Source organism: Brassica napus, chromosome C8 (genome assembly GCF_020379485.1).
Source record: "Brassica napus cultivar Da-Ae chromosome C8, Da-Ae, whole genome shotgun sequence".
Classification (NCBI taxonomy): Eukaryota; Viridiplantae; Streptophyta; class Magnoliopsida; order Brassicales; family Brassicaceae; genus Brassica; species Brassica napus.
Genome location: NC_063451.1, coordinates 29,752,108 through 29,811,645, shown reverse-complemented (window position 1 = coordinate 29,811,645; position 59,538 = coordinate 29,752,108). Strand labels below are relative to the sequence as shown.

General features: G+C 38.7%; 3 protein-coding genes, 1 long non-coding RNA gene and 1 pseudogene across 5 annotated transcripts; 4 read left to right on the top strand and 1 right to left on the bottom strand.

Annotated features, from left to right (window-relative positions):
* The first annotated feature begins 5,272 nt into the window (after nucleotides 1–5,272).
* Nucleotides 5,273–7,388, top strand: LOC106433172 (annotated as a pseudogene).
* A 16,931-nt stretch (nucleotides 7,389–24,319) lies between these two features.
* Nucleotides 24,320–27,698, top strand: LOC106433183 (protein IQ-DOMAIN 32). The gene is made up of 6 exons (XM_013874027.3): nucleotides 24,320–24,608; nucleotides 24,966–25,454; nucleotides 25,538–25,717; nucleotides 25,799–25,858; nucleotides 25,934–27,314; nucleotides 27,404–27,698. Exons 1-6 carry the CDS (start codon nucleotides 24,519–24,521, stop codon nucleotides 27,421–27,423), a joined length of 2,220 nt encoding a protein of 739 aa, XP_013729481.1. The 5' UTR covers nucleotides 24,320–24,518; the 3' UTR covers nucleotides 27,424–27,698.
* Nucleotides 27,699–31,795: 4,097 nt separating this feature from the next.
* On the top strand, nucleotides 31,796–36,891 carry LOC106433166. The gene is made up of 2 exons (XR_002657854.2): nucleotides 31,796–36,203; nucleotides 36,514–36,891. It is a non-coding gene; the product is annotated as an uncharacterized LOC106433166 (long non-coding RNA).
* Nucleotides 36,892–41,990: 5,099 nt separating this feature from the next.
* Nucleotides 41,991–45,148, top strand: LOC106433182 (zinc finger CCCH domain-containing protein 6). 2 transcript variants are annotated; one of them, XM_048766472.1, is made up of 5 exons: nucleotides 41,991–42,433; nucleotides 42,753–43,260; nucleotides 43,334–43,519; nucleotides 43,884–44,008; nucleotides 44,103–45,148. In XM_048766472.1, exons 2-5 carry the CDS (start codon nucleotides 43,213–43,215, stop codon nucleotides 44,956–44,958), a joined length of 1,215 nt encoding a protein of 404 aa, XP_048622429.1. In that variant the 5' UTR covers nucleotides 41,991–42,433; nucleotides 42,753–43,212; the 3' UTR covers nucleotides 44,959–45,148. The 2 variants fall into 2 exon arrangements, with proteins under 2 accessions (XP_048622429.1, XP_048622428.1); XM_048766471.1 differs by lacking the exon at nucleotides 42,753–43,260 and having other exon boundaries at nucleotides 41,993–42,433.
* A 109-nt stretch (nucleotides 45,149–45,257) lies between these two features.
* Nucleotides 45,258–49,402, bottom strand: LOC106433157 (auxin response factor 5). Its single transcript, XM_048766470.1, has 13 exons — nucleotides 49,129–49,402; nucleotides 48,736–48,932; nucleotides 48,531–48,646; nucleotides 48,352–48,450; nucleotides 48,212–48,268; nucleotides 47,986–48,141; nucleotides 47,831–47,915; nucleotides 47,495–47,750; nucleotides 47,301–47,423; nucleotides 47,005–47,216; nucleotides 45,919–46,919; nucleotides 45,642–45,832; nucleotides 45,258–45,557 (listed from the first exon to the last, which is right to left on the bottom strand). Exons 2-13 carry the CDS (start codon nucleotides 48,860–48,862, stop codon nucleotides 45,440–45,442), a joined length of 2,541 nt encoding a protein of 846 aa, XP_048622427.1. The 5' UTR covers nucleotides 48,863–48,932; nucleotides 49,129–49,402; the 3' UTR covers nucleotides 45,258–45,439.
* Between the last annotated feature and the right edge of the window lie 10,136 nt (nucleotides 49,403–59,538).

Below are 59,538 nucleotides of genomic sequence, written 5' to 3'. Positions count from 1 at the left end.
CCATAACATCAAAAAATGAGGGAGGAAATATCTTCTCAAGGTTGCACTGAATCACGGCTATGTTAGTCTTCAAATTTTCAATACCTTCAAGAGTCACTGATCTCGTGCATAAATCGCGGAAGAAACCACTTATCCCTGCAATTGCTTCATGAACATTTCGTGGTAATATTTCCTTGAAGGCGAACGGAAGGAGGCGCTGCATCATTACATGGCAATCGTGGCTTTTCAAGCCAGTAAACTTTCCTTCCTTTCTGTCGATACAGTTACGCAAATTTGATGCGTAACCGTCTGGAAATTCCACATCGTTTGAAATCCAATCAAAGAACGCATCTTTTCCCGCTGCATCAAGTCGGTATATGGGAAAAGGAGCCCTACCATTCTCATCAACATGAAGTTCTGAACGAGCACATATATCGACTAAATCCAGTCTTGACTTCAAATTATCCTTTGTTTTACCTTGAACATTAAGGATCGTGTTCATGAGATTGTCAAAAAAGTTCTTCTCAATATGCATGACATCTAAATTATGCCTTAGCAGATGATCCTCCCAGTATGGCAGATCCCAGAAAATACTTTTTTGTGCCAGTTATGTAGTTCTCCAACAGCATCTACCGGAAAACGCTCATGTCCACCGACTTCTGGCGTCCTTTCTGCACCAAAATCTCTTAGTTGTATCTTCAAATCTTTCCCACAAATTTCCGGAGGTGGACTGTCAAACACCCTCTTGTTCTTCGTAAACAAATTCCTACTCCTACGATATGGATGATCAGGTGGTAGGAATCTCCTGTGACAGTCAAACCAACACGTTTTCCTTCCGTGCTTTAGTTGGAAAGCATCAGTGTTATCTTGACAATATGGACATGATAGCCTTCCATGCGTTGTCCATCCAGACAACATACCATATGCTGGAAAATCACTTATTGTCCACATTAGTACTGCCCGCATTTGAAAGTTTTCTTTACACGAAACATCGTATGTTTCAGCACCTTGAGCCCATAGTTGTTGCAACTCATATATTAGTGGCTGAAGAAACACATCAAGTGATCTCTTAGGATGCTCTGGTCCGGGAACGAGAATCGAGAGAAACAAAAACTCTCGTCGCAAGCACAAGTTTGGGGGGAGGTTGTATGGTGTAAGAATGACGGGCCATAGAGAATACTGTCTTCCACTCTTGCCAAACGGACTGAAACCATCAGTACATAATCCAAGGTAGACATTTCTTCTCTCATACGCAAAGTCGGGATACTTTGATTGGAAATGCTTCCACGCTTTTGCATCTGAAGGATGTCTGATCTCACCATCTGTTGAGTGCTCCGCATGCCATCTCATTGGTTGCGCTGTGCGTTCAGACAGATACAACCTCTGCAACCTTTCCGTCAAAGGTAAATACCACATCCTTTTATATGGCACTGGAACTCTTCCAATTGTATCTTTATAACGAGGCTTTCCACAAAATTTGCATGTAACCCGCTGTTCATCCACCCTCCAATAAATCATGCAGTTGTCGCTGCATACATCTATTACCTGATACGATAAACCAAGACCAGCTACGAGTTTCTGAACCTCGTAGTATGAACCAGGAGCTACATTATCCTCGGGTAGAATACCTTTTACAAAATCAGCAATCGCATCCACACAGTCTTCAGCCAAATTATAATCTGTTTTAATGCCCATCAATCTTGTAGCAGATGATAAAGCTGAATGACCATCTCTGCAACCTTCGTACAATGGTTGCTTTCCAGCATCCAACATATCATAAAATCTCCTAGCTTCTGCATTGGGTAAATCTTCCCCTCTAAAATGATCATTTACCATCTGCTCAGTACCTACACCATAATCTACATCCGTTCTAATTGGTTCTTCTAATCTAACCGCTGGCTGAGGTTCACTAGTACTACCATGTTCATAATCAGTTTCCCCATGATGATACCAAATTTTGTAACTTCGTGTAAACCCACTCAAATATAGATGAGTCCAAACATCCCACTCTTTAATAACCTTTCTATTTTTACAATTAGAGCAAGGACATCTTAACATACCTGTTTTTGCTTCCGGTTGTCGGTGAACTAACCCCATGAATTCAGTTATACCTCGTTGGTATTCTTCCGTAAGCAATCTCGTGTTCGGATCCAAATGAGGTCGATCGATCCAAGAACGAAAATAATTTGAAGAAGACATATTTTTTATGAATCAAATTCGTGTGTAAATAGAGTAAGAGGGAGGATGAAGATATGAAGTGAATGAAGAGGAAGAGGAGTGCTTGTATTTATAGTTTAAATCCTGCCGACATACCGAGGAAATTCCGACGGAATTCCGACGGACAAAACTAGTTCGTCGGAATTTCCTCGGAATTTTGTAAAATCCCCCAACGGCTCTCCAACGGCTATAATATTTCCTCGAAATTCATCGGTTTTTTCCGAGGAACAGAGTTTTCCTCGGAATTTCCTCGGAATATTCCGACGGACTGTAGTTTCCTCGGAATCCCGTCGGTATATTCCGAGGAAATTCCGAGGAAACCCAATTTTGTGTTTCCTCGGAATTTCCTCGGAAATTCCTTGATATATTCCGAGGATTTCATTTTCCGTCGGAATGTCCGTCAGAATATCGCTGTTTTCTTGTAGTGTTTGTTATTATTTTGTAACATTTTTGAAGTAATATGAAGCTTTAAAATATAAAATTTAGAGTTTAAAATGTTTTATTTTAATTATTAATAGTTTCTTTTAAGTTATTTTGTAAAATTTTAGATATATATGAAAAATATCGATTAAATTTGATGAAATTGGATATGTCATGTCCTTTTCAGATTCTAAATACTGAAACCCGACCCGGACTCGATATGGACCAAAACAATTACGAGTATTTTATGAGTATTTTAATTATAGACCCGAACCGGCCCGAACCCGAGAAGAACCGACCCGAACTCGCATCAAAAATTTTTAAGTACCTATTGAATCTAAATATTTAGAACCCGAATAGAACCGGCCCGAACCCGATCCGAAGACCCGAACGCCCATGCCTAATCTATGTATGTATGCATGAATGAACGTTGTATTGTTTTTTAGTTATTAGAAAACTTGGGACGACCAAAATTATTAACGTTCAACGAACCAGGGTGATTAGCCCCTGGGAGGACTAAAACGTAACAGAGTTTGACTTGTATAATCTATAGTTGCATGTTTGATGTTAACACAACAACGCCATCACTGATTCGTCTTTCCAGCCTACCGAACTAACTAATCATGTATAATCGTAATCACATATTAATTCAAAAGGATAATGTAAAGTCAAATAATAATAAAATATTTCATTCGAAGATATCTTGTATACAATCAAAACAATCGAGGAGATTGTTATAAATTGTGCTAACAAATTATATACCTAATATAGTAGAAACTCTATAAATGAATAAACACTATAAATTAATTAAAAAAAATTCTTTTTTAGTTAAATCGGTTCAAGATATGACTCAAATCGATAAAATAATAAAATAAAAATATTTTAAAAATTATATGTAAATATATGGTCAAGTTGAAATCATAAATTAATAATTTCTGTATATATATATTTTATATAAATACAAACAATTGTATTATTTGCTTTAGTTTACAATACAATTATTTTTATATTTTCTTAACATTTCAATATATTTTGCTTATATTTAATAAAATTATATTTAAACTACATTCAAATTTTATAAAACATATTTTATATACACCAAATTATATTTAAACCACATTTAAATTTTTTTGTAAATTAATAACTCTATAAATTAATCAAATATTATAGTCTCAGCATTATTAATTTTGCAAACTTGTAGTTATAAGCGGGAATTACAGCGTCAGAGAAAGAGTTTGATTTTATGTGCATGATTTTTTTACTAAAAGATTAACATGCGGCTGTTTACCAATTTAATATTTGTTCTGTCATTTATACCAAGTAAAATAGCGACGACTAAAGTAATTAACATGCAACGAACCACACAGTTTCAGAAAAAACGGGCCACTATAAGTGAAAGTTAAAGTGTAAAACGTAACGGACTCTCTTTGATTATTGTTTCTCTTTTTTTTTTAATATACCTTAAATTTATTCAAAAGAAAATAACATTTTTACAACCAGTGCATCAGTTTTTTTTTTAAAGAACTATGGAGCTTCTATGTAAAGGATAGAAAATCGTGTCATCTTGTGGCAAACCACAGAGATAGACCTGTTGCCAGTTTGAAGTTTCCCTGTTGGCGAAAAGCTAAGCATCGATCCCGAACTTGTCGATCCACCATCCTCGCAAGTGTTACTGCTGTAATAGGTGTAGCCCCATGTCTCCTGTCATTCCGTTCTTTCCACAGTGAGTATATTGTGGCTTGATTATTGTTTCTGACTTTAACGTAGCGGACTCTTGTATAATCTATACATGCATGCATGTCTGATGTTTTTTAAAGATGTTTGATGTTAACACAACATCTCCAATCTCCATTATTATTTCGTTCTTGAGGTCTCCCAGCTAACCAATCTCAAATAATCGATACTTTTAAGTTGATGTCAAACCTAAAAGAAAGAATACAGGAAAAGTACTAACGAAATGGTTGATATGTTTCACATACTGCATGTCCCTGGCTACGTGAGTACACAAACATCAAAACATATATAAGTGGACGTTTCCGACTTAAGTTTTGCTTTTGAATTTTTATATAATCATTACGATGGAAATAAACCAGCCAAATAAATCTAGATGATTTTACAGCTTCTAAAATGTTAATTTAAATATGCAAAAGAGGCTGATACAAGTACTTCAAGAAAAACAAAAACTAAAACTAAAACTAAAGATTTACAAAAAACACATGTAGACCACCTCCATAGTACCATAAAATTATAAGAGATAAAAACAAGAAAAGACAGAAAATATGAGCGACTGTAAGAACATCCTTATCAACAGTACGAGAATGAGAATTTATTTTCAATTTTTTAACCAATTGGTCTTGGCCTAATCGTAAAGAGCTCGCAGCTGTTAGAGCTTAGAACCCCACAATTACATATGTATATATAACATATACATACACATATATGTGTTTTAAGAACCGAAGAGCAAGAACCTCCGTTGAAGTTGCTCTTAGTACCGCTCTGTGTTTGATTCCCCTTGGCCATCCAAGACATTTTAAATGCTAAAAAAACGCTTGCCCAAAAAAAAAAAAAAAAGGTAAAAAAACGCAGATCATGTGGATCTTGTGGTGATTAGTACTTGGACCTAGAAAATTTTTACTATCACACACTACGATTATAAAAAAAAAAAAATAGTATGAGGATGAATTTGCTTTTAAAAATTTATTGAATGGGTATTGGAACCTCATCAATTATTTTTGTTAATTAGCAATTAATTACTTTTTGAGAATCTCATCCTCGTACCTGGAGTTGCTCTAAAATATCATTATAGACCAAAACGTCATTTGTCATTTTTATTAATTAGCTTTAAGAAAAATTATTAATCATATCATTTAACTATATAAAGTATATCTTTGGACTTTTCAGTTTTGAACTAAATAACTAATTATAAAATTATTGATTATCAACTACTACATATAATAACGTTTAATAACGTCCCATAAACCACTATATAAACGAATAAGCCACAGTACATTTACATCACAACACACAAATATCAAACAAGAACCTAAAATGGCAGTACAAGCCAAAACATTCTATGCTCTCTTACTAACGTCACTCCAACTCCTCATAACAAGTCATGTATCATTCGCCGCCGGAGGAAAATGGACTCTCCTCCTCTCCAACGTCGGAATCTCCGCCATGCACATGCAGCTCCTCCGCAACGACCGTGTTGTAATGTTCGATAGAACCAATTTCGGGCCATCAAACATCTCTCTCCCCAACGGTAACTGCCGTAACAACCCACAAGACGCCGTTTCCAAAATCGACTGCACAGCTCACTCCATCGAATACGACGTCGCATCAAACACCGTCCGTCCCTTAACCGTACAATTCAACACATGGTGCTCCTCTGGTTCGGTCAGACCGGATGGTGTTCTCGTCCAAACCGGTGGAGACCGGGACGGTGGACTAAAAGCGAGAGTCTTCTCTCCTTGTAATAACAAACGATGCGACTGGGTCGAGATTAACAACGGTTTAACAAAGAGAAGGTGGTACTCTTCTAATCATATTCTTCCCGACGGTAAACAAATTGTTATCGGAGGTCAAGGACAGTTTAACTACGAGTTTTACCCCAAACGACATCTCCTAACGTTATCGCGTTACCGTTTTTGGCCGAGACTAATGATAGAGGACAAGAGAATAATCTTTACCCTTACGTGTTTCTCAACACTGATGGTAATTTATTTATATTCGCTAATAACCGAGCGATACTACTCGACTATGTTAAAAACACTGTGGTGAAAACTTATCCGGCGATTCCGGGTGGTGACCCGAGAAGCTACCCGAGCACCGGCTCAGCCGTTTTACTACCGTTAAAGAATCTCGAAGCGGTTAAAATCGACGCGGAAGTTCTAGTGTGTGGAGGTGCACCGAAGGGATCATACATCCTCGCTTTTAGAAGGAATACTTTCGTGAAAGCGCTTGACACGTGCGCGAGGATCAAGATTAACGACGAGAATCCTCAGTGGACGGTGGAGAAGATGCCACGTGCTAGAGTCATGGGAGACATGACGCTATTACCTAACGGAGATGTTTTGATAGTCAACGGTGGTTCTTCTGGCTCAGCTGCATGGGAGCTTGGTCGTGAACCGGTTTTCGTACCTGATCTATACCATCCCGAGAATCCGGTTAACTCCAGATTTGAGTCGTTAAACCCGAGTACAATCCCGAGAATGTATCACTCCACGGCGATTCTTCTCCGCGACGGGAAAGTTCTCGTCGGAGGAAGCAACCCTCACGGGTTTTATAACTTCACCGGAGTGCTTTTCCCGACCGAGTTAAGCTTGGAAGCTTTCTCTCCGGTTTATCTAGAACCGGAGTTTGCGAAACTACGTCCGAAGATTGTGTCTCCTAAGTCGCAAACAACTATAACGTATAGGAAAACTATGAAGCTGAAGTTTAAGGTGGTCGGAGAAGTCAAGGGTCCAGTTAAAGTGACGATGGTGTTTCCTTCGTTCACGACGCATTCGTTTTCGATGAATCAGAGGCTTTTGGTTTTGGATAATGTTAAGTTTAAGAGATCAAAATCTACGAACTATGAGGTTCAAGTAAGGACTCCAAGATCGGCGTTTATAGCACCTTCTGGTTATTATATGATGTTTGTGGTGAATGATAACATCCCAAGCGAAGGTATTTGGGTAAGGTTACGGTGATCCATATTTATAAGTTCATTGACTTCTTTAATTATTCTCTTCTAATGTGCATGTTTGTTTAATATATTAAAATATAATGATGTCTTCTTAATTATTTGAAGACTTGTAAAGTTTGTTTGGGTGACTTTTTTTTATTGACAACAAAAAATTGTATTTGTTGTAATAAGAATGTGTGTTCTTGATTTGATGATAATCATTAATTGGATTCTCTTTTTTCATGTCGGGCCTTGGTTAAATTAAAAGTATAATGTCGATCGGTAATATCATACTCTCATTGACGTGTAAGAATGTAAAAGTCTTGTGCATGAAGAAGATCGAAGAAGTACGTAGGATGGATATATAGAAACTATTGAAAAAGTGCTTAATTTTTTCCGTCAATTTAACATATTCATGTAAATTATTACAAGCATCCTTTTACATATGACACCAATGACTACACAGCTATTTGTCCTACCTGCCTTTGCTAAACTATCAGCTCGTATATTACATGATCTAGGTATTTTACAGAAGCTGAATTTAGCCATTTGCTCTTTAACGAGGTTCTGATATCTTCTATATGTAGACTGGACACGAGGAACTCATCGGTTGCATCCCCATTGGTATTGTGCGAGTTGTTTGTTGAGTAACGCTAGCTGAGTATCCACAGAACGTCACTGGGCCTAAGTTTTTTAGTTGTAGTATGGCAATAAGAAGTGCCTCAGCTTTAGCTTCCAATGGCGAACCAATTGGATCAATGGTGGCTTTCCCTTGGATTAGAAGATTTTTTTTATAGAGTAGAGTGTCCTAATGCCATTGTTTCTGCTGGCTTTGCAAACTCTGCTTTTGGTAAGTGAACTTTAATCTGAAGTCTTTTCCTCTTGTGTTAGTCTTCTTTTCCTATTATATAAAGTTGAATTGTAACTCTTCAACTTTAAGCTGGAGGAGAGTTGTATATGTGGGGAAAGATTAAGAACAATGGTGGTGATTGGATGTACCCTAAACGTATGATGGATTTAAGGTTCGTCTTAAGTCAAGATTCCACCGATTGTGTATATTCCTTTGATGATAAACGTTACAATTCCTTATGCAGTGGTTGGAACTTGCGTTGGATGGATTCATGAAGCATGCATCATTTTGATGGTGCAGACAGTTCTTGCATAAGCTGGGGTCATGCTCAGTGCGGAGAACTTGGTTATGGCCCAACGGTCAAAAGTAATGCCACATTATAACTAACTTTAGCTTAAACACACATTTTTTTCACCATCATTGAAAACCCTGCTTCTACTTTCTCGTTACAGATCCCTCTGCAGCGCCTATAAAGGTGTATATACTTGAGGGAATGCATGTATTGGGGTGAGTTCTCGAGTGTTTACTGCATAGATAAATCAGAACTTTTTATAAATCTATGTTTTCTGCAGTGTGACATGTGATTTTTGTCATTTTATGCTGATAGTTTTTTTTTTGTTTTTTGGTAAAATGTTAACTATGGTCATAGTTGACAGAACAGACATCGCTGATCGTCTTGAACTGATAAGCAAACAAAGAAAGCCAACTTTTCTTCGATTGTATTTGCTTGTCTGGTTCCTTATGAGTGGCTAGAAATCATCTATCAAACATTCGTTATTCTGATGTAAACCACATGGAATGATTTTCTTCTAGCGAGAACATGTGGGTTCGAACGCTAATGTGTTTTGTTTGTTGACCAGTCCCGGAAATTATTATGTTTATTCTTTATCATAATCCACTCCTTTAATTCTTCTTAGCTGACTCAAAAGAGTCTTGGAGTTTGTAAAGTTTAAGTTTATTTCGGTCGGCGAGTACGACAAAACAGTAAATGAATCCGCATGGTTGTAGGAGATGGATTATATCCTTCCACAGAGCCCATTGAATAACAGATTTTAATCCAGCAAGTCGGATTGATTTGATCGGTTCGGTGGCTAAACCTATCGGCTTGACCTTAGAGTACTTTTAGCTGGTCGAGTAAGTCGGCTAAAAGTGTCCGGCTTAGAGGGAGCCTCGTTTCGGCCCGTATACTTGGCCTCTCGCATTAAGGCCCAAAGGGGCACGAAATTAGGGCATCTGGGGAAGGAGTCCTATAAGAAGGGAAAAGGAAGCAATAAGAGAGGGACTTTTGGACCATTGAACACACTAAGCGGCTAGATCTAGGGTTTTAGGTTATCTCTTTGATCTTGTTACTCTCCGATCTTGTTGCTCTTGAATCTTCTTGTCACTCTTGTAACCCTTCAAACCAGATCTAAATAAAACGTCTTTAGCCATCCCATTTCTGACTTCTTCCATCTTAGTCGACTGAATCTCGTTCAAACAATTGGCGCCCACCGTGGGGCTGACTAAAGTAACGTTCTAGATCTACATGGTTCAAGACGACGCCATCTTCGGCGCTCCGGGCGCTGAACCGACCCCAACGCCCGAAGCCGCGCCACCCATCGCCGCAGATTTCATGAGCTCTATCATGGCTCGACTTGCTCGTCAAGACGAAGTCCAAAAGACGACCAACGACCAGTTAGCTGCTCTGGTCGCGGCCCTCATAGCTCCCGACGGCCAAACAAGCCGTCCCCAGCAGATACGCCGTCGCCTCTTTAACACCAACCCGACGGCGACCGGAGGCGACCATATCTCAGACGACTCCGAGCCTAACGAAACCATACGCGACCTCGCCGACCACCCCCCAGTAGGTTCTGATCTCGCAACCATACGCGACCTCGCCGAGCTCAAACTCAGCTTCCAACAAATGAGCGAGAAGATCCATCAAGTAACCAGCGCGGCCCCGCAAATCGAGAGCGTCCTCGCCGCAACATCACGCACTCCGTTTACTAGCGCTCTGACCAGTGTCCAACTGGGAAATATAGAGAAGCTACGCCTACCCGAGTACAAACCCGGCGGAGACCCAGTGGAACACATGACAACTTTCAACATCGCGATGGCACGGGCTCGACTCCCAGACGAGGAAAGGGACGCAGGCTACTGCCAACTGTTCGTCAAAACTCTCCACGAGCAAGCCCTAACCTGGTTTTCCCAGTTAGAAGAAAACTCCATCGGAAGCTTCCGCGACTTGTCAGCAGCTTTTCTCAAGACTTACATTATGTTCACCAAGCGCAGCGCTACTGCCTCTAGCTTGTGGAACCTCAACCAAACCAAAGACCAGAGCCTTCGCGACTACATGGAGAAGTTCAAAGCCGTAGTCTCGAGGATTGAAATTCCAGACGGTATCGCCATCGACGCCTTGCGGAACATGTTGTGGGTTCGTTCTAAATTCTGAGAGGATTTATACCAAAACCCAATTACGTCGCTCCAGGACGCTATCGCGCGATCTGACAATTTCATCCGAATGGAAGAAGATACTAACGCCATTCTCAGCAAGATGAACGCACCCAAAGCTCCAGCCGCTAAAAATGCCAACTAGCGACAAGAACCGCGCCAGCATGCTCCAACCGACAAAAACGGCCGAAAGACGGATACATGTATGTCGTCAACGAGAACAACGTGCCGGTTTCAACTCTCGTAGTCCGCAGAGAGGGATGGAACAAGTGGGTAAGGGAGATCGATTCGTCCGACAAACCAGTCGACGCTGTTTGCTCGACCCAGACTACAACAGCAGCAGGATCAGCGGCAGGACCTTCCAGAACCGTCGATCTCACCAAACACTGTAAGTATCACGATGTCAAAGGGCACGATACGACAGAGTGCAAGTCACTCTATGCGCACTACCTCTCCTCCTTAGCAAGTGGCGACTTCAAGTTTGAACCACTAAAGGCTAAGCCGAAGAATGGCAAGAGCTGGAGCAAGAATAAAGAAAGGAGAGCCCAGCGCAAAGCTACAGGCAAAAGTCGACAGAGCGAAACTCAACAACGCGATGACGAGGAGGACGCCCCAAAGAGTAATGGCGAGGCAGACTCCTCGGCTGACGAAGAGCAACCAGCCAACCGCAGACGCATTGAGGTCATACTTTCCCAGCAAAACTTATCATCGGACGATGAGAACGATGACACACCTGTACTCGAAGATTTGAGAGATGTTCTGAAACGGAAGTTTGAATCCGAAAACAGCAACAGCTCCACGCGCAATGATCTTCGAACAACGTTGAATGCACGAAAGTCGCGGCGTATCTCGGCAGTTAACCTTAATCCCAAAGAACGCCCGAACGGCGACCTTAGGGATAAACTCAACGCAGGAGCATGTGATCTCCGAATCCGCCTCAATCGTTCTAAGCCCACTTACCTCCGGAGGCGTTTGAAGCAAACTAAGATGTCAAGCAACGACACTTCATCATCAAAAAATGACAGTGACGTACCAACCGATTTACGCGCCTTCTTAGACTCCAAGCAGGTCCAAACGCGACGTCAATTAAATATCATCATGGGCCCTCCTTGTGGCAACTCCGTTCGCTCCGTCAAGGATTACCGTAGGAAGGTTCCGACTTCGCAGAGATGGCCGACTAGGCCGCCAAATCACCCTCCGATAACCTTTTCACCGGATGAGGCTGAGGGGATTCATGTACCCCACAATGATCCTCTTCTTGTAGTTCTTGGAATTGGGGAGTACGACGTCACCAAGGTCCTCATCGATACAGGAAGTTCCTTCGACCTCATTTTCCGAGAAACCCTGCAGAAGATGGGAGTTGATCTCGACGACATCAAACCATCCTCCAGAACATTAACCGGCTTCAACGGATCCTCCGAAACAATACTGGGAACAATCCGCCTTCCGGTACGGGCATGTGGAGTTACTCGGACTGTCCAGTTTGCCGTCGTAAGCACGAAGGCCCCTTACCACGCCATACTCGGAACCCCTTGGATACACTCAATGCAGGCCATTTCATCTACTTATCACCAGTGCGTCAATTTCCCCGGTACGGACGGCAAAATCAAAACACTGCGATGAGATCAAAAGGCCGCTAGGGAACTCCTAGTCGCCACAGTTAAACTCCAACGATCGTCTTTATCGGTTAACTCCGTCACTCCTCCAACCTATAAAGTCTGCTCCCAGGAAGGCAAAATTCTTGAGCTACCTATTGACGATGCCGATCCAAGCCGGACTGCAAGGGTTGGTGCGTACCTGTCTGAAGAAATGCAGCGGTCAGTTCTCGACTTTCTCAAGGAAAATGTGTCCACATTCGCGTGGTCCATGTCAGACATGAAAGGAATTGATCCGGCCATAACAACTCACGAACTAAACGTTGATCTGACAGTCAAGCCTATCCGACAGAAGCGACGCAAGCTCGGTCCAGATAGGTCAAAGGCTGTAAACGAAGAGGTCGACCGTTTGCTCGGCGTTGGTTCAATTGCTGAGGTGCGCTACCCCGAGTGGTTAGCAAATCCAGTAGTCGTCAAAAAGAAGAATGGGAAGTGGCGCGTCTGCGTCGACTTCACAGACTTGAATAAAGTCTGCCCAAAGGACAGCTACCCTCTTCCCAACATCGACCGTTTAGTCGAGTCCACGGCTGGAAACGAAATGCTCACCTTCATGGATGCTTTCTCTGGGTACAACCAAATCATGATGCACCCCGACGATCGTGAAAAAACGGCATTTATCACGGATAGAGGAACCTACTGCTATAAGGTCATGCCATTCGGTTTGAAGAACGCGGGAGCAACCTACCAACGGCTGGTGAACAAAATGTCCGCAGACAAGCTGGGCGTCACCATGGAAGTATACATCGACGATATGCTTGTCAAGTCGTTACACGCTGCTGATCACCTCTGTCACTTGAGAGATTGCTTCGAAACTCTCAACAAATACGGCATGAAACTGAACCCAGCAAAGTGCACGTTTGGGGTTTCCTCAGGCGAGTTCCTTGGATACATAGTCACGCAGCGGGGAATCGAAGCCAACCCGAAGCAGATCTCCGCGGTCTTGAACCTTCTGAGCCCAAAAAACAGTAGAGAAGTGCAACGGCTTACGGGTAGGATAGCTGCGCTCAACCGGTTCATCTCCAGATCCACCGACAAATGCTTGCCATTCTACGACCTCCTCCGAGGTAACAAAAGGTTTATCTGGGATGAGAAATGCGAGGAGGCATTTATCCAACTCAAGCATTATCTGACAACTCCACCCATTCTCGCCAAGCCAGATGTCGGCGACGTTCTATCTCTTTACGTTGCGGTATCACAAGCGGCAGTCAGTAGCATTCTAATAAAGGAGGATCGCGGTGAGCAAAAGCCAATCTTCTACACGAGTAGGCGAATGACAAGACCAGAAACGCGATACCCAACTCTGGAGAAGATGGCACTGGCAGTCGTCGAAGCGGCGAGAAAGCTTCGCCCCTACTTTCAGTCACATTCGATTGAAGTATTAACCGACCAGCCCCTCCGAACGATACTTCAAAATACAGACAGGTCCGGAAGACTAACAAAGTGGGCTATCGAACTCGGTGAGCTTGATATCACTTACAAAAACAGAACTGCAGCGAAATCTAAAGTCCTCGCAGACTTCTTAATCGAATTGGCCCCGGAGTTAGAGCAAGATCTCACGCTCCCAAACCCAAACTGGACACTGCATGTCGACGGATCTTTGACTAACAGGGGCGCAGGTGCTGGAGTTCAACTGCAATCCCCGGCCGGCGAACTGATCAGGCAGTCTTTTAGCTTCGGCTTCCCAGCCTCGAACAACGAAGCTGAATACGAATCTTTGATCGCTGGACTCCGCTTAGCAAAAGCTGTCAAGGCCAAACGTTTAACCGCCTACTGTAACTCGCAGTTAGTCGCCAATCAGTTTAGCGGCGACTACGACGCCCGTGACGATCGGATGGATGCCTACCTCAAGATAGTACAGGGATTAGCCGCAGAGTTCGACTTCTTCGAACTCGTAAAAGTTCCCAGAGGAGAAAACGTCTGCGTCGACGCCCTTGCAGCCCTTGGAAGCAAGCTTCAAGACTAAGTTAAACGAACTATTCCAATACACCGCATTGAGAAGCCGAGCATCGATATATCGACGGACCAAACCGCCATCATAGCCCCAGTCACCGAAACCGACACTCCCGTTACTGATGAGTTCGGCCCTGACTGGCGAACTGAGTTTATCGACTACCTCTCAAAGGAGGAACTTCCAACTGAGAAATGGGCAGTCCGCCGACTAAAAACGCGCAGTACCCATTATGTTGTCCTAGACAACGAACTCCATCGATGGACTGCGAGTAAAGTACTACTCAAATGTATCCACGGCAAAGAAACGGTCAGGGTTATGGCCGAAACACACGAAGGCGCTGGAGGTAACCATTCGGGCGGACGCGCATTAGCAATCAAAGTGAGAAGCCTGGGCTTTTTCTGGCCGACGATGAACGCAGATTGCGAGTCCTACGCCAGAAGCTGCGACAAGTGCCAACGGCACGCACCAAGCATCCATTGCCGAACTGAAATGTTACGAACGACAGTCGCACCGTACCCATTCATGCAATGGGCAATGGATATCATAGGACCTCTTCCATGCTCCCGCCAGCGGCGTTTCATTCTCGTCCTCACTGATTACTTCACCAAATGGATCGAAGCTGAAGCCTACGCTCAAGTCATCGACAAAGAAGTCTGCGGGTTCGTCTGGAAAAACATCATATGCCGCCACGGTCTATCGTACGAGATCGTTACCGATAATGGATCACAGTTCATGTCGGGAAACTTCAAGGAGTTTTGCAGCAGATGGAACATTCGTTTGAGCCCCTCTACCCCTCGTTACCCACAGGGAAACGGCCAAGCGGAGTCCTCCAACAAGCTCATCATCGACGGCATTAAGAAACGATTAGACCTAAAAAAGGGTCATTGGGCCGACGAACTCGACGAAGTTCTATGGAGCCACCGCACAACACCACGAGGCTCGACCAAATCGACACCTTTATCTCTCGCATATGGTGTCGAGGCTATGGCTCCCGCAAAAGTTAACGTTTCAAGCCTCCGACGCTCGAAAATGCCCCAGTATGTCGAACTCAACAAGGAGATGCTGCTTGACGCCCTCGATGAAATTGAAGAACGACGGGACCAAGCTTTGCTGCGAATCCAAAACTATCAACATCAGATAGAGAGTTACTACAACAAAAAGGTCCGAGCAAGACCCCTTGAACTCGGCGACTTCGTCATGCGCAAAGTGTTCGAGAACACTAAGGAGCTGAACGCCGGCAAGCTCGGCGCTAGGTGGGAAGGACCTTACAAAATCATCAAAGTGGTGAAACCAGGAGTCTACCGACTTCAAACGTCGAGCGGAGAAGAAGTGCCCAGAGCATGGAACTCAATGCATCTAAGGCGCTTCTACCCCTAAAAAAAACCGAGTAGATGCACCTTCGCGGTCACTTCTACTCGACCGAGTAAATGCGCTTCCAACGGCCACTTTCACTCGGGAAAAATGAACTACGAATAGCTTGATCCTCAACCGAGGTACGTAGGCAGCCTTAACCGGTCTAGCTGTAACAAAACCAAAGTCAAAATCTTTTTCTTTTCTTCGACTCCGATCGAGTAAATACCGATTGACGAACCCAACGGCTCACGTACCTCCAGCAGGGGGTACGCGGACACTCACGTTCCATCTCCTAGCTATGTCCTGATCAGACACTTAGCCTAAGGACCAAACGGTTGTGAGTCACTCGTGCCCAAAGAGCACTGACCGACCAAACGGAGTGAATCTTTAACCTTTTCTCGACTAAATGCGTAACGGATTAGCTAACCATTTACTCGATAGTCTTTGAGAAAACGCGTAAAAAGAACCTTCCACTCTTTGACTCAGTCTCTTGTTTTCAAAGTAGAAAAACGCGTCTACACGTTATCTCAATCGAAACACGACAAGAACTGAACAAAGTTTCTTAGTGGGTTGTGTCGTTATCTATTTGCAAAAGCCAAAGGTCGAGGATCTATTGTCTTTAGGCGAACATATCGCAAAAACTCTAAAGATAACTGAAATTCACTTAGGAAAATGGCAAGTACAGATTAAGGACACGACAACCCGCAAATCTAAAAAGTCTGTTTGAAAACAACGACTTGCCGATAAAATAAAAGTACGTCTAGTAATACAACAACAAGGTCTATCAAGACCACAAACACAAAAAGAAAAGAAGACATAGATAAAGCGTCAAGGCGCAGAATCTTGACCGATCTCCTCCGACGTCCCAAGAGCAGAAGGACCGACTGGGTCTTCAGCAACAGTCGGGTCTTCCACCCGAGTAGGAATAGAGACAAGAGAGTCCACAGCAAAAGGCGGAGGAACATCTCTATTCCCGACTTCTTCGGTCTTCTCTTCTTCGACGGGTTGCAACGACGACGTCTCCTCGACTCTATCGTCTTCCTCCTCTTCACCTTCTCGTCCTTCAGAAGAAGAATCCGAGACGAGGACAGGATCCTCGATGCCCTTGTGCCTAGCCTCTTCCTCTCGAACCAGAACGTTGCCTATCTCAAGGTTGTCTTCCCCGGGGACCTCCTCTGGGTTCTCGTTCCCTGGACGTTTACTAGGACCACCTCCCTCCAGGACCTCGACGCGCTCGGACGGGACCGACGTGACATCGACCAAAGGCTCCTCCGATGGCTCCTCAGTAATTTCGAGTGAGGTGATAAGCTGAGAAACTGTCCCTGGTCCGATCAAATCTACGTTCGATCCATAAGGATCAAACGACGCTCTAAACCTGTCCTCGACGAAACGAGAAGGGAGAACCAGCGGGAAAAAGCGAGGTCGCTATCAGACAGCGGATCCACACGAAGCCTCATAGCCTCCGCCTCGTAGAGTTTCTCCTGCTCGATAAAAACGTCGATCATTTCTTGCGGGATCTCCGTCCCACTTGCCTTTATCATCTCAAGGCACTTCCTCGTCCCTGAAGCTTGACCGTACAGATTCTTCGCCTTCCCAAAGGCGTCCAAGCGAGTTAAATCGTCGCGCACGCGACCAAAGCAACCATTTGCCTTCTCGATCATAGCAGCTTCGACCCTTTCCCTCTCACGAGTAACCTCGAGTCCCCGGGAGTCTCCCAAGCGTTTCCTCTCTCTGATCAACTTCTCAACCGCGGCGTCCCTTTCCTCGAGTAGCTCTGCCTTCTCCTTTTTAAGGGTCGCGGTCGCTTGCTCCAAACGGGTGTTCTCTCGAGCAAGCTCTTTCTTAGCCGCGCAGGCGGATTTGAGCTTACCCTCCAGCTCTTCGAAATTCACTCGAAGGACTTCTTTCTCCTTCGCAGCCTTCTCGTTAGCCTTTTTGTGCTCATCCCTCACCCTCTCAATGGCCTTCAATCTTGCTTGAGCGAGCTTCTCCGAAGATCCCAACTGGATCATCGTCTGCTTCAAGGCGCTGTCGTATTTCTCGACAAGGAAGTTCATACTCCCGTCACTCTGTAAAATGACAAACACAGACCACGTGAGATGGATCAACCCAATAAATCAAAGAAGGAGACAAAAGGTGAAAGGAAGCGTAGATACCCACGCTCTCGAGGAAGCAGCGTCAATGTATTCGTTCTTGAAGTAAAGGTCTTCCAGTTGCGGCATCTCCTTCGTCCCACCACAAATTTGACGCGTCAGCTCCGCACACCTAAGGGGATTAAGGATCAGGGGAGTTGTCTCGTTGTAGGAAAACTCGACGCGATCAGGAAATTCAACCCTCCTCCTCTTCACTACGGAACCTTCAGGTTCAGACCTCGCGGGCTCACCACCAGAACCTCCTTCTCGCGAGCAGGTTTTCCTCTTTTCCTCTGATAGGTTTCCAGGAGTACCGCTGGCTTCCCCAACAGCGTCGACTATGGCCGCGTCAGCAACGCTCGCGTCGAAGGTAGAAGGGCGGGGCTCTGCCTCAACAGACCTCTTAGTTTTCTTCCTCGGGTGACCACCTGATGCCGCCCCGACTAAAACAGCATCCTGCCCTTCTGATCCGCCACGAGAACTTTTTCTCCCATCCTTCTTCTTTTTAGACTTCGAACCCTCGGAAGTCGCGTCGACGGGAGGAACCTCATCGGTCAAAGTCGCATTGACGGGAGTAGACTCTTCGGGAGGAACCTCGTCGGTCGCTCCCACCTTAGTCCTCTTGGTATTTTTCTTCTTCTTCTTGGGACCAGAAGCAGAAGTCTCTGCCGTCCCCCCCCTGATCGGTTGCAATAAGACCCTCCTCTCTGGAGGCTCCTTCTCCAGAGGCTTCTTCTCTGGAGGCTCCACCGCCTTCAGAAGTGATGTCGACTCCGGAGTCAGACGGTCCCTGAGGATCGACTGTAGTCGACTTCTTCGTGAGCAGTTGCAACTTCCCTTTTAACAGAGCGCTTAGGTCCGGAACTCGTCCATTTCTCTGGCTTTGTCGAGAAGTCTTTGTTGTTTGCGAGTAAACAAAGGAAGGCGCGACTTACGGGGACCGAGAACGCAAGGAAGCCTCGACTCCCAATCAACTGCAAAAGCAGAGAATCAACCTGAAAATCGCAAAAAGAAACTCGAGTAGGCCCTAAAAACAATCAGCAGGCTTACCTTTAGCGATCCTAGCTTGCTTACGACGTATCCACTCCCGACTAAGATCCGGCCAACGAAGATGACTATGCGCCGCGATCGCTTGAGCACTCTCAAAAAACTTCTCGGGGTAGGCGATCGTATTCGGATGACGAACTGCAAATACAAGGATAAGAAAAGTTAGAACTAACGACTAAAACGAAACTCCAACAGACGAGTCTCTACCGAGTTACCGGTTCCACAGAACGCGGTAGTCGTCCCCTGGTGGCTCTTCGAAAGCATGTTCATCGGATTTCACAAAAAAATACGCGCGTTGCCAATCCTGCGTCTTATTTGGATGACCGGTCAAGACGTTGTAGTTCGAACGCATTTTCACCGAGAAGATCCCGTTTGGCTCCGCCTTCGTGAAAGTCAACTCTTCGAAGACCCTCACGCTCATCGAGATGTCCATCTCAGCTGCCATTACCATTAGCATGACGGCTATTCGCAGCGACCCGTTCAAAAGTTGAGAAATGGCAATGTCTCGGCGAAATGCGTAGTACGTCACTAACTGGGGAATCGGGAACCATAGCTTCGTATGATCCCCGAAATAGGACTCATACACGCATTGGTAACCAACCGGAGGCGACCAGAGACGCTGCTCGGCAGACGGGATGATGTAGGTAACGCCAGCACCGCCATTCGCCCTTAACAGATTCCTCACGGTGTGGTGAGAAGCAGAAGATCCAAACACGTTCCCCCACGACTGAGCCCGCCGGTCCCGTAGCAGTCCGGGTGGCAGCGGAGCAAGCTCTTCGAAGATCCCACCAGAATGGTAAACCGTTGGGCAACAGTCTATATGGTTGAAACAAACTCTCTCGCGGACCTGTCTCAAAGGAGTCGGAGACCGATCAGACTCATCAGTGTCGCCACGATCGGAGCCAGTCGTAGTATCGTCTTGATCTCTCCCTCTATCCTCACTTCCGCTCGCATCACTGCTCCCGACCTCAACACGATCGGCGTCTTCATCACGAATCATCCTATGAGCATCAGCGACCAAAAGACGCTGAGATAGAGTCATATTTTCCGTGTCCCGAAGAGCATCGCGATGAATCAAATCGAAATCGTCCAGAGGACTGCAGGGCGCTGACACATCTCTGGTCGGACTCGGAAAATCTGCGGTGTCCTTCCCTTTCTCTTCTCGCGACAATCGACTTCTCGGAGGCATATTCCTTAATTCAGGGGAAGACTACAACCGCCGAACGATACCAACGATTCTATACGAAGAAAAACCTATCTAGAGAGAGAAAGCAAAAGTAGAGAGAAGGGAGAGAAAACGGGATACCTGAATCTGCAGAGAAGAATGACGAAAGCAAAGGAAAGAGGTCTATTTATAGCAAAAATGAAGGCACGTTCTCCGAGCACAACCATTAGGTCTACACAGGCCTAAATGGGCCTCAAAAGGCCGCCTAAATGCCCAGAAACCTACTCGCGACGGTTCGGTTTCTCGCTCGAACCGATTTTCAATTAGGTTGTTGGGCCAGAATCAATTCTTGGTCTTGATTTAAACCGGTCCCCGTTTAACCAACAAAACCGATCCCCGTCGCTTTATCCAAAGTGATGTATCGCCCGAGTAAACTGCATCTCATCGTAAAAGATTGAGAAGTGAAAGCACGCATCAACAACTCAACATTACTCGAAGCGACTAGAGACGCTCACAGGACGTCATGCGACTAAATGCACATACCGACGACTAAACGGGAAGGGTTATCCTTTGTATTAGAGCATGTTATCCGAATAAACCTGACCCACAAATTCACTGAGACCGCCATGTCGCTCACAAGTGAACTGGGGGGGACTTATTGTAGGAGATGGATTACATCCCTCCACAAGGCCCATCGAATAACAGGCCTTAATCCAGCAAGTCGGATCGATTTGGTCGGCTCGGTGGCTAAACCTATCGGCTTGACCTTAGAGTATTTTTAGCCGGTCGAGTAAGTCGGCTAAAAGTGCCCGGCTTAGAGGGAGCCTCGTTTCGGCCCGTATACTCGGCCTCTCGCATTAAGGCCCAAAGGGGCACGAAATTAGGGCATCTGGGGAAGGAGTCCTATAAGAAGGGAAAAGGAAGCAACAAGAGAGAGACTTTTGGACCATTGAACACACTGAGCGGCTAGATCTAGGGTTTTAGGTTATCTCTTTGATCTTGTTACTCTCTAATCTTGTTGCTTTTGAATCTTCTTGTCACTCTTGTAACCCTTCAAACCAGATCTAAATAAAACGTCTTTAGCCATCCCATTTCTGACTTCTTCCATCTTAGTTGACTGAATCCCGTTCAAACAATGTGGTGATGGAGATATGACTTGAGATTGAAACAACTAGTGATGGTTCATTGGTTCTTAGTGTTTTTAATACTATTACTACTATCATTACTTTAGGTTTTAGTCTTGAGATTAATCATATTGGCTAAGGTCGTGAAAGGTTCGTTTCATCTTTCACACGCAATCCCTGAGCTTATCACTGAAAAACATTTTTTTCATTTTCGTTATACCGACTACGGCTTCGTTAGTTTTCGTTCTCCATTTAGTATTCTCGTTATTAAAATTTGTTTGGGCAAGACGTAAACATAGTTTACTCATTGAAATATCGCATGATCAGGGTATTTTAGTTTTTTTTTTTGTAATCACGAGTATAGTATTAATGTACTGTTCAATAGAAGTATAGAACATACGCGAGTCAAATTACGTAACAAAACGAAACGAAAGAAAATCTAAGAACATATACAGATCGAGCGGTGGCTATATCTGAGTCGATTTAATTTCCACTTAGCAGCCCTACATTTTCCTCTGTTATTTTTGTCGCAATGGAAAAAACAACAAAGCTACATCCTACATATGCTGCCCAGCTTACGGTACCGCAGAATGACATGTGGACGTGGTAATAATTCACAGAAAGTAGAAAGGTAAATCTCCAAAATAGCACATTTCTAAATTTATATCGCAAAAATAGCACTCAAAAACTAAAATGACCAAAATAGCATTTTATCTTTTGAAAATTTTAATTTTTTTATTTTTCAAAATTTGAAATATTCTCCCCAAAACCTCATTTCTCAACTCTAAACCATAAACCCTAAACTCTAAACCCTAAACCCTAAACCCTAAACTCTAAACCCTAAACCCTAAACTCTAAATCCTAAACCCTAAACCCTAAATTCTAAACCCCACACTTTAACTTTAAACCTTAAGTTTGTGACTTTTGATAAAACATTAGGTTCTATTTTTGTGACTTTTGACTTGAATGCTAGTTTGAGAAAAAAAACTTGATTTAATGTTATTTTTGTCTTTTTTTAGAAAACCTTTTTTCAAAAAATAAAATAAAATAATAATTCACAAAAAGCATTGTCAATGTTACAATGAGTAGGTGTGGGTATGACTCGATCAGTTGGTGAGAGAGAAACCCCATACCTCTTTTCCTGGCCTGGCCCACTGTAGGCCCATAAAACCCATCTTAAATCATTTCCAATTTCTTAACCTGTTCAAACTACACAATAAAGAAAGAATAAATAAAGCAATTTACCTGCTAAAGAGAGAAAGACCATCCCACTATATAAAAGAAGCTAAATTCTAGCTTCCTAAGGCTATCCACATGGGCAAAATAATCAGGACCAACCAATATGCCAGGTCATAACGAAGTGGGCTTGAAATTAAAAAAAAAAACGAAATCATCACGGCCCAGTCCATAGCCTCATCTCCCTGCCTCTCTTCATATGTATTTTGTGTCACAGCCCATTAAGCCCAACTCCCAGACAAATCCAGATACGCTCTTACGGTTCGGATTATATCGCCCCTTCCTCTGAAATCATCATCCCTAACCCTAAGCGGCGTCTCGCTCTGTTTCGCGATTCTCTTCCTCTCCCCCAACTCATCCCCCATAACGCCTCCGATGAGAGTGATGGTACTTCAATGTGCTCTCATAAATCCTCCATTCATGATCCCCACAGACCTTCCACATACCCTCTCCGTATCCATACCCGTACCTCAGATCTTAAAATCCAAACCCTCAGATGTTAATTAAATGTTTAAACTTACTTAATATTTTAAAACAAAAAAAAACTGATATTAAATTATTTGACATCTTATTATGGAAATTCACATATATTAAAACAAGGAAAGTCATAGTCTCGAATTATTTGACATCTTATTAGTTTTTATTTGTTATAATCATAACTTAATTTATTAGTAATATTTTTCTTACCAATATCAGAGTCATCAAGTTCGAACACAACGAAACGTAAACGCGGACGTCCACTAGGAGTACGGAATAAAGTGAAAGGTATACACAAAATTAAATCACTTAATCCAGCAATGTTCTATATTTTTCAATTATTAAAAGCCCAAATATAATAGAGACATGTCTCGACTACTTGCTCCAACAAAATAATTTCATTTACTTATTCTACTTATTCCCGAACAGCTCCATCTGCGGCAATTTCCAATCAGGCTATGTTACGCAATGACAATTAACAAAAGTCAGGGTCAAAGTTTGAAAGGTGCCGTACTGTATTTGTCACAGCCCGTTTTCACCCATGGACAGTTCTATGTTGGTCTTTCCTGAGTTACTACCAAGTCAGGCCTCAAAATTATACAAGGAAAGGATCAAAAGATAGGAAGGGTTAAAAACATTGTCTACAAATAAATATACAACGGTCTATCGCACCTACCAGATAATCCAATATTATTTGCAACCCAATACACAACATTATACAAAAATACTAAATTATTTTCTCTCTCTCCTCCAGAATCACGATCCGATGATCACCCAGAGCAGACTTCCCGGAATCTTAAACAACTTTCTATACCATAAGATGCAAACTACCAGTAAGTCTGCCCACCCGAAACTCTTCAAACTCAATAATTAAGATGTACTAACAAAATTGTTTTTATCTATAGGTCCGCCCGCAATAGAAAGTGGCCGCTCTACAAGATCATTCATAATATACCTCACAGACATCGTTTACGTCTTATCTTATTTTAATTCTTTTTCGTTATCTACTGGATTCTATTCCCTTTGGTCAATTACTTATTTCTACTGTCAAACTATTTTGTTTCTACGTCTTCACATCCAAAAAAACCAAACTTAACTCACACTTTCAAAAACTAAAACTCCAAATTTTAATAAAACATTACTTTAATTACATATGTAATCCGCGCGAAGCGCGGACACCGGCTCTAGTAAAGACTAAAGACTTATGGAGAAAGCTTTTAACAAACGATTTGCTTCAGCTTATACTTTTTGTTAACATATCATTATCATTTTTTGCTTTACACTGCAGAATTTTTTTTTCTTATCTACAACATAAGTAAGAGTTTTAATAGAAGACCATTAATATTAAATAAAATAAATAAAGTTGATAAAATCCTCAAATCGATCTAAAGTGCACATGACAGTCACATGCGTCTTAATATTATATAGGCGAGAACCAACATTTATCGACTTGGCATAATTGAATAATCCCCCACTACATTCGGTAAAAAAAAAAAGAAAAATCAATAGAGGAAATAATTTAAAAAAGTCACGAGAGAGATATGATCCTGACAGCGACAACGTTTTAACGCTTTTATTGGCACCTCAACGGACACAAGAGAAAAAAAAAAAAAAAAAAAAAAAAAAGAGAGACTGGCGGATTCCAAATCTCACACCAAACCCTATTTTAATCTCTTCCCTTTCAGTTCCGTCTTCTGCTTTTGCTCCATTTTCCAACGACACACTCTCTCTCTATTAACTCTTGTTTTTATTCACTGATCCGACAACACCAGAAGAAGATAAAACGGTTCACCGTCTTCGAAGAATAAAACAATCGATGGGAAGATCTCCAGCTTCTTCTTGTCTCCGTATCATCGCTTGCGCCGGCGGAGACGACGCCGCCGAGCCTGCGGCTAATTCTCTAGAGGTTTTGACATTTTTACCTTTTAAGAAGTTTCTAATTTAATGATCTGAGTCCGTTATTACACGCTTTTTGGTCGGTTTTGGTTGTAATGGTTTTTAGTGTCTTGCCACTTAGGTCTCTTGTTTATTGTTTAAAAATCTAAACACAATCCACTGTTATTCAAATGATGATTTTATATTTTACTTAAAATCTAGTTTATTAAATGAATGATCTAAATCTAGTTTTTTTTTTTTTAGTTTATTGTTATTCAATTTTAAAATTCTTTGTATTTTAAATTGATTTCAAATCATTATTGTGGAGTCTCATGAATAAAAATGATTGTTAGATTTGGTGGATTGATTTTTGTTTTTGTGGATGTAGAGTAAGAGCTCTGGTGATAAGCGAGGATGGAGTTTCAGGAAGAAATCTGGGAAGCAGCGAGGGGTGACGATCACTAGCGTTGCTGTCTCTGAGACTAGTCCTGCTTCTAGGACTAGAGAGACTCTTGAGTCTGCTCTTCTCAAGTCTCCATCTCCTGATAATAATAACGTTGTAGATGAAAAGCAGACGTTCTCTGTTGTTGATGATGAGAAGAAGAAGAAGAGTCAGTTGCCTGTTGCCTATGTGGCCGAGCCTGTGGATTTGAACAAAGCTACGGAGGTGGCGGTTCTTGTGGAATCCAAGGGGACTGAAACTGAGGAGGATGATTTGATTGAGAATGAATTGCAATCTAAGCTGGAAGGAGCAGATGCAACTGTGATCGAGAAAGACAGTACTCCTGAGGTTGAAAAAGATGATGTGATCATTATTACAAAAGAAGTTGATGATTCTGTTGTCATTATCATCCAAGCTGCTATACGTGGATTCTTGGTATGGTCTTGTTTCCTTTCTTTATGAACCTGTGTAGCTGAGGAAGATCCATTTTGAAAACTCTTTTTAATGTTAAACTGCAGGCGAGAAGAGAGCTTTTGAGGCGCAAGAAAGTTGTGAAACTTCAAGCTGCTGTACGTGGCCACCTCGTTAGGAACCAGGCCATGGGATCACTGCGTTGTATCCAAGCTATTGTCAAAATGCAGACGCTGGTCCGTGCTCGTCATTCCGCCAAAGATGGAAGCCGTGTTTCAGCTATCTCGGTAAGTTTTTTTGAGATGTCATGTCAGTATCATTTTGATTTCTCTGTACTATCTGCGGACCAATGCTGTTTCTTGTTTCAGGATAAGGCGGAATCAAATGCAGCAGCACAAAAGCTTCTCGAGAACAAGTTTGCTAAACATGTATGTACAAACTCATTTTCTGGTTATTCATGTTATTTTTTTATACTCATTTTTCTTGCGTATTTGGTTATAAAGCTAATGGAGTCAACTCCAAAGACGAAGCCTATCAGCATTAAGTGTGATCCAACAAAGCCTAGCTCTGCTTGGAGCTGGTTGGAGAGGTGGATGTCTGTTTCAAAGCCTGAGAAGACTCCAAAACCAGATTTGGCGACGGAAGAGACCAACAATGCCAAGGTATCATCTCAAGTTGACTTGGTGAGCTCTGACTCAACCTTAGAGACCGAAGCTGAAACTGGTTTCTCAAGTAAGGTAGTAGACCATCATGTGGAGCTATCTGAGACAGAGAAAACGAGCCAATGTGATTCACCGCAAGCATCTGTAGAGGTTGATCATGACTTGATGATCCAGTCTCATCCACCTGCTGCTAAGGATACCGAAGCTGGATATGTGGATGAACAGCCTAAACATTCTTTGAAGCGCAAGGCTAGTAATCCTTCTTTCGCTGCAGCGAAATCAAAGTTTGAGGAGCTAACTTCATCATCTGCTGGTTCAAACAAAGCAATGACGCTTTCTTCTAAAGAAGGCAAAACGGATATAGATTCTTTAGAGGCTGACACTACAACCACTAAAAAAGATCAGTCTGTGGAAGAGGTTACTCCAGCGGAGAACAATGGATCTGAGTGTGGAACTGAACTCTCTGTAACTTCTTCTCTTGATTCACTTGACAAGAAGTCAGACTTTGAGGGTGCAGAGTCCAAGGTTGAAGCTAAGCTTCTAGAAAACGGCACTCCCAAAACAGACCAAGCAGAGCTGATTGAAATTGATGTGAATTCTAAAACTCCTTTGACCACTGTAGAGAACTCTAAGGAGAAAGCTGAGAATGTTAAGGATGAAGCTGAGGTTTCAGTGACACAGCATGAATCGGTTATCACTACACCAGATTCCAAAAAGAGACGTGCAGAAGATGAATCAGGTCCTCAAGCAAACTCGTTACCTGAGGAAGCTGTGACTCCGATGACAATCACCGAATCTCAGGCAACGCCGGCAAGTCAAGCATCTTCCTCGGTTAATGCAAGAAAGGAAAAATCAGGTAAGAGTGGTTCAAGCCGGAAGAGGAAAGTTAGCAAGAAAATAGCGTCAAGTCCCAAACAGGAAACTGATACCACAACAGAACAAGAAGGGAAAGAACAGAGAAGCGGGAGAAGAAACTCTTTTGGGTATGATCAAGAAGCAAGAGATAGCTGCAGCGGGGGGAAAAACTCTATTCCGAGGTTCATGCAGCCAACACAGTCGGCGAAAGCTAAGGTTCAGGAACATAACTCACCGAGATCAAGCCCTGATGTTCAGGAAAGAGAGGTTTCGGTCAAGAAGAGACATTCATTGCCTGTTGTTGCTAACGGGAAACAAGTATCTCCTAGAATCCAACGGTCTGCATCTCAAGCACAACCAGGAAAGGGTATTAAACTTATATCCTCCTATGTAATATGATGCTTTGATAAAATACTGAGAAAACGTTTGATTTTGCTTTTGTTTGGCATTTTACAGATAGAAAATGGCAGAGATGAAGATGATCAAAAGGAAAATCTTAGGGTGGGGGGGAGTTGGGGTAATTTGCAATATTTTGATGTTTGGTATGTTTGTTTTTCAGACAATCCTTAAAACTCTCATTTTTAGACAACCAAAGTGACAGAGAAAGAGCCGAGAGTGGAGGGAGGGAGGGAGGATTGTCTTCTGTATAGAGAGAGTCATTTCCTTGTTCTTTCTTTATTGGTATTTGGTTTGGTTTGGTGTTTGTTTGGAGTTTGGACATAACCTGATCAGATAAAGAGTATTTTGGTTATTCCTTTTCTATAATAAAGGTGAGGTGGTATCTCCTATATATTAATGGGGAAGTATTTGAAAAATTATAACCTTAATTTTGTATTAATTAAAAAAAATTTCAAATTCTAAGAGGCATTTTAAATGTCTTCTAAATTCCATTTCAAAGAATTTTAGAGCATTTAATATAAAGTATAGTTTAATCTATATAACACTAGAGAACATTATTTTAACTTAAAATATAGGAAGTGTGTATTCTTTCCTTAAATAAAAACTACGAATTACCTAATATGATTTACATATATATGGCAAATAATGATTATGAATAATAAAGATTTGATAACAATTTTTGCATCCTTCTTCATTTTTGTTTAAATTTATATTATTAAAAAAATTAAACAATCACATTAACTATATAATAAAAAAATTAGATTTTTTCTTATATGTTATATTTTAAATTTTTTAAAATGACTTTAAAATTACAAAAATGAGGAAACTTTATATGTTATATATTTTTTTAAAACGACTTTAAAATACAAAAATGAGGACATCGTATATGTTATATTTTGAATTTTTTTAAAACGACTTTAAATTACAAAAATGTAATTTTTCTTTAAGTATACGACTAAAAACATTAAAATGACATGTATCAATTTGATGGTTGATTTGAAAGCTTTCAAAACCATATGGAAGATAAAAGTAAAAATAATTTAACTGTGGAAACAATACTGTTCACTTTTTTCAAGAATGTGTTCGATGGAAAAAATAAGGTTTTTATGTCATAATTTGTTTAATATCCACTAGAGGACATTATATTAACCTACAATGTAAGAAGTGTATATTCTTTCCTTAAATAAAATCTACAAAATTACTTAATATAATTTACATATATATGACAATTAATAATTATGAATAATAAAGATTTGATAACAATTTTTGCATCCTTCTTCATTTTTGTTTAATTTTATATTATTAAAAAAATAAACAATCACATTAACCATATAATAAAAAAATAGATTTTTTCTTATATGTTATATTTTGAATTTTTTAAAATGACTTTAAATTGCAAAAATGAGGAAACCTTATAGTTATATTTTTTTTTTAAAACGACTTTAAAATACAAAATGAGAACACCTTATATGTTATATTTTTCTTATATGTTAGATTTTTTTCTTATATGTTATATTTTGAATTTTTTAAAACAACTATAAATTATAAAAATGTAAGTTTTTCTTAAGTATACGACTAAAAACATTAAAATAACATGTATCAGTTTGATGGTTGATTTGAAAGCTTTCAAAACCATATGTAAGATAAAAGTCAAAATAATTTAACTGTGAAAACAATACTGTTCACTTTTTCAAGAATGTGTTGGAGGAAAAAAATAAGGTTTTTATGTCATAATTTGTTTAATGTACACTAGAGAACTTTATATTAACCTAAAATATAAGAAGTGTGTATTCTTTCCCTAAATAAAAGCTACGAAATTACCTAATATGATTTACATATATATGACAATTAATGATTATAAATAATAAAGATTTGATAACAATTTTTGCATACTTCTTCATTTTGTTTAATTTTATATTATTAAAAAAATAAACAATCACATTAACCATATAATAAAAAAATTAGATTTTTTCTTATATGTTATATTTTGAATTTTTTAAAATGACTTTAAATTACAAAAATGAAGAAACTTTATATGTTATATTTTTTTTTTAAAACGACTTTAAAATACAAAAATGAAGACACCTTATATGTTATATTTTTGCTATATGTTAGAATTTTTCTTATATGTTATATTTTGAATTTTTTAAAACGACTTTAAATTACAAAAATGTAAGTGTTCCTTAAGTATACGACTATAAACATTAAAATGACATATCAATTCGATGATTGATTTGAAAGCTTTCAAAACCATATGAAATATAAAAGTCAAAATAATTTAACTGTGAAAACAATACTGTTCACTTTTTTCAAGAATGTGCTCGACGGAAAAAATAAGGTTTTTATGTCATAATTTGTTTAATGTCCAATCCGATCAACCCATGATGTATTAATTATAGTTTTGTTCCATTATTTTTAATAAAAATTGATCTGATCCATCGGAAAGATATAATATAATAACAACAAAAAATATTTTATATATATAAATAAAATGATCAAATATATAAAAGAAACTATCGATAATATATAAAAATAAATTCACCCTGCACAAGGCGCAGGTCTTATCCTAGTTTATATTTATTTGTGTATATATATAGAAAATAGGAACAAAACGTGAGAGTTAATTGTGATAGAGACTTGGAGAGAGATAATTATTTATTATGTCTTCTCATGCATACAAATGCAAAGAGAGAGGACCACTATTTATAGTGGAAAAGGTCGGCAACATTGGAAAGAAAAAGACAAAACTTTCAGATGATGATGATACAAGGGAATTAAATAAATGAGAAGTGTAAATGACCAGGATTGTCATTCTTGAGACATCTATCCTACGGATGATTAATCATCTTTTCCAACACTCCCCCTTGATTATTCATCTTGTATTACGTAGTGTCTCGTTAAAAACCTAGTCATGGAAAAACCCATTGGGACAAAAACCATGACAAGGAAAAAAGAGTACACTGCCGCAATCTCCCCCTGAGAATAATGGACATAGCTTTTTCTTCACAGGTCACGCAAATGCCGCATTCCGATACCGTAGACATGTTTACAGAATGTTGTAGTCGGAAGAGCTTTGGTGAACAAGTCAGCTGGATTATCGCATGACCGTACATACTCAATGTCCACTTCTTTATTTTTTTCGAGCTCCCTTACGTACGAGAAAAATCTTGGAGGGATGTGCTTTGTTTTGTCGCTCTTAATGTAGCCTTCCTTGAGTTGAGCATCACAAGCCGAATTATCTTCAAATATTTTCGTCGGCTCTTTCTCATTGACTATTCCGCTTGATTTTTGTATGTGGTGACTCTTTGATCAAAGCCACACACATTCCCGACATACTTCGTGAAGCGCAATAGTTTCTGCATGATTCGAAGAAGTCGCAACCAGAGTTTGTTTCTGGGACCGCCAAGAGATCGCGGATCCACCAATTGTAAAAACATAGCCGGTTTGTGATCGAGCCTTATGAGGATCTGATAAGTATCCTGCATCTGCAAAACCAACCATACCAAGCTCGGGTTTTCTAAATTACATTAACCCTAAATCAACTATACCTTGAAGGTAACGGAATAAGTGCTTTATTTCGTCCCAGTGCCTGCGAGTAGGAGCATAACTATATCTCGCCACTAGATTAGTAGCAAAAGCTATATCTGGTCTGGTACAGTTTGCAAGATATAACAGCCCACCGATAGCACTCATATAAGGTACTTATGGACCTAATATCTTCTCTCTATATTCGCAGGGCCTAAAAGGATCACTCTCAATATTGAGAGATCTACCAATCATTGGAGTACTCAAAGGAGTCGCTTTGTCCATACGAAAGCGTTTCAATAACCTTTTCGTATAGTTTGATTGATGCACAAATATTCCTTCTCGGAGATGCTCTATCTGGAGCCCAAGACAAAACTTTGTCTTACCGAGATCTTTCATTTCGAACTCCTCCTTCATATGAGTTCGAGCATCATCAACCTCCTTTTGAGTTCCAATTATGTTCAGGTCATCTACATATACAGCAATGATCACAAAGCCAGATGACGATTTCTTTATAAAAACGCATGGACATATCGCATTATTCACATATCCTTTACTCAAAAGATATTCACTTAAGCGATTGTACCACATGCGTCCGGATTGCTTTAATCCGTAAAGTGATCGTTATAACTTGACAGAACAAATCTCCCTAGATTTTTCTTTTAATGCCCCTGGCATTTTCAATCCCTCAGGGAGTTTCATATATATATCGTTATCCAACGATCCATACAAATACGCAGTCACAACGTCCATAAGATGCATTTCAAGATTTTTAGATGTCGTTAGGCTCATCAAAAATCTAAACGTAATTGCATCCATTACCGGGGAATACGTTTCCTCAAAATCAATTCTCGGTCTCTGAGAAAAACCTTGGGCAACTAATCGGGCTTTATATCGTGTTACTTCATTCTTCTCATTTACTTTTCTCACGAATACCCACTTAAACCCAACAAGATTTATATTCTCAGGCGTTATGACTATAGGTCCAAAGACATTTCTATTATTTAGGGAGAGTAATTCAATTTGAATGGCCTTCTTCCACTCCTCCCAATCATGTCTTTTTTTACATTCTAAAATGGACCTTGGATCGGGATCATCATTTTCATGATCGGTCTCTTTGGACACAGAAAACGAGAACATTCCATCAACATCTTTTATCTTATTTCTGATCCATATTTTTTCGTCTCGGGCGTAGTTGATGGAAATCACATAGTTTTCTGTTCCCTTCTCGTCATCTGGACCATCTTTATCTATGCCTTCTTTCAGACATTTTTCAGTATCAGGTTCTTCTGGAACCTTTCCACTTATGTCTTCTTTCAGACATCTTTCAATATCAGGTTCTTCTCGAACCTTACTATTTTGCTCATCCAATTTCTTTTTCTTTCGGGGATTTTTATCTTTATAACCTGCTGGCCTTCCCCTCTTTAATTGAACCCTAGGTTCATTCATTTTATTTCCATCAGTTTGTTCTTTAGGAACATCAACTCTTGATGGAACATTTTCAGCGGGTATACATGACTTCGTCACCCTTCTCGTATCTGAGAACGCATCTGGTAATTGGTTTGCCAAATTATGTAAATGCACAATTTTCTGAACTTCCAGTTCTCTTTGATTCGTAGGGGGATCAAGGTGTAACAACGACAGTGTACACCAAGTAATCTCTTTAGGAATTCTATTAATTCCTCCCTCTAACGCTGGAAATTCATCCTCATTATTTGTGTATATATATAGAAAATAGGAACAAAACATGAGAGGGAATTGTGATAGAGACTTGGAGAGAGATAATTATTTATTTTGTCTTCTCATGCATACAAATGCAAAGAGAGAGGACCACTATTTATAGTGGAAAAGGTCGGCAACATTGGAAAGAAAAAGACAAAACTTTCAGATGATAATGATACAAGAGAATTAAATAAATGACAAGTGTAAATGACCAGGATAGTCATTCTTGAGACATCTATCCTACGGATGATTAATCATCTTTTCCAACAATTCCTATATTTTCTACACATTTCTCTTTGTGGTGTGCAATTATATGGATTTCATGCCAAAAGAGCATGCATGATGTATTCCTATAAAACCTAAAACGAACCAATTTTAATCGGGACTCTCTCTTTCTCGATTCTTTCTCTCAGCCGCCACAAAAGAAGTTCTCAGATCTACTTCTGGTCCGGCGTTTGTCCGGTGCCAGAGGGTTCTCTCTTCCCCTTAATCTTTTTTTTCCTTTTGCCTGTTCCATTCCGACCCAAATCCTAAGACGAGATGCGTGTTGTTCTGGTTTGTCGGGGTGTCTCTGGAAACTTGTGTGGTCAAAAGGGAAACTCACGGCGTTCTTGGGCAGTGAGTCGCAGGAAGGTTGAAGCGGGACAGGTCAGCTTTTAGGGTTGAGAGGAGCTAACGAGTCGATTTTCTGTTTTAGATCTTTTGTGCTCCTCTTACAGCGACGGCGCGTGGCTCAGTGGGAGACCTCCTCCACCTTGGATCTACAGTCCGGTGTGACGGTGAGCCAAACAGAGGTGTGATACGACGGCTGGTGAAGATGGTTCTGGTCCTCGGTTCTCGTGGAAGACGCGTCAGAGGGTTTGTTTCACCGGAGGAGTCTACTGGAGGACGAACTCTGCAGTGGGTACGCGGTGGAGGTTCACATCCCAACACCGGATGGTGACGCCTCCCGTCTCGCCGGCGGTGAAACTTCACGCCATGGATTCACCTTAGGTACTGGTCCGATCATCGTATGCTTGTCAAAGCCCGAATTTCAGTACGGGTTCTTTCCCAGTTCATGGCTAAGGAACGGATTTTGAACCTCGACGGCGACAGGTTCTCACCAGATTTGCGCCTTGCGGTGATGAGATGTTGGGCCGGGTCTGTCACTCTAATCTTTAGGAGTCCACTGTCATGGGTCTATTTGTAATCTGGTTGTTAGCTTTGTTGTTATCGAGTGTTTAGAATTGTCATCTCGTTTGGTCTAAGTAGGGGTCAAGAGACGGTTTCTCTCGAGTGGTGGGAGGAATTCGTTTCATTGTGGTGAAAAATACACTGATGAATTGATTGGGTAGTGTAGGATCCGACTCAGTGTTCCTACGCGTTACTAGATCGCATCGATTGTATGTTGGGTTTAAAATCTCTTGAGGTTGTAATCATGTATTCACAGTTAGTTAATGAGAAGTTGTTGTTAAGCCAAAAAAAAAAAGAACATGCATGATGTTAATGAAAAAAAAGAATTATTTCATTTGCTTGTCGTAACTACTAACTAGACATGGAATGAAATCAGAATTCTCCACCAATTTGGGAAAAAAACCTTCTCTCTCTTATCGCTCTCACTTCGACAAAACCAGCAGAACTAAGTTCCGGCCGTCACATCTGGCGCCGGAGACACCTCCTTCCTCCTAATCTTTTTTTTTCCTTTGCTATTACCCTCTCTTCTCTATCCTAAGTCGAAATGCTCACCTTTCTTTGACTGTCTAAGATCTTCTTCCAGAGAGTCCTTTGTGACAGACGGAGGCAGATACCGGAGTTCTATGGACAGGCGGCAAGACCCAAGGAAGATCGAGAGCGGTGAGAGTCGACTTTTAGACCGAAGATTCATGTCAGATTTGGTTTTCCACTTTTGAGATCTATGACGAAATCTTCACGGAGATGGCGCGTGACTCGGCGTAAACACTCGGATCTACCTCCCCTCGTGGCGGTGAGATTGTTGGAGGAGCGGTGTGAACGGACAACAAAAAGGGGTTCGTCCTCTGGATTCCGGAGGCGACGTGTGGCAAGGTCTTTCAACGATGGAGTTATCAACCAGAGGAGGAAACTTTGCTAGCGAAACGCGGTGGAGTTGCTACATCCCAGTGCCGATGATGGCCAGGTGGTGTAGAAATTACACACTTGTTGAAGTCGGACTTAGTGTTCCTGTTTCACGATGTCGTAATCCAGGTCGCTTTTCATTCCGGACTCGTGTTCGGTTTTAGGCTGAGGATACAGATAGTGATGGCCGGAAGGAAGAGGAGCTCAGGTCGGAATGCGCCTTCTGGTGTTGATACTGTGGTTCACGAACTGAACTCGAATCATAAGGAGACCATCAGTCTTGTTTTAGATTAGTGCCGACTGAGAATTTCTTTTCCTTTTGTGTTTAATTATTATCGTCGTATCACGAGGTCGAATTAGGGGTTTAAGAGGCAGTTTATCCCGGGTAGTGGGATGAACTTGTCCTCGTCGTGGAGGAGAAAATACAATGCCGGATTAGATTGGGTAACGTTGGATCCATCTATGTATTCTAGGGTGATACTAAATCCCGGTATTGTGTGTGGAGTTAAAATCTTTAGAGGTTGTAATCTTGTATTGAAAGTTGAAAAAAAAAAAAAAAAAAAAAAAGAAGAAGGCATGGAATGAAATAATTTGTGGACAAGAATAATACTACTACTAGTTCTGTCGTATGTCAAAGTGGTTGAACGTATATCGTGGTGGTTCAACCGTAAGTTTTACGTATGTATTGAGAATGTAGATCTGAAATTCAGTTAATCTACCAAATAAGATACTAAATAATAATAATCTATATATAATAGCAAACCTACTTTTTGTTTTTGCTGATGTCATCATTTTTTATAGAAAAATAAAAGTAAAATCGTACGGTTAAAATTGTTGTGGTTATACAATCTAATGGACACAATTTTAGTTTCATTTAGACGTCTGACATCATCAATAATAATGCAAATGGCATCTCTTTGATTCTTTTTCATGAATCGTTACTTCCGAAAGACACAACCTTTCGAAATAGAATCTTTTAGTTTATATATCGTTTCTTTATCCTAATATCTTCATTGTTCTTATTTACATTCAGTTTTATCATACTATCTTCAATTTTTTCTGTTGCTTTGTGGATTTTTTTCATTATAGAATAATCTCTTATCTGATTCCATCACCACTAAACTTAATCGAGTACTTGTTTCTCAACCGCTGATCTCAAATGTCAACTTTCCAATGCTCTTGATTTATCTTCGTCTCTTCTTTTCTGATTATTTCCACTCTCTTTTTCTGTCTCCCCAACCCACTGATTAATTAATCTACTGCTTGTGTGGAGTTATCATCCACAGATGCCGTTAGATAGAGATGCCATTAACTGATTGCACATATTGTGGATATGCTTTGTGAAATGAGAGTAAATAGTTTGTAGATTTTCTGTCCGTTTCTTATTACTCTAACAATTGCACATAATACAGTGGTTCAAATGTCCATTTCGTTTGCAGTTTTAGCAACAAAAGGAGGAGATACATTGAGGGATGCGTTTCCATCTCACCGAACAGTTACGGTATATCGACTCGCCTTTGGGAATAGATTGAATCGGGTAAGCTCCGTTTTCTTTTTTCGTATTATCGACACATGCGAGAAAATCGGTGAGAGTGATATTTAAATAGGTAGGAGAATTTGGTCCTGGTGTAATGAGTACCCTCTCAAATTTTTCGGTAAGTAGTTTGTTTTATCATCAAAATTTGCCCAGGTTGGATGATTAATAATATTCTAGGCATGGGAGATTTCTTTGTTCATCTATAATTCTCTTAACAATAGTTATATTTTCTCCAAATCCTGTGTTTTTTTTTGATAAGTAATCCTGTGTTTTTTTTTATATTATTATTTTTTTGTGATCTTAACCTCAGGGGACGCAATGGTTCTCCTCTGAAGTTTGAAGGAACATGTTCAGAAAATATGTCCGGTGGATTCGAAATCTAAAGATAGTCGTTGGTAAAACACAAGATGTGTGCATGAATGTTCGTGATTCTGTAACAAAATTTCATCAAGAATATTTGACCATGCAGGAGGTTTTTTTTTACAAGAATCTGATAGTCTGCAATCACATTTTTGGAAACTCCAGTCGCTTTCTTTTCCGTCCGTAGCATCCTTACTGCAGACGACATTGCAGTCTTACCTCATTTGATTAATAATTGATAAACTAGGTAATAACCCGTGCATTCGCGGAATGTGATTATTAATTTCGTTATTTTTAATAAAAACACATTAAATCTATTTAATCTGGATATCGGTTTTAAGTTATTTTTTTGGTTTTTAATCTCATAAAATATAATTATTATTTTAAATTAATATTTATTTTGGTTTATTCGGTTAGAATGTTTGAATTTTTAGGTTTTTCGGTAAAAACTAAAAATTACTATTATTTGTTTATTTTCATGTTATGAATTTTAGATAGTCGTCATGTCGAACTAACGGTTTCATATCATAGTTTGTAAACGGATAATAGTTCAAGAAAAAGAAAAGAAAAGAAAATTATTAAGACAAATGATTTCACTACAATTTGGTCAGTAGTAAAAGAAGCATTAAGAAAAAAATATTTCAACTTAAAAAAAAAATAGATACTTTAGTTGTTGGTAAATACTTAGTCACAAGGTGCTCACATCAAGGTGCAAATGTATGTGTATGTAAAAAAATATAAAAATAGTTGACAAATATATAAAGATACTGTTAATTAATATTAAATGACATTTTTGTTCAAAATAATACATGAAAAATAAAATTAAAATTAATTAAAAATTAAAAAGGCCTTGACATTAGTGAATTTTTTTCATATAAAAAAAAAGTAAATTGTAACCGTAAGTAGAGGTGGACACATATCGAATATCCGGGTATTTGGAGGCATTCATGTCGATTCAATCTTTAACCACCTGGATAGTCGGTGACTCTGATATCCGAAATGATTTAGAATTTTAAAGAATATCCGATTGGATCCGTAAATAAAATAAAATTTTAAGAATAATTGAAAATTTTAATAGTAACATTTTATTACAAAAAAAAAATATTATTAACTTTTTAAATTTTAATACCTAATATAATAAATTTAATTCATAAAAATATTGTAAAACTTATATAAACTATAATATATATATAACATATATATATATATATATATATATATAATTTTGTACATATATGTATATATATTCATATAACAGATTGAATTAGATATCTGTTCCTAAAAATATAGGTATTTGTTTTTTGTTTTTTTATATTGTATTTTAGTATTTGATTTGTTTCGTAGAGTTACAGATATCCATATTTTTTTTTGGTTCAAATCAAAACGGATAACGAATCAAATCAAAATTTATAAATATTTTGCCCAACTTTATCCGTAAACAATAAAAATTATATATATATATATATATATAGTTTAGCTTTTGATTCGTTATTTTTTTGATTCGAACCAAAAAATCCAAAGTTTTATTGGAACCATGTATGTGATTTTTATATTAAAAAGTACGAAATATATAGTGTGAACACATTTATGAATATTGTGTGAACGCGTTAGCATATTTATTATCAAATCATTGTGAGGTTGCCACGTGTCTTTTATAGTGTGAATGCATTTATTACAATATTTTTTCTTTAATATATAAGAGATAATATATATATAGTTTAGCTTTTGATTCGTTATTTGTTTTGATTCGAACCGAAAAATTCAAAATTTTATTGGAACCATGCATGTGAGTTTTATATTAAAAAAATACGAAAAATATAGTGTAAACACATTTCTGAATATAGTGTGAACGCGTAAGCATATTTATTATCAAATCATTGTGAAGTTGCCACATGTCTATTATAGTGTGAATGCATTTATTACAATCTTATCTTTTAATATATAAAGGATTATCTAAAACAATTGTAAAAAGCAATAAAAAATCGGCATAATAAATGCAACCAAAATAGCATGTGATAAATTATAGGAGATATTACATATATGAAAGTTTTATAATATTATATTAAAGATTTGTTTTCATTTTTTTTTTTTTTTGCTATCAAGAGTTAAAACTTAAAACTAAAACGTCTAACAATTTAATCTTATCAGTATAAATTAGTAAACCTGTTGTTGTTTTTCACTGACATCATCATCATTTGGTTTAGAAAATAAAAATATTTAACAGTTGACACTATCACAGTTCTTGTAATTAAACGAACACTATTGTGATATTTTATAAAATCTAACGTCATGAACATGTTTTAGCAATGAACATGTTTTTTTTTTCATCCCTACATATGTTTCTTAATTTCTGAACGACCATCTTTTTCATGTCTTTTTAAATTTCAAAATGACACTATTTCATACTTTTTTTTTAGTGTCTAAACGACGCACCATTTATCCTTGATACATTGAAGTGTCTAAACGACGCACCATTTATCCTTGATACATTGAAGTGTTTATCCTTGATAAGTAGAAGAGTGTACTTATCAAGAGTGAAGTTGTCTTCTCCGGTTTCTAGAGTGAGCCTTTGGCAACGACGGAGGTTGGTTCTGGGATGGTGGTTCTCTCTCCTCACTTCTTAGCCGTATTCTTCAGTCATTGCTTCGATTGAGGAGGGATACGTGGCTGCTAGGACCTGTCAGGAGCAAGAGACTCATGCAACTTGCGGCGTCTAGGATTTGGTGACTGACGAATCAATGCTGGGCATGGACACCGCCGCCGTGAAGTCCCGGAAACCAGAGACTCATGCAACTTGCGGCGTCTAGGATTTGGTGACTGACGAATCGATGCTGGGCATGGACACCACCTCACTGTTATATTAGAGAAATTTCTGAATTTTACCTTTATATATATATATAAATTCTTTTTGATATCTTCTTCATTTTTTCTAAAAAATATTTTTATATATAATAGTAAACATTTGTTTCTTTTTCGCTCATGTCATAATTCTTTATAGAAAAAAATTAATTTGAGTTAAGCTTATCACAGTTTTGTAATCTAACAGAAAATATTTTCTTTTCTTTATAAGATCTAACATGGTTAAACTGTTTTACCAAATAATATGTCTTTCTCTGACACATGTTAACATACCTTTTTTTTTTTAATTTCTAAATGATTCACTCTTTCACACACTTATTTTAATTTTGGAATCATGTTTCATTTAATTTCTAGACGACGCACTTTTACACTTGTTTTCTAATTTCTAGACGACGCACTTTTAGCATCTTCATCATTATTTTGTAGAAAATCTCTGCATTTTCGATATCTCCAATCTAACATTTGCTAAATCCGGTTTATTAGTTGTTCCTAAGTATATCCACGTACGACTGTTGATTCAGAGATTTTTCTAGATTGTAATTGTGGCTTTGGAGATTTTACATGCTTACTTATTTACATCGAGGCATCTTTCATAGTTCCCGAAATCAAGATTGATCTGAAAATAACCACAAACAATCGGTGAATCAACCATTCTTTAGTAACGACATGCATGTTTTATAAAAAATGTAAAGAAGAAAGAAAACCTCTCCACCATCATCGAGACAAACACCTCTTCATGCTAAAAAAGAATATAGTAAGTGCAAATATGGATTTGGACGATCAAAGTGAGAGCGTGTAAGAACGTTAACAAAGTCTAGGAGACTAAAGAGTTCCAATAAGATCGATACAACGTTAACAAAATCAAGATCAGCATAAAGGCACAAACTTTATCGAAGCACAATGTTCCATTATTTTCTTGAAATGAGAAAATTCAACTCTAGAGAGAGAAGAGATCTGCAAGCATGATGTCGATGGTACTGGCAGACTGGCAGTAACACCTTTGCAAAGCCCACTCACCACTCCTCCAGATAGCAACATGTAAGTCGTGTATCTTTGCGATATTATGAATAGAAAGCACCCACAAGTGATGGTGGTGATGTCTTGCTTGGAAATTTTGAGAAACTATACAAAGAGATATCCAAATCTCTTTAGCCTTTCGTTAGTGGTTATGCTGTTGTTGTATTTGATTATATCATACTCGGATCAGTTTCCCTCTGTCTGCACATTTAAGGTAATTCATAGTTGATTTGGATTTAAAACTAAAAGGTATGTTATTAAACTTGGGTGAAGTTGAATATTAGTGTGTTTCAAATTTACGAAGTTGGTCCTTCTCCGAAGAAGAATGCAACAACTTGAAATTGTTATTTGCACCCACTCAGTTTTTTAAACTTAATTCTCAAATGTTTTGGAATAAGAATCAATTTTGATACCTTTGCATATATTGATTTCATTTGGTGTTTCTACGTTATATGTGCATTGCTGATTTGGTCATTTGAATTTATTGATTGCAGCTATGTATGTTAGATTTCTAGGTTTGTGTTTTGTGTCATGGAGAATTGTCAACAACATTTTCTTCTTTCTCTTGTAAATGTCCTTACAAAAAACTCAATTGACTTATTTTTTCTTTACATGATTCGGTGTTTATGTGAACCTATGTAAACTATAAACATTTTAGTGTATCTTATCTTCAAGTTTTATATTCCAGGTTTCTGACTGCACATGGTTTTGCCCTCACAACTTTTAATTCAATTTCTATAAATAATGCGGTTTCCTTCCAAATTAGTATAGTTATATGATTTTTTGATGTTTGTTGATTGTATGGAGGTATTTGTGATTAATGATTACATATGCTGTATATTTTTTAGATTGTTTTTTTAGTTTAATATCGTTGATTGGATAATAAGAACTATTAAAATGAATTAAGATTTTTAAACAAACATATTACTGATATCATAAATTGTTTAAGTTATTAGTCACTGGGACTTGAATTCATAGATTTTTTTGTGAATTTAGTTTACTATTTACCAAACAAAATGTAACCAATTATAATAAAATTAAATCCAATTATGATCTAAGAAGAAGAAATATATTGCAATTACATTTCTTAAAACATGCTTCTTTATTTTGTAGTTCCATCTTTTAAAATACTTTGACCTTCAGAAAATTTCAGCCGATTTGGCATTCTATTTCCATCTAATATCATATATAATATATCTCACAAATCGTGTATATGATAAAATGAATTAATAAATATCCAAATTAAATAATTAAATAATTAAAACAATATATCTTATTAATATTGCTAAATAGTTTTAAGTTTTAAGTAAAGAATTTATATATCCGCGCGAATACGCAGATTTGTTTCCTAGTAATAATAATAATAATACTACTATTGGTTGGTGGAGTGATCATCTTGAATTTGAGTCAATGAAACTGACTGTTATTGACTTTTAATGATATCCAAAAACAGAGAATCAAAAATATAAAAAGAGGGACCGTTATGGGAAATAAAGAAAAGTAGTGGAGTATCTGGAGAAATGGAAAAATAATGAGAGGAGGAGGGTACGCGGCTGACGAGACACGTGTATAAAGAAAGGGCGGAAGAGAAGAAGTAGAGATAAAATGAAGAAAGAAGAACCCACCGGATCTAGGGCTTCTCGTCTCTCTGTCTACATTCCTTCGACGGATTCAACACGCAGATGATTCTACCTCTCTGGATTTTTCACAGCTTTTATCATATATTCTCTCTTCTCCATCTCTCCCGATATTCAAAAGTATTCCTGAAAGAAAAATAGGGTTTCTCGATGAAAACGATGATGATTGGTTCAATCTTAAGAGTATGCAGCTGGCTTGATTAATTATTGGGATTTTAAAGGGTAATTGGACCATTCACCGAATCAAAAAGAAGAAGTTTTTGATAGATTCAAAAGAAGTGAGTTTACTGTAAAACTATGAGGGCATTGCACAAATCGAAAAGGGTATCATGGCCACCAGATTTTCAACTTTGCCAGGTATAAAAAACACATTGCAGATCTTTCAATCGATGGAGAGCTTCAGAGGGTTGATATTTGTTTGCTTTTCCTTGTAAATTTGACTGATTTGATGCTGAGTTTTCTTGCTTGATGTCCCTTTAGCTCTTAGTATAATTTTGATAGGTAGTGTTTTGAGGAGGAGCAAGTGACTTTGATTCCTTATATATGTGCTCTGTTTTTCAATTTTATGTTTGCCTATCATCCATCACGATGGAGCCAATCCAATATAACTCTCTGCTTTCTTGTGTTTCTTTTTTTACGTGCATCTAGTCTAAAATTGTTTGCTTCTTTGGATAAGGGTATAATCCTGAGATACATCCACTTCTATCATGGGATGCTCAGCCTTTAACCACTTCCTCTTGAGATCAGTCTAGTCTGTGATGAGTTATGCAAGCGAACGCACCAAGAAATAAAAATGTGTCATTCCAGTGGGTTTTGGCTATCTTCAGGGAAGCATTCCTCTTTTTACATTCTCTTGGACGTTGTCATTTGCCACCTTTCTTTTTTTTTTGCTGATGGAAAATACTTTGGTAACATAGCTTGGAAAATTTGTTGATTAGTTAGGAATCTACAGGGAGGAACCATTTGAAAATTAGTTGATTAGTTAGGCTGTCACTGGATTATGAGGTCATTGTCTTATACATTACCACATTGATTGTTTCTTTTGTTGATTAGGCTTTTTCAAACTACCATACGTTAATGTTTGATTTTGTCTCTGGATTGTATGTTTGAGATAACTGGTCCAGTGGTAAATATTCATGTTTTTTTTTTTTGTGTGTAGTGAGGCCTTCTTGAGACTTTTACTGGTATAATTTGATCAAGATGCCCTATGGTTTTTGCGTACATGTCAACTAACAATCTGGTTTTGATGTTAACCAGGTACGGCTCTTCGTATCTGACGATTCACCTTCGCAAGTTGGATCAGAATCTCAAGATCACCTCCAAGCAAAGTCACATCCGAGCGAGGATAATCTGCCACCTGGTTTCGGTGGACCTCTTTCTGCAAATGAGTCACAGATTAAGTTATCAGACATCCCAGTAATAAAGTGGAAATGCTCTATCCGGGTGAGCTTGCTGATCCCACTCTTTAAGCCTTATTTCTTACCTAGAGTCATTAATTCTTTAGAAGCACTGATTGCAATTCCCCCAAAATGACAGTATATTTACACTTCTTGTTTACATCTTCCTTTTCTCTATTCCTCTGAAATTTAAATTAACTGTCTAACCAAATCTCAATGATCCTTTGAGTTGATAAGCATTGGATCAGCATGTGGTAAATATGGGGGTAAAGTGCTCTTAGTTGGGTTACTCTTGTATTTATCGTTAATTTAGCTGAGGATATTCATATGTTCAGCTCTTAGGATGCTCATGATAATGATGTATATGGTGGTGAGGTATGTTCAACATGGAATAACATGTGTTCTTGCAGATTATGCTAGATGAGGAATGGAGAGTGGTTGCAGGGGAAGAAAGCAAAGAAGTGGAGGCGCAAAATCAAAGAGAATTGAGAGTTCTTGAAGCATTCTATCCTGGCGCATCAGCTATTCCTCCAAAGTCCAGATCCTATCCCCTACATAACACATACATATATACGTATCCCTTTTACATTTTTTCTGACTTTGGTCTTTTCTTAAACACGAATCTGCAGCCCTTCGGTTCCTGCTGATGTTGACAACTCAGATTATGATGACCAGCAAACCGTTGTCATCCCCATTCTACCTGTAGAAGATGATGACCTAGCAATGGATTCAGCATCTGATCTCCCATCCCAATCTGGCGTGGATGTGGGAACAGAGCCATCAAGAACCGATGAGAACACATCAGTTTCTTCAACCCTCCCCGCAGCGTCAGAAATAATGGCTGCACTAACTGCAATATCAAACAACAAAGAACTAGGCAGGGGCATGATCGACCAGGATCTGCTTATGAAAATCTTGAGCAACCCTAAGTTGGTGGAGAATCTTGTTGCAAATAGTGGTGGCGCAGGTTCAGTCTCCTCCAACGGCAGTAGGCCCTACCTATCTGAAGCAAATGGAGTAGTAACCACAACACCTGCCAGCTCAAATGGACAATATTACCCTCAGCCAACGGTAACTCATACTCCTTCCATCACCTATCCTCCTCCAGCTCCTTCAGATCATCCCAACTATGGAGCCCCACCAGCCAGAGATGCTAGTTATTACAAGAGCCTGATTCAACAACATGGCGGCGAAAGACAAGAGGCGCCACCGCCAGTTCAACAGCATCTCGGTTATCGTTATAACCCTCAACCTGGAGGAGGACCTAACCCTGAGATGGTAAATAGCAATAATAATAACAACCAGAGGCCAAGGGACTCAAAACCAAAGATAATGAAGCCTTGCATGTACTTCAACAGCTCCCGGGGTTGTCGCAATGGAGCCAACTGTTTATACCAGCACGATGCTGCAGCTTACCAGCCGAGGAATCCAAACAATGGTAATGAGATGCCAAGTGCAAAAAGAATGAGATTTGACAGGGACTGAAGCAGAATTAGCATACCACCACCATGCTCTTCTCCTCTTGGTGTGAGAGAGCTTGTTGTTAGCAGCAGAGCAATTTTTTCTTCTTCTCTCTTGCCTGGCTTTGCTGCTATATAAGTTTTATTTACTTTTTGAAACTATTTCTTGGTCTATTCCACAAATCATATAATATAATTAGGGAATTTTCTCTCTCTTTTTAAAGGATGTTCATCTAAAAAAAAGCACTTGATAGTAGCATCTATTTTAAATAATTATTTAATGCGCAGATGAATGAGTACAATTAACAGATGTGAGTTATATAATTGAAATAAAATGAAAATTTCTAATTAGGACAACAAAGTTTCTTATTACAGACTGTTTCAACTATTGATTCATACTTCACTCGCTACATAATCTTAAAAATAGTTGCAGGTTTCAAATCAGAACAACACATCATTTGCTTACAATAAGATGGTTCCCCTATAATTGTTCATATGTGGCTAAATTAAGTCTTGAGATCGTTAATGCATGCGCTGTTCAAAAGCTTCCTTCCTTCTTCACTCATCTGCTGAACCTCTGTTGGCGACAGTATCCTTATGCACCTTACACATCCCACAAACTCCCTGCACCAGTTTATGCAAGTCATGTAAGTAAAAACAATGGTAATAAATAAACTGAAGTTAGGAAAGTGAGAGAGAGAGACTTACTCCCATGGATCATCTCCTACGAGCAGAACATCACTCTCATAATCAACATATACAAGCTTCCATCCAGAGGTTTGTGGGCGAGTTAGCAAACCTTCAAGTCCAAACATGCACTCAATAGCAGATTTTAGCTCTTCATAGTCCCTGAAGCTTGTGACATCAATTGACCTCCCAACTGACCCGGTTTTTTGGACCTACCAAACCAAAGTTTAAAGTCAGATGATTAGAGAAAAAATGTATGCTTAGTGAGTGGAAGGAAATGAGAGTAAGCCTTTGTTACCTTGGTGTAAGTTCGGACACGTGGCGTTGCAAGTTTCTGCCATGAGCCTTTACTATTCTGCTGCAGAAGACTAGTATCATCAAAATCAACATTGCTTGAAGAAGTACCACCTGTTCCTCCAGAGTTATCTTGGCGAGAGAAGGCCTGTGAGTCTGCAAAGCTAGCAGATGTGATCTGTGACTGCACATCTTGAGCAAAGCTGTTGTTGTTCCCGACCAAAGAATGGAACTCGGTTTCTTTGATGGCACAGAAGTCATCAAGAACTGTGTTTGAGAGTGGAGGAGGATCTAGAATGTTGCTGTTTGTGCTATTACTCATGCACATGTTCTGACAACCATAAAGGTCCTCCTGCTGCATCAAGGGACTGAACTGGTCAAACTTTAGACCGTTTAGCTGATTGTCCCACATATCCTGAAATGAGTTTGTTGAATCAGGTAGCACAATAGGTGAAGATTCGTTAGAGGATAGCATTAACGGTTGCTTGTAAGATCCAGCTAAAGACTGGAAGGAAGAGACTTGTGATGTCAGCTCTTCTGTTTCCAGGAAAGAGAATCCATTTATTGGATCAGACTGTTGTGGTGGGTATATCTGTTCAGGACATGGATCAGCTTGTAAAGGAGACAAGGCACTTGGTTTCTGACTCAGCTCCTCATTTCCATGATTGGCTCTCCCAGAGCTGTTTTCAGTTATTGTAGGAGCATTAATACTTTGTGTCAGATTCTGTTCTTGGCCACTTGTATTGGAGACAGAAGGATTGTTGTTGTCTGGCTGCACCTGCACCACCTGGTTCATCACCATTGGCTGCTGCATCTTCACATCTCCTAGTAAACCTCCATGCCCCATCATAACATTCTGCTGCATCTCAGGCATCAAAGATGATACAGCATTTTGATTGTTGTGAGGTCTCATCATCATCTTCATAAGCTGCTCTGAAGCCATGTTTGGGAATGTTGCGTAGGGCAGTGGCCGTTTGATTAAGCTACCCCAATCGTTTTCACCAGCTTCAAATATCATTAACAGCTACTTATTATGCAAATCATATGAAAAAAAGATGATAACAAGGCACATTTTTCTTTTTGAACTTACCAAAGTAAGATGGATGGAGCTGGCGTTTGAGACCTGAGGTCAGTGAGGGAAAGATGAAGAGACTTTCAGGTGTCTCTATATCCCATGGACTGACCCTCGTCGGCTTATCGTTACATCCAGGCTCATCCCATTCAACTTGAAGGTTACGCCACTTAGAGCCAGGCCATCTCAGTGGATCCAAGTCACTTATTCCAACAATGGTTCCCATGTACCTAAACATACATGGAAACGTGAACAACCAAACTATATTGGATAGGTAAGAAACATATACATTGTGGTTATAGTGGAACACTAACCTACGCTTCCCTGAATCCTCAGTTTCAAACATCATTCCAAACCTCATACCAACCGAGAGCTGAGAACCACATATCGCTTTACGGTACTTTGGTAGAGGGATCACAAACTCAGCTGGACACGCTCTGTAAGCAAACACCAATAAGTTCTTGTCTAGGGATGACAGAAGATGTTTTAGATGGTTTTTAGAGCTAACCTTGGATTAAAGAAAATCAAGAAAGGAGTGCGGTTTGCAGTAGCGTGAGCCGCAGCAGCAAGAACACCAATGTGCATACTATCCGCTGAGAGTACTGATGAAGGAAGAGCTGTTTGTTGCCGGTTAGCTCGCCTCACACCAACCATCAGCTGCGACTTCTCATCCCTTATGAACAAGACGGAATCTCCAGCTCTCAATCTCTTTGAGCCAACAAACAAACTCCATCCTGTTGTCAGGAGATGTCTCTTTGGTTGCCCTGAGGATGCAAAGCAAGAACCGAGCTCAAATATCAACTAAATCTATACAGAGAGAGAGAGACAAATCTGTTGGAGTTACCTCGGTAGATATGGCGAAATGCCCAAGTATTCTCATGAAGATCTCTAACTACAAGCTCCTGCGTTGGTGGCTGTGCTGTGTAGTCCTGCAGTGTATAGCAGCAGTTCACATAAGCAGCAATTAAAGCAATAAGAAAAAAAGCTTTTGAGACTCACCAAGGGTGGAAATAGCTTCTCTGCGGCTCTACGTGGGACGGAGAAACCTCCATGTGTACTAGTATCACTAGCAGTAAGAGTTTTGCAGAAATACTCAGATGGGTGTTTGCTTCCTCTTAATAGTCCAAAGTCTGGTACTGGTAACACATCTCTCTCCTGATTGCACAAACCATTTGTTAAAACAATTCACTTTTTCAATGAGGAAGTTGCAAGAATTTGAACTTACAGAGTGAACAGGTTGTAGACTCATCTGAGCGTAGATTTCATCACTGTCTTTGTCTGCCTATGAAAAGAAAACAAAACCAATTGTCAAGATGATATGAAAACTATTTGCAATAAATGAGAAAGATTTGAAAAGGCATATACATGAAGGGTGACATTATGGACTTGACACATCAACTGAGATGGGAGATTTGGGTAATTAGGAACTTGGGTTGTTGCTGACCTTCTGGTTGAAACAGCAACCTGATTCAAAGTTGTAAACAAATAATGTGAAACCCTGATACAATGTTGTTCTTAAAGACACACAAAAAAAAGTTACTTACCTGTTCGCTATGACCTTGTGAGAAGTAATACACTAAGCTACCAACTTGAGGGAGACAAACAAGAGGGCCTGCACAAGCGTGCCATAGCATAGAGTTTATCACCGGCTTTCTCGTTCCTGAGCATTGTACCAAAACCAAAAATATCAGGACAAGTTAACAAGACTTCAATCTGTCATTGGACTAAATCTGAAAGAAAGATTAAAACCTGACTGATCCTTTAACAGCTTCATCTCTTCAAGAAGAGTAGATTGAGAAGTTGAAGAAGTTGTTGTTCCTCCATTAACCAAACCATTTGTTTTCATCTTGTCCTCACCACAAGCCAATGAAGCCATTCTGTTTTGTCTTTCCCACACTCAACACTAGGCTTTCAAGCTAGACTAAGATTATTTTTTCTTCACAAGTCTTCATTTTTATTTTTTTAGACACAAGAAGAGACAAAGAGTCTTATTGAGCAAAAACAGGATGCAAGATAAATCAAGAAACCAGAAGAATTAAAGAATTAAAGAAGAATCTGGTTTTTTTTTCTTGGTTAAAGACAAAAACTCTTACACATGACAAAAACAGAACAGAAGAGAGTAGGAGAGATTAAAGAACATACATAAAAGGGACTACACACAGACAAGCATGTCTCTCTTTGTGGGGCTCTTGCCTCTTTCTCTCTCTATTCCTTTCTCAGACAAAACTCGACCCTTCAATGAAGAAGAGAAACCAAAGGTGCCATCATGAAGCAAAACAGTTTCATTCTTTTGTTTTCTGGATGCAAACAAGAACAAGAAAGAACTGAGAGAGAAAGACAAAAGCTTTAATAAATAAATAAAATTTCCTTTTAATTTCTCTAAGAAAAGTCCATATTTTTCTTCTCTCTCTAGATGTATATAAGCATGTGTGTTTGTACAGTTTTTTTTTTTTTTTGCTTGGAAATGGGAAAGCGTGTGCATGCTCTTATCCTGCGCTTAAACTTTCTGTATATGGCGATGCCGTTGCAGCTTTGTTCTCTCGAAACGAATAATATTTATATTTTATTTGTTTCACGTTAATTAAGATATCTTTGGTGTTGAGCTACATATATAAAAAATGAAATAATGTTTCAACAATTTGCGTCAAAAATTAATAGAGTAGTAAGCACACGTAATCTCTGGTATGCACAGAAATGTAGTTGATTGTACAAAGTACTTTAAATGCTTATGTTATAAGTCAGATATTAATGCTTTAAAATAAGTACCATGAGTGATTGTATATTTTATTATTCTATAATGTTTACATAAATTTAATATTTTCTTCAAAAAGTGTTTTGCTTTTTCAACCACTTTGGTTGATTTAGTAAAATGTATACAAAATAATAAAGCGAAAAAATTGATTAACTTTATGACAAAGGAGGTTTCTTTTCTGGTAGCAAAAAATATATACTTTCTCGAAATGTTTTTCTTTTTCCTGCTAATGTTTGGAAAAGGGAACGTGAGTGATGAGACTTTGGAAGAAGTTTTAGAGAAGGTGCGTATGAAATAAGAGAATGTCAAACTGGCGTATATTAGCATGAAGCCCGAGAGATTAAAGAGGAAGTGTATTGTAATTTGTACGTTTCTAACCATCTTAAGATCGTGTAACAACTAGCAAATCCAATAATCTATACCATAATATTTTAGCTAAAGTTATGCTTGCTCTTGTTTCATCGAACTAGCATCATCATCCAGATGAAGTGTACCATATTAATTCCCTCTACATTTGCAGCAGTTTGTAGCTCCCAGCATTTCCCCAAGCGAGAGAGCGTGATTTTTTTTAGCCAAACAACTCTTATTATCAATCACAGTACATTTCTTTTGTCTTATATATAATGGAATCATGTGAAAATATTAGTTTTAGAATTCAAGAAACAATAAAAACAAAAAGGTGGCAAGAAAAAGTGAAATGCATTATTTGGTGCTTTCGCGTCTGAAATTTTTGACCGCTCGGCACGCGTGAAGTGGACGGCAAATCAAGTTAATTATAATTCTGATAATCGTGGATTATAACTGTGTAGTACATACGTTAGGTAAACCAAGCTCAATGCAAAACTATTCGGTAACATACGTACATTAATATGTTATGACCGACAACCGTGGAGTTAACATAACTGTGGAGTATTAACGTACCTATGTTACATGTCTTAAAGTGGTGAACGAGTTATTTCAATTATCAAATCAAATGGATGTGATTGAGCATATTTGGATACGTTGATCACGAATGTGTACGTAATGTTACAATAATAATATGAAAATAAGGCCACGTCACATTCCATATTTGTGAAAATTCTATTTGATTCTTTCGCCAAGTAACCCTCTCCAACTATAATATCATGCCATCTTCGTGATTATCACATTCCTAACCGTTCAAATTCTATTATAGTATTTGTTTTAAAATCATGGTCTCATTTTCTCGTTTCATTAATTTTTCATTTTCATGCGTTTATTGAGTCTTCCTATTAGCAATGGATCCAATTCCAATAAGGTTTTGAGTTAAGAACCTTCATTCCATTAATTTTAAAATGAAATCTGAAGTAATTATTAGAAGACCATTAAAAAGTCTTTTAAAACTATATTCTATTTTTCACTCCATGGTGTATTAGAAAATGATTATACTTCATAAATAAAGTAAAACATTTTTTTAATTAATATTATTTTTTCTTTAAAATAAAGTATGATTGGAATAAACCTAAATTTGTTTATAAAATTACTATATTTTAAAGGAACATTGTATTCTCTATAAAAAAAATAGATCTAGGTTTTGTGGTGGTCGACTCCGGTGGCTCTCACAGCACCGGAGTCGAATTTCTCTGCTCTATTGTGATGTGCTCTTGTTGTTCTCTAAAGGTGTGGTGATCCGAGCTGGTTGATGGGAGTGAAGGTACCAGATTGAAGGTGCGTGGTGGCGCGTGAAGTTCGGCTTCAGAGTCTGATGGCCAAAGGCGGTTCTTTTCTAGATGATGAAGAAGTGTGCTGGTCGTTTCTAGCCGGCATCAAACTCTTCTCCTTTGATTCGTAGATCTACTCATCTTGCTGTCGGTGGTGTGCTTTAAGAGTTTGCAGCCCCTGCTTCTTCTGGTATGTGGTTTCTATCCTATAGTGGGTCTCGGATTCTCTTCCTCCATTGTAGTTGCTCGTTGTTAAAGTTTCGTTTAGTTTGTGGTTTCTTAGCTGGTCTTATGCGTTTGATATCGACTAATCTGTCATAGAGTTCACAGATTGGCTTAGTTTGTCTTTGTTCTAGCAACGGTGTAGCAGAACGGTATTGGCGTATGAAGAGCAGCTGAAGGGCTGTTGAGTAAAAGTGTGGTCTCAGGTTAACCATTCCATTCCCCAGTATCAGAAGAGTCCTCCTCCTGCCCTTTGAATAAGTGTCTCTCCTGGTTGTCTTTGGTCTCTGGTTTTCTTCGGTGGCTTCTTGTGGTGAAGCTTTAGAATGAGGTTGAGGTTTTAAGGTGTGCAGATGAAGGTGTAGTTGAGTAGTGAGTTCTCCAGAGTGTTGGTTCTTCATGGTTTTCGTCTTGGTTTCGTCTTAGAGGTGGTTTGTGGTCATCTTGAACGAGAAGGTTCAGATGATGGTTCCTGCTCTTCATGAAGTACTTCTATGGTTCCTACTCTATTGCCTTGAGTTTGGTAAGGCTACCGGCTGATCATAAGATAACTAAGTCTGATACTTTTATGTCTTGTTAGGTCACGGTTTAGTCGAAGGATTCCAGTTTGTAGCTTAATGTTTATGTTGGATTTTAGTGGTATGTTTCTTAGACTGTCGTTCCCCTCTTATGGGCTTAGTTTCCGGGGAAGTTCATCTTTTTCGCCGACACAAGTATTCTACCCTTGTATTTTATCAACGAATCAATGAAAACTCTGTTGGAAAAAAAAAGGAACATTGAGTATTACATTAGATATGTTATTAATTCCTATATTAGTTAAGTCGACAATATCGGATTCATAGTCATTCTTAAAGTATCACCAACCTCATTCTTAAAGTATCACCAACCATACTTCATAATTTACTATTAAATAAAGTTTAGAATTAAAATTGTTTCAATCCCATTCAATTTTCCACTTCGCAAATAGAATTAATATTGATTTACTTAATAAATTGAATATATTTATTTATTATTCATTATTCCATTTTTCACTAAAAATGTAGTAAAACTAGAAGAAACTCAACCTTCGAATTGTTTTATTTCGAAAGAAAAAAAAATGAAATTTTACATTATAAATGGTTTTATAACGCAAAGAAAAAAATTGCTATTTAGTGGAATTCTTGTAAAAACTACAAAATGGGACATTTGACTATAAATTTTTTTTTCTTTCAAATCTTTGTGTCTGTTAACTTAAATTTTAGCTTTGTAGTTTGTACAAACTAGCTCGTTTATTAATGGGAAAATAGTTAAATTGTCTTCTTTGCCATCACAAACGGAGTCAGCATTAATATCCAATACCAGAACGACACGTAATGGTCTTCATAACAGCACGTGCCTTTGCGCACGCTACATGGATCGACGATTTTGATCCAATGGTCAATATTAAATAACGTAAGAATCGACCGCACGCGCTCTTCTACACCGTTCAATGGCTTCGTAACTCACCCACGTTTTTTCTCAACTTCCCTAGAATATCTCCCAACCGTCGATTCTGCCAACGTGTCATCCATGCAAACGACCGCTAAGCTCTACGGCGTCGTTCAGAGACACGATCACGAGTCGCCACAAATGGTCACAACTCGCATAACTTTCTTTTTTTTTGTCAACCTTATGTTTTATTAAAATCCCAAGAGTCAGAGTACAAATTGGAAAAAACAACTCGCATAACTTTGTTGGTCCAATTTCTTAAATCTAATTTTCGGTTTAGCTGTAAATTCAATATGCGTTAATTATCTATATTATGGTCGTTGGAAAAAAAAATCACTAGTGGGATCATACAGTTGCACAGAGGAAACTGTAGACTGTAGAATAAAAAAAATTACAAACGATAGGAGTAATTATGCCGCATGATTTCTGGCACTTGGAATTTTAAAGCTGCAAAATATTTAATACAAGTACCATATAGTAATCTGCAATGCTTTTTATAACAGTGGAAATAAATGCAGTAAAACAATAACTACTGTCCAAACCATTTAACTACCACTAATCATATTTTTCCTTATCCTGACTTGTATCTTTTTCTTACTACTAATTATGTATTTTTACTTGAATTGTATAAAAAAATCAAGTATTTTGCCTTTTAAACCTGCAGTATGTTTATTTGCTTACATTTTTCAAATTATTTAATTGTTAACAAATATTATAATAAAAGAAATTGGTCATTTTAAATGGAAAGTCAATGGTTACATGAATTAAATGTTAAAAATATCTAGTCGTTCAATTTGATCCATAAATCACAAATAAATTCCATATTTTATATCGGAACTGTATTTCCATTAAGAAAAAGTGTCTTATTTATTGAATTTTGACTTGCAGCTAAACTTTAAACTAATTTTTTTTTATCAAAACGAGAAAGAATAAAATTGGAATATAGATGGACCCCAGAATCCTAAGAGTGAAGCCAGAATACTGGGAGTGACGGGACGTCTCTTATGAGCTATTGGTACGTATAGAGTAGAGCATTCAGTTATGGACCAGTGGGTCTTATTACAGGATTTTTTTTTTTTTTGGATCAACGGTCTTATTACAGAATCTATTAACAATTTTAGATTCAGGTTTAGTCAATCTATGGATATTGACCCATCCCCAGTTTTCAATTTTCAAACACTAAAATCTTCTCTTTTATTTTTTTACTATTTATTTCTTTAATCTAAAATATAACTAAAAGTCTAAAATATACATTATTATCTCATAACAGGGGATCATATAACATAATAGAGAAAAATATAAATCACTACTCTATTTTGAGTAAGCTATGTTTTTTATATACTATTTTAACTTCATATGAATGTGGGATCCTAAGGGATGAAGAATTACAAACCAAAAACTCGTAGCATGTGTATATATAGTTCTGTACAACTTTTTTTTTTTTTTTTTGTAACACCACTTATATTAAAAGCTCAAAGAGCATGAGAGTTTACAACAGCAATGAGTAATAATGCCAACAGGAAAAAAAGGCAGATAAATAAAAGCTATGAAAAAGCGATAAAAAAGGGACCAAGATAAGAAGGCTTGTATTATTACATTGAGAATGCGTAATAATGCCAACAGGAAAAAAAGGCAGATAGATAAATCATAACAATCCGCAGGAGAGAATATAAGAACAATCATACTTATAATGAACATTCCATTTACACTACACACACACTCAACACATCAATACACATTATATTATACGATGCCATAAAATGAAAATGGTTACCATACGAGTGCCGTCAGTTGCATTGCATAAAGTCATATACAAACATCTACACTACGAAAGCAGAATCCCTTCTAAGATTCTACCCTTAATTTTTAAAGTTATTTACAATGAAATACCATTGTCTTTTTGACATTTTTATAAATAAAATTGCCAGCTATATTTTCAAAAGTAAATTAGATTTATACTTAAATTTCGCCTAATTACTATCTATACTTAATGTAATAATCATTCATTTAATGTTTTATCCGTTTCAGAAAAGGGTTGATATCTATATTAGAGCATCTCCAAAAAAAACTCTATTTTTAAGTTTCTAAAACTCTATATTTGAAGTTTTAAAGTATTCTTCTCCAAAAGCAAAACTTCAAACTCAATTTCAAAACTATTTATATTTTATAATATGGTCCTTATATTTGTCATAATTAATTTGAATTCATAAAACTTTTGTAAATAACTAGCACATATATAAACATATTACAACAATATTAATTAATAAAATATTCTATTAAATATAAAAATTTAAATAAAAATAGCTTAATTAATATTAAATTTCAAACAAAATATCATATTATTTCATAAAATGATTTTCGTAATGCATATATGATCTATTAATGCATTTCGAAGTAAAAATGGCTCTCCTCATTTTTACTTTGTGGTTACGAGCTAAAAGTTGTTGAAATCTACACTACAAGAAAACACATGCTTAACGAGGAAATTTAGCGAGGAAAAACAATCCTCGTAAATTTACGTCGATTTTACGAGAAATTTACGTGGAAAACTAAAGTCATCGTTATTTCCTCGTAACGTAACGACAAAAGTGTTTCGTCGTAAAGTAGATGTAACTTTACGAGTATTTTACGAGGAAAAACTATTTCCTCGTAAATACGACGTAAACTTTGCGTGTTATTTACGAGGAAATAGTTTACGTGTATTTAGCGAGGAAATTTTGAATCCACCAACTTTGTAGGTGTTACACGTTTTTTTTTGCCACCTAATTAATTTTCGTCGTAAATTCATAGGAAAATTACAACTACCAGATTCGAAATTTCCTATAAATATGGATGTTTGAAAATCATTTTAAACACACCAACAACAAAAAACGTGAAGGAAAAAAAAAATGACTGGCTCCGGGACTATTTACGAGTTGCGGAAGTGGATGTATATTCATAGAGATGCTAACGGGAGAGTGACGAAAGAATACCTTGCGGGTCTGGAGACATTTATGCATCAAGCAGATTCAACACCGCTCGCCCAAGAAAGTGGTAAGATGTTCTGTCCTTGTCGGAAATGCAACAATTCGAAACTGGCAAACCGTGAAAATGTTTGGAAGCATTTAATAAATAAAGGTTTCACGCCAAATTACTATATCTGGTTTCAACATGGAGAAGGTTTTAATTATGATCAGAATGAAGCTAGTAGTAGTAATAACAATTTTCAGGAAAAAGAACCGGTTGATCATCATTTGCATAATGAACATAGTTACCATCAGGAGGAGATGGTAGATTATGATAGGGATCATGATATGGTAGCTGATGCATTCGTAGCTCATGATGAAGATGAAGAACCTAATATATATGCAAAAAAGTTTTACGAAATGTTAAACGCGGCGAATCAACCACTTTACAGTGGTTGTAGAGAAGGTCTCTCTAAATTGTCGTTAGCTGCTAGAATGATGAATAGTAAAACTTATCACAATCTACCTGAAAGTTACATGAACGAATGGGCGGACTTGTTTAAAGAGTATTTGCCGGAAGACAATGTGTCTGCTGATTCTTATTATGAGATTCAGAAACTGGTTTATAGTCTTGGGTTACCTTCGGAGATGATAGATGTTTGCATCGACAACTGCATGATCTATTGGGGAGATGATGAGAAGCTAGAAGAATGTCGATTCTGCAAGAAGCCACGATTCAAGCCGCAAGGACGGGGACGTAATAGGGTACCGTACCAAAGGATGTGGTACCTACCAATTACAGACAGATTGAAAAGATTGTATCAATCAGAGCAGACTGCTGGAAAGATGAGATGACATGCCGAGCATACTCAGACGGATGGTGAGATGACTCATCCATCAGATGCAAGAGCCTCGAAACATTTCAACAAAGTACATCCGGATTTCGCTACCAATATCCGGAATGTGTATCTCGGATTATGCACAGATGGATTTAGTCCGTTCGGAATGTCAGGGAGACAATATTCATTGTGGCCAGTCTTTCTTACTCCATACAACCTGCCACCGGAGATGTGCATGCAACGGGAGTTACTATTCTTGACCATATTAATACCTGGTCCGAACCATCCAAAAAGGTCCCTGGATGTTTTCCTACAACCACTGATAAAAGAGTTGAAGGATTTGTGGTCAACAGGGGTGAGGACGTATGACTGTTCAACGAAGACGAATTTTACGATGCGAGCGATGCTTTTGTGGACCATAAGTGATTTTCCTGCCTATGGGATGTTGTCTGGATGGACTACACATGGGAGAATAGCTTGTCCATATTGTAATGGAATGACAGATGCGTTTCAACTGAAGAATGGTAGGAAGACAAGTTGGTTTGATTGTCACCGTCGATTTCTTCCCATTGGCCATCCTTACCGAAGAAACAAGAATTTGTTTAGGCACAAAAGGGTTGTGAGAGACACTCCTCCTCCATATGTGACTGGAGAACAAATTGAAGCGCAAATCGACTACTACGGAGCTAACGAAACAGTTCGTTGGGGTGGTAATTGGCATGTCCCTCGTAATATGCCTGATTCTTACGGTGTTCATCACAACTGGCACAAGAAGAGTATATTTTGGGAGTTTCCATTTTGGAAGGATCTTCTTCTGCGCCACAACCTCGATGTGATGCATATAGAGAAGAATTTCTTTGAGAACATCAGGAATACAATATTGAATGTCCCAGGGAAGACAAAAGACAACATAAAATCGAGATTGGACTTGCCGGATATTTGCTCAAGAAGCGAGTTACAAATTAAAAGCAATGGACAAGTTCCCGTTCTGATATTCAGATTATCTTCAGAAAAAAAGTCGGTGTTGTTCAATTGGGTGGCATCAGAAGTGAAGTTCCCCGATGGGTATGTTTCGAATCTCTCTAGATGTGTTGAAAAGGGTCAAAAGTTCTCCGGGATGAAGAGTCGTGATTGTCATGTCTTTATGCAACGACTACTGCCCTTTGCATTTTCGGAGCTACTTCCAACAAACGTACATGAAGCACTTGCAGGTACGTAGTGTATTATATCACAATAATTTACAAAAATAATATATGACTAACAATGTGTTTAATTTTTTTTGGAATATAAAAGGCATTGGAGCATTTTTCAGGGATCTGAGCACACGCACTCTTAAAGAAGAAGTTGTGGAACAGCTTCAGGAGAACATTCCCATCTTATTGTGCAACATGGAGAAGATATTTCCTCCTGGATTTTTTGACGTCATGGAGCATCTAGCTGTCCACCTCCCATATGAGGCATTGCTTCGTGGACCTGTACATTACGGATGGATGTATCAGTATGAGCGAGCCATGAAATATTTGAAGGGAAAAACAAAGAACCTCGCCAAAGTTGAAGGTTCTATAATTGCTGGAAGTTTGACAGAAGAAGTTTCTCACTTCACATCGTACTACTTTGAGTCAAAATTACGTACCCGGAGAAGAGCTCCAAGAAGAAATGATGATGGTGGTGTTGCGCCAACATATGCAGTTGCTGGTGTTCCAGACATCTTTAGCCAGATTGGGCGACTCGGTGGGAAGTCTAAAGAGGTTTGGTGGTCGAGTGAACAAGACGCTCATAGTGCACACACCTATATTCTACTCAATTGCGAAGATCCATTGATGCGTTATTTTGAAAGGTAACATATATTGACACTTCGAAACACATATAAGTATAATTAATTGTATAATTGCGAGAGATTCATTCCTATAAAATGTGATTTTACAGCCTATTTGTTTCTCAAGTCGAAGAAACATTTCCTGGTATATCCACAAGTGACGTAGACAAAAGGAAAGATCAACACTTCATTAAGTGGTTGCGGAATCAGGTATTAACTCAAACTCTTTTTTCATTCATGATCTGTATTTCATTAACATTCTCTTTATTTTTGCAGTTTGATTATGACGACGACGATGCAGATTATCCTAAGTGGTTACACGAAGTAATTCAATCTCCACTTGTAAAGGTCACCACATCACAGATGTATTTCACACGAGGCTATACTTTTCATACATATGAGTATGATAGACAGCGGGCGACCAGTAACTATGGAATATGTGTGAAAGGGGAAACATATTTCTACGGGATCTTGACGGAGATTATTGAAGTCGAATTTCCAGGGATACTGAAGCTGAAAAGCGTCCTCTTCAAATGTGAATGGTTCGACCCCGTCGTCAACAGAGGTGTTCGGTCTAACAAATTCGGTGTAGTTGATGTCAACGGTGGACGAAGGTACAACAAATTCGAGCCTTTCATCTTAGCCTCACAAGCAGACCAAGTTAGCTTCCATCCATACCCTCGGATGAGAGATTTAGGTATAAATTAAAACATAAAATATTGATACTTGTAAATACATTAGATCGGAACAAGATAGTAAAAGAGAAACATAAAATATTGCTAAAAGACTAATTTCTTTTTGATGATATTAATACTCGTGAATATATTCAATA

Bases quoted from the DNA above. Each gene is read 5' to 3' on its own strand.
- LOC106433157 (XM_048766470.1), bottom strand. From the start codon at position 48,862: ATGGCTTCATTGGCTTGTGGTGAGGACAAGATGAAAACAAATGGTTTG. The intron at 48,451-48,530 runs GTAAGTAACTTT...ACTTTGAATCAG, and splicing joins CACAAGGTCATAGCGAACAG to GTTGCTGTTTCAACCAGAAG. The intron at 45,558-45,641 runs GTAAGTCTCTCT...AAACTGGTGCAG, and splicing joins GTAGGAGATGATCCATGGGA to GGAGTTTGTGGGATGTGTAA.
- LOC106433183 (XM_013874027.3), top strand. From the start codon at position 24,519: ATGGGAAGATCTCCAGCTTCTTCTTGTCTCCGTATCATCGCTTGCGCC. The intron at 25,455-25,537 runs GTATGGTCTTGT...GTTAAACTGCAG, and splicing joins CTGCTATACGTGGATTCTTG to GCGAGAAGAGAGCTTTTGAG. The intron at 27,315-27,403 runs GTATTAAACTTA...GGCATTTTACAG, and splicing joins TCAAGCACAACCAGGAAAGG to ATAGAAAATGGCAGAGATGA.
- LOC106433182 (XM_048766471.1), top strand. From the start codon at position 42,374: ATGAGGGCATTGCACAAATCGAAAAGGGTATCATGGCCACCAGATTTT. The intron at 42,434-43,333 runs GTATAAAAAACA...GATGTTAACCAG, and splicing joins CAGATTTTCAACTTTGCCAG to GTACGGCTCTTCGTATCTGA. The intron at 44,009-44,102 runs GTCCAGATCCTA...ACGAATCTGCAG, and splicing joins GCATCAGCTATTCCTCCAAA to CCCTTCGGTTCCTGCTGATG.